The sequence below is a fragment of the Quercus lobata genome, chromosome 6 (assembly GCF_001633185.2).
Source record: "Quercus lobata isolate SW786 chromosome 6, ValleyOak3.0 Primary Assembly, whole genome shotgun sequence".
Lineage (NCBI taxonomy): Eukaryota > Viridiplantae > Streptophyta > Magnoliopsida > Fagales > Fagaceae > Quercus > Quercus lobata.
In genome coordinates, this window is record NC_044909.1 from 11704604 (window position 1) to 11776062 (window position 71459).

The following is a 71459-nucleotide window of genomic DNA, read 5'->3' on the forward strand; positions in this document are numbered from 1 at the left end:
AGAAATAAGCAAACTATAGGCAGTATATGATGTGGAAAAGTGAGAATGGGTCACGGCAGGCCCAAAGTAATGAAAGCAAAGAAAGTAAATGGTTGATAGCAAGCCCATGAACCCCAAGGATGAGGGATAATGCAATTGGGTCGGGGAAGTCCAAAGAACTCAGTAAAAGCCCATGGGAATGCAAAGTTAAGAAAAGGGCTAAGGAAGCGTAAGAAAAGCAAATGGACCAAGGATGCCCAAGAGAAAACAAATGGGACATAGGAGCCCGCCAGTGATGTAAAAAAAGAACCAATGGTTGTACTGGGACATTGGAAGAAGAATAAACGGCAGGCTCAAAGAGGCTCAGCAGGATTGAGGCAAACAATTTCACAGCAGGAATGATAGAGTAGTATGACAGGAGATGGTAGCAGGAAAAATGGTGGACTGAAGAAAGGCAAAGCCCACCGTCAAACAAGGCCCAGCCCCTAAGTGGGGCAAGCTATAAAGGAAAGGGGAACTAGAAAATAGTCAAAAACGGACGACAGACTGTGCAGGCTAATCACGACAAACGTATGAGCAGCAGACAAATTTTGGATATACATGGAAGAGAGGCACGTGTAAGGCCCAGACCTCACCAGCCTGTACCCACCCAATACAGGACACGGTGAGGTCATGGGTCAGAGGTAAGAGGGCATGGTTTGACAATGGGGAGAGGGGAAAAATCTATTTTGAGGTTCCTGCTCGGGCTCTTTTGGGGGAAATGTCCTGTTGGGATGACATACCACCCAAAAGAAGTAAAGTTGAGTTGGAACCACTAGGTGCATGCCATGAGGGATAGTGAGAGAGAGAAGGCACCCACACCATAGCAAGAAAGGATGCCACGATAGATAAACAAACAAAATAGTTTTCTTTTGTTTGACAATGGGGAGTGGCACACAGACGGACTAGTGGTGGTCGGCAAGTATACCCAAACCGGACAAAGGTGGTTAAGGGCTAAAATAGTAAAACCCGGTCACGACAGGCACTATAAAAAGAGGCCCTTGTCGTGTACAGGGGACAATGAGACAAGCACCACGGTATTAGAAATTTGAAAACCAAGAAATAGAAAACAAGTATTAAGAAAAAGAGGAAGAAAGAAAAAAGATAAGAAAGGGGAATATTAGAAGAGAAGGAAAGAAAAAGATAGAAAGTTAGAGCGGCAGATATACACCAATATGTTAATTCCCTCTCTCCCTCTCAAAGTCTTGCTCTTTGCCGGAAACAAAGAGTTCTTTTGTGCACCAACCATTTAGGTCCGCTTCCCCTCAAAGTGATTAATTTTCACGGCAGGATTTCCCTGAGAGATTATTCACTTTGAGAAGAGGCGTTCTTCCCTCTCTGGTTTTGGTCCTGCGGATCAGATTTAATCTAATTTCTTTCATTCATTTAACTAAACCCATTTATTCCCCTTATTTTCTTTATAAAAGTAATTGTTATTAAACTGTGATTATCTTTTCTTAGTTAGGGATTATCTATTCACTTTAATTAAAAATTCAAAGTATTTTCTTTTATCTTATTATTATCATATCTGCCTGCCACGACTTATCTAAAACAGTTCTGCCCGCCATAAGTGCACTCTTGACAAACGAGGCATAGTTTGCACACAAGCCAGACCAAATTGAGTTGTAGTTAGACCGGTCTTAACTCCCTTACTTAGAATATTTGGGCCTAGTACCGCAGGAGGTAGCCCAGCCCGATTTAACCAAAAAGGCCCACTACAATATTAAACACAACGCAACGAAAAATTTGGGTAAAGATATAACAAATGAACAAGAAATCCATTAAAAATATTAAGATAAAAATAAAAATAATTTTAATCAAATAAATTTTAATTAATTAATATTTAAATAAAATAAAAAACCCCACTTTAAGTTTTTGCCTTAAGCTTCAAAATTTGTTGAGCCAATCTTAGCGATTGAATAATGGGTTCCTTTGTAACACCAGAGAGTGTGTTGGAGTCTTTGATGAATGAGCATATTATTAACACTAGTAAGAGCATTCTCATCAACAATTGTAAAAAATTTAGCATTTACAATCTCAAAACACTACTTTCACAATTTTAACATCTCATTTTACAATATACCAAGCATCAAACATTTTTTTTTTCAACTTCATTTAAATATTCTTTCTTTAATATTTTTATTCATATTTTTTTAATTATTTCTCTCTCTCTCTCTCTCTCTCTCTCTCAACCCATGGCACAACCCACACCCAAGGCTAGCCATTGCCAGCCACCATCACAGCCCAGCCTCACCCCAATACCAACAGCCACATCAGCCACCACAAAACCCACCACCCACCCACCCTGATCTCAACCCTAACCAAAACCCACCACTGCCCATACCCAACTTAACCCAACTAAACCCATGACCATCACCATTCATGGCCAAAAACCCATCACCAATACCATACTCATGGCCAAACCAAACATACGATCTCAAAAGCCATCACGTTGATCTCTAATGCCACCACACTGATCTCAAACGCCATCATGTCCACGACCCAGGAACACGACCCATGACTGTTGGTGACCCAAAATAAAGATCAAAACCATGATCCACGACCCAGTAACACCGCACCATGACCCAGAACAACATCGGACCATCGAACCCAAAACCCACCACCACCCACCCACCTCATTCTCAACCCCAGCCAAAACCCACCACCCCGATCTCAACCCCATCAAAACCGTCGCTGAGCACCACCAATACCCACCAAATCATAAACCATATCCATCCACCACCACCGGTCCACCACAAAACCATACCCATCCAAAACCACAAACCATACCCATCCACCATCGGTCCATCCAGTAACGAGCTAGCGATGAAATGAGAGAGATGTGGGAGACGGAGAGAGAACTAGAGAAATCAGAAAGGAAAGAGATGTGGGAGACAGAGAAACAGAGAGCTGGAGAGAGAATAAATAAATTAATAAAATATTATACAATCTTGCTACAGTGTGCTCTCAAAAATGAGAGTGCTTTGTAGCAAGATTGCAAATTTTATAACATATACCAGGTTTGATAGAGTGGGTTTTAGATGCTAAAAAATAGCATTTATAGTATTTAGCATTCTTAATGAGAATGCTCTAATGGGTTCCTTTGTAATAACACACCAAATGCTAATGAATAATGGCACACTGTGAAGATTGCACAACAGAGTAGCCATGTGTCTACATCACTAGTTCAAATTTTGCATTCATCGTGGGATCCACATGTTTTAACATAGTCTAATTTTTTAATAAGCTTTTTCTTAATTATTAGCAAAATAATAGTAAAGAAAAAACCAAATCCCATAATATATATTTTTTTCATTTAGTTTCTTTTTTTTTTTTTTATTTAAAAAACTTTTCATTTAGTTTCTTAATTGTAAATTTCTTACATCAATCCTCACATTGGAGAAATATATTTACAAAAATACTATCATCCATATATAAAGTAACTATGTTTGGAATCCGTCCAGGAATAACAATATCCGCCAAGCAAAAATTATAACACTCGAATAATGAAGCAGGACTCAACTCCTTGTCTGTTCTGCATTCATCACCATCATCCTCTTTTTTCCCTTGATGGAAAAGCTTTAAAATTTGAGAACCCCAAGTACAAACTTTTCTTTTAATAACTTTTCCAGCCTTGGCTTTGGTTCTTGGGTTTCGGATTATTTTACTAGCAAAAGCATCAGTTAGAGATTGGAGGCTGTTGTTTCTTTTGTACATTCTTTTTGGTTGTCTTACTCGACCAAGACTATTTTTCATGACCATAAATTACTTTTATGTGTATTTCAATCGATATTGATTATTGAGAATTTAGAATTACGAGAACAATTTATGAGTGATCATATTATATACAAGGTGAGTAATCCTTTACCAACTAGAACTAGGAACTATCTTCTAAAAAAAACTAGTAACTAAATTTTTTTTTAATTTATTTTATACGTGTAAATAAATATTGGTTATCCTATTTCTAAATAAAATCGGATTTAAAAAATTGCTTAATAAAAAAAAGAATGGGCTTTGAGCAAGTCCATAGGAATGGGCTCTTCCGGCCCATGATTAGCTCTAGCCTAGTTGACCTCAACAGCCAGAGTCTTTTCCTAGAATTTGCTAGCAAAATCCATTCCCATCTCTCTCAGTTTCAGATAATCCAGCCCCTTCTAGGAAAGCGGTTAATAAAGCTGTTAATCGTTGAAAATCAGAGAACTCCTAATAAGGTACAAAACCCACTTGTTTTTTTGTTTTGGTTTTTGGTATTGCTTCAGAAACACGAAAAGTAGTTTTCAATTTCAAAAGCATATATACATGGTTTGTTTTGTTTTGTTGGTTGTGCAGGTGAGGCAGTGAGCTAGATTGAATTTTTTAACAGGGATACAATAATGGGTTCCTCTGTGATATCACCAGAGGATGTGTTGGAGTCTTTGATGAACGATGGTACTATTGACGCTATCAGGCTCAAGATAATCAATCAGCTCAAAGCTAATGTGAGTGGATTAGTAACAAATTTTCAATTTTTTCTAATGGGGCTGAATTATTATATGTGAAGAAAAAGTATAGTGTTTTTTTATTATTATTATTATTATTTTTTTATTATGGTGTTATAGTTCATGGGTTTTTCAAATTTACAATTTTTTATTTGATTTGATTTTATTTTAATGTTTTTCAATTATTTTGGGTGAAGGAAGTATGATTCTTGTGGTATGACTGTATGAGTTTTATTTTGATTACTGATTTTGTTCGTGGGGTTGAACTGCATTGCTGTATTTTATGTGTATTGTTGGTGATGTAGTGGTTTGTTAACTGTTGTGGGTGATAGTGTCAAGGAGTGCTTGTACACAAGGGTGATAGTGTCAAGCGTGTTATTTTGATTATTGATTTTGTTGTGTCCTAATATTTCAAGAATTGTTGTGTCGTTGTGTCCCATGTCATATTGTGTCCATGCTTCTTAGACTAAAAGTTGATTGATTGGATAGGTGTAGCCAATGAGAATTGGTTGGAATTTAAGGCTTTGTCGAGTTGAGTTTGAGATTGGTTTATTTGATTTGCTGGAAAAGTGTGTTTTCTTGTGAATTATGCAGTGGGTTAAATTTAGGACATTGGTAAAAGGATATAATGAGTTTAATATAGTAAGAGAGTGTTCTGACTTCTGAGTTAGGCTTTTTGGCTGCTTTGTGTTAGTGATGTTTTAAAATGCTGGTGGGCAAAATGTTAAGGTCTTGGTTTGGAGATTTGGCTATAAAGGGTAGCAGGTTTCAAGGTGAAAAGTGTCTAATGGGGTTCTTAATCTATTGTTTCTTGTTCTTTGTTTAATAGTGGCATGATTGGTAGTTTGTAATCGACTATGGTTTTTTCATATTCGGTTTCTGTTTTTGGGTATTGAATGTACTTTAAGGAGAATGAATAGGTTAGCTTGGACTGTTAGGAAAGCTAAAAGGAATTAGGATTTCGGTTTGGTTTGTTTGGCCTTGCTTTGGACCACTCCTAAGTGGCATTTTATTTTTGAACAGAAACTGGGCACATGCAATTGGTTGTATGGAAGTGATCAAATCCAACTTTGACCTCATTGAGTGCTCTCTATCACTAAAGAGAATTGGATCTCTTTTCCACTCTCGTTTATGAAGTTGTGGTGATATTATTCTTAAGGTTAAACGTAAAAATACTTTTCAGTGATTTGTGGGATAAGGGTAAAGAAATTAGATGATGGTTAGTTTGCAGATATGCTTCTCTCTGTGATTTGCATTGAAGGAGAGGAATAGGCAGACATTTAACTAGTTGGGGTCTTGTTCCTATATTGATGGATATCATTCTTAGATCTCTATTTTTATGCATGGATTTTGTGAAGGGTGTTATTGGTATTTCCTTCCCAGGTGATTAGGATCAACTTCTTTCTGGTTATTTAGAGGTGATGATATTTTATGACAAATAAAGTAGTGATGTTGGAGTGTTGTTCGTCACTTTGATGAACTGTAATAGGATAATGATTCGTGGGTTAGCAATTTGCATATGATGTGCTGTGAGAGTATATTATCTGTTTATCAGTAGCTTGAAGTGCCTGCCAGATTTAGATATGAGCTACATGTGCATTTTTTTAATGAACAGGAATGGTTTCTTTGTCTGTAATATTTTTTATTGCTTAGGAAAGACATTGCAATATTTATATGTCTACTTCTGTGTTATAGGAGGAGCTGAAGAAAACCACTCTAATGATGGTTGAACAAAGTAAAGTTCTTAACACCCCTGGTGCAGAGAAACAGACTAAGAGGGAGCTGTTTGATGCCCTTCGACAGGAGCTTGAGTAAGTAATTTTGTTAACTTCGTGTGTGTGAGTGGGAGTGCATGCCCCTTCAGATTTTTCACAATAGTTGATTAGCTCTCTATCGTACTTTAGGAAATTGCTAGTAACCTTTTGGTTGTGAAAACTGGAAAGGGTCTTTTGCTGAAGTAGTCATGCAACTATCTACTGACTGAAATTGGTCTTTTATATATATATATATATATATATATATTTTGCAAGTAAAATTTATTGGAAAAATAAAATTATAGAAAAGGCCTTCTATGATTTTCACTGCATCTTTAACTCACCTTAAGGGTTTTCATGGTCATATTTTTGTGGAAATCCATTAGCTAATTTAACATGACTAAAGGGTGATGTAGGACAGAATTGTTCCGAATAGAAATAAGGGAAAATAAGAGAGGGCAGGACACATCTTAAGTTTCACCACCTATAATTTGCCTAAAAACCCTAGGCTTCACCATCTAAGGGTGCTTGGAGTCATCACCAAGTATAGAGAAACATCTCTAATAATTTTTTTATATTCAAATTGCACTCCTCAAATCATTCCTGGAGCCTTTTTTTAATAGGATTCAAGGATTACATTAAGGCACAAGTACATCCAATGGAATCCTCAATCATAATCCAAAATTCAAAAAATAAAATCGGGTATCTCAAATAAAATATGAAATAAAAAATTCAAATATAATCTTGGTTGTTCTCCCTCCTTCAAAGGGCCTCCTAAGAAGGTAACTGGTAATGGAATTTGGCACCTTAAGGCCCTAAGTCCTCATGCTTGGTATGTAGGATCCCCTGCATCAAACTGCTCATAAATTTATGTAAGCACTAGTGTGAGAGAATCCTTCAAGAAACTAAACCAGTATGTGATGGTCCTTCTCATAGTTTCTTATTTCTCCATCAGCTTGCAGTCTACTCTCTGATTTTGACATCATCTGTCTATAAAGTCAGCAAGAAATTTATCCCCATAGAAATTGATTTCTCATATGTCAATCTTTACGAAATTGATTTGTCACTTGTCAATATTGGCGTAGTAAGCTTGGCAGAAGCCTTAGTTGAAGTGAAGTAACTTTAACAATGCATGTGTGGCAATGCACTTTTTATTTTTATTTTAGGGGTCTTATCTAAAAGAGGAATATTTTCTCCTCAGCCAAATAAATTTTACCTTCTGAAAGTGGCCACAATACCCCTGAATCCTTCACCTTCTTTGTGGTGGATGCTTTCTTCTATTGCATATTTTCAGCTGATTTTCATTCTCTTTGGAATAGGATAAAGAATCATTCTAGGATCAAGTGACTTAAATGAGTATCTATGTGAACTCTTAATTCCATGACATGTTTAATAGTCACGTTGCTTGTTTAGATAACTTAAAACTCATGTGATTAAAATACAAGTAGATGGTCATCTGAACTGTCACATAATGACCTCAGCCTGATTTGGAGGAAAGATTTATCATAGATAAAATTTGATTTGTTTGTTAACTTTGATGCAGAACCCCTGTGCTCGAGAGGGCCTCTAAATCAGTTTGGGAGTTAATGTTGGACAATAATGGGCTGGGGAAGGAAATCAGTGAAACTGTTGAAAAAGTCTTTTGTCGATTAAGTGGTAGTGAGCCTCCTTTATTTCCTTCTTTGAGCATTGAAGGCCAAGCAGAGAAAGAGCAGGAAGATTTGAACTCTTCATCAAAGAAAAGAAGTTTCAGCAAGATGAGTGTGGATGGAGGAGCAGATGAAGTTGTAGATTTGTCCAGCAATTACCCAGCCATGCCTGAGGATCGTAATCCAGTGCCATCTTCCAGTGGACAAACGTGAAGACATGATTCCCTGTGTCAGATGAGTTCTTTCCTGACTGTTATCAATAATTTCTTCACGGGGTTTGAGCAGATATTATTAGGAGCTTTGTATGAATGTTATTTTTTCGTAGTTAATCTTGTTTAACCTCCTTGTATGTACAATTCTAGATTATTCTGTATAATAGTAACAAAAATTTTAATTTTTTTGTGGACAAAAATGATACTTTTTTTTTTTTTTTTTTTTTTTTTTTTTTTTTTTTTTTTTCACCTGTTTTGACTTGATCAGAGCCTCATAGAAAATTTATGAACCTTTGTTCATGGATAGAAGTTCTTTTAAGTATTATTATGGTATAGTAGATTGTTATTGTGGATCAAAGCTTAGTTGAATAGATTTCTTTCTTCTCCTCCTCTTTATTTATTATTATTTTTTTTTAATTTTTTGAGAATTCAGTTGAATAGATTGATTGTACAGATAAAAGTGATCTAAACTGTAGTCCAGCAGAAGCTTTTAGCCTTTTACATCATCAAAAAAAGTATCTATGACCTGAAGAATTTAAAGTAAAAATAACAGAAGTAGGAATTTTGATTTAGAAATTATTATGTATTCTAACACCGATGTATAACTTAGAAGTTACAGGGGTTATAACCTTAAATATGTAAAACATATGGAAAAATGATAGATACACTGGAATACAGTCACAAATGTGGAAAGGGACAACAAAAAACCGAAGGATGCAAGGAAAAGAGAAAAAAGAGAGATCAAGCTAGAATTTTGAAATTCTGTTTTTACATATAAGATTGAATTTAAATTGAATCTGCTCATCATTTTTATCAAACAAGTGATGTTTGAAGTTGGCAAAATTATGATCCTATGGTGTCGTATTACTGCTGTGCAGTGTCATTCTAAAGATAAAATAAATGAAAATTTCTGGGACTGTAATAGAATTAGAGATGAATTCGTTTACTATAGTTATTATCAGTTCAATTCTTAGAATACAGCAATTGCATCAGTTGATGCAAATTTTCCTTCTATTTTGCACAAAAAAAGCTACTTTTTCTATTTTACACACGCATATTTACAAAACACCCACATTAGTTTATCTATTCTATACATTTATTCAATAAAATATTCATTCTTCTACAATTTTGTATTACTCTCTCACCGCCCCTCTCTCTCATAGACCAACACTCTCTGACAGACCCAGACCCAACACGCAAAGAAAAGTAGCAGTTGTTTTCGTCGGCGTGCGAGCTCCATTGTTTTTGTCAGTGTCTGGTTTCAGCGATCTGGTGATCGAAATGGCTTGCTTCTTGGATCGGTCTTCTTATGCTCGTCTTAGCACTGAAGATCCAGGTCCTTCAAGCCTTTTTTGTTGTTAATTTTCTTTATTTCTTGTTTGGCTAGTGAGAAAGTGGTGGAAAAGAGTAGAAATAGAAGGAAAGGCGATGGGCAACCAAAGATCTGTTGATTTTCTCTGTGTTTGGTTAATTTTCTTTATTTCTTGTTTTCTCTATTTTTCTCGGCAACCAAACAAATCCTGTGTAATACTAATTTTTTGTTTTACTTGATTTTGGAAGAAATTTTTTGATGTGGTGTTCTCTGTTGATGCATGGTGTGGCGTTCTTTGATGATCGGAGGCAGTGAGAGTGAGGTGAGAGTGAGAGCAACCAGAGAGATAGAGAGAAGGAGAGAGAAAAAACTAATAAAATTAATTTTACACTCATTGATGTGGGTGTTTTTTTGCTCAAAATGTGGAAAATGAGCACATTTTTCCATTTTGCACAATTTTGCATCAATTGATGCAATTGCTCTAAGGTACTCTTTTAACAAACTTAGAAGTTATTGTCATCCACGAAACCATAGTTCTCAGAACTGGACTGGACCGGGAGATCGGACTGTGAAAATCGAGAACCGAGATAAAAATTGGTTTTTTAAGCATAAAGAACCGGGCATATGTGGCAATTCCTTGAACTCCTAAAACCGGGGTTGGACCGCACGAACCGATGGCAAGAACCGTGTGGTCCAACCCCTTAGCAATTTTTTTTTTAAAACAACTTAACACAATTTTATTCTACTTAATTAAATTATCCATCTCTTACAAGGAATAAAAAAAATTATAATTAAAATCATTCAAAGATATTCAACTTTACTTTAAAAATTAATTATAAATTTTAATGTTTTCAAGGTTATTATTTTATTTTATTAACTTATTTAATTATTAAATATATGCTTGAAAATCATTAAATTTCCCTCACATATATAGATATATTAGTCAATTTTGCTAGTTTTATAAATTTAATATCTATATTTAGGCTTTAATTAATTATGACGTCATTACGGTTCGACCCCGGTTCGATCTCAAAAACCTTGAACCTCTCCCTTTTTACGGTTCAATGAACGGTTCGGATCTGAAAATCTTGCATGAAGCAATGATTTCTACCTATGTGCACATGTTGCTGTTATAGATAACAAAGTTTGTCATCCACGAAACAATGATTTCTACCTAAGTGCACTTAGATAACAAAGATAACAAAGTTTTTCATCCACGAAACAATGATTTCTACCTAAGTGCACTTAGATAACAAAGTTTGTCATCCACGAAACAATGATTTCTACCTATGTGCACATGCTGCTGTTATAGATAGAAGTTATTGTGATCTTTATCCCCTCCTCTCACTCTCTCTCTTTCCCACCCTTTATGTGATGATGCGCTTCAACTTATTAGAGAAGAAGCCTTGAGGGAAAAAATGGTGTTTTGGCATGTGGTTCGTTAGTTGGTAGCAGAGATAGGCGGAGGACACATGTACATAGCTGGACAATGCCTGAAAAGTGAAAGGTTTTAATTGACAAAATCAGAAATTTGAGATTAAGGGTGTATTTGGATCCTGCTTATTTTACTGAAAACTGAAAATACTGTAGCAAAATAATTTTTAAATGTGTGAATAGTGCCGTGAGATCTATTTTTAATGAAAGTTTTGTTGAAAAAAGAGATTTGTTGGTTCTGTGAACAGTGCATGGGACCCACTGGAAAGCACTTTCTTCTCAAAAAAAAAAAAAAAAAAAAGGAATGCAAAACGTAGATGCTGGGGATTAAAAGCTGTATCCGAACGGGTACTAAATTTGACATAGGGGTAAAACCTTTTATATTTCTATTTATTTTTAAATCCCCCTCCCCAAAATAAGCCTACTTTTTCTTTAGCATGAACTGTTAGGGATGGTGGTTCATATTCCGAATGAGAATGTAAACAGACACCGTTAGGCACTGGCTAATAAGCCATATTTTTTATTTTTAGCTTTTACGTATAGTTTTTTAAAACCTCACATTTTCTTACTTGTTTTCACTTTTTCAAAGTACAAGTATACTTTAATACATTTTTAGCAAAAATATTTCAGCAAAATGTTAAGTGTCCTTTTGGTAAAAATTATTTTTCTTACTTGTTTTCACTTTTTCAAAGTACTAGTATACTTTAGTACACTTTTAGCAAAAATTTTTTAGCAAAACACTAGGATGTAAGTATATATATTGGGGATTTTAACTGGGTTAATGTTTTGACTAAGGAAGTATATATATGTTAAAAGTCTAATTCTTTTTTTATGGTGAAAAATTATTACTATTGAACTGCGTAAAATTCTTCATATTGATTTTCTCTCATTTTTCTTTATTTTTATTCAATTTCTTAGAGTGATAATCATTGACATGAATCCTTTGGCTGCAATTTTTTTGATAATTTGATAGTTTCAATGGGAGAGGAGGAATTTGAAGTTTTAAACTTTAGGTGTTTTTATTGGAAATATCAGAAGGTGCCAATCAGTTAAGTTATAAAACTCTCGGTCTCTATCTTAGTCAAAAAAAAAAAAAAAAAAAAAATCCACTATGTATTCTGAATGGAAAAGTCTCCACTTGTTGTTGTGCTGCAAGCCTTTAACGTTTCTTTCGTATATTTGACTACTTTTAGGTATCCTTCCATTTACAGCCTTGCATTATCAATTATCATTGCTGGTCTTCGGTCTACCCTTAGAATTCTTGAATTTTATTTGAACATATCAATGTTCAATTAATCAAGTCCATTGCTACAGTGAAGCCGCCGGAGGCTTATCATTGAGATAAAGCCAATAGCATTTATGATAACAGGTACAAAAATAATAAATAACAATATCATTTGATGGATTGTCACGTAAATTAATGCTGTTGGTTGCATAGAAAATGACTGCAGGTTGCTGAAACCAACATGCGCATTTAAAAAAAAAAAAAAAAATAGAAAAGATAAAAAGAAGAAGCTAAAACTACATTTTCGTTTATACATTTCAGATGATTTTTACTTTGTCCCTAACTTTTTTTTGCACTGCTTTTAGTCCCTAATTAAAATAAAAAAAAGATCTCGTTTTTGTTCCTACCGCCATCTCATGAATGGAAATAGTCTACGTGGCAAATGGATTGCATTGTTGACACACTAAAAATTGACGTCAACATTAAAATAATAATATAATATTTTATTTAGCATTTTAAAAATGCCACGTCATCTTTTAAAAACAAAAAATTAATTTATAAATTTTAACTAAATGAAAAAAAAAGGAAAAAACAGAAATAAAAACTAAAAATCACATGAATTGAGATCTAAGTGTGTCTTGAATAAAAACAACAAAAACACAAACTCAGATATAAAAACACAAACCCAGAAATATATATGTATATATATATATATATATATATATAAAACCTCCAAAACTTAAAACTTCGTTTTCTTTTTGCTTTTCTCAGGAACCAAACAACCGTGAAGGATCGTTTCTGTCTAAGTTTAGGTGAAACCTTTCTACTGTCCGAAAAAACAAAAACAACAGAAAAAATTCAAAAAAGAGGAAAACTCCAAAATTTATTTTCTTTTGCTTTTCTCAGGAACCAAACAACTGCGAAGAATCGTATCGTTTCGATAGCATAGCTGAGAAAGGTAATCCTCCTACATCGACAACGCTCCTAGCCTGAAGATCTCGCCAACCGTCGTGCTTGTCATGAGCCTCTGCTTCATCGGCTTCGTCACCATGCTCCACGTCTTCGGCAAGCTTTACCGCCGATCCGTCGTTGCCGCTGCTTAATTTTCTGCTCTCGGTTTCGGATTCGGAGCTCTTTGATCGCTGTTCTAGATTCACACTGATCTTGGGTTCTTTGACTTGGTAACTGAATGCTTCGTTTTCGTTTTTTATTTTTTTTGGCTCTATAAATTTTTGTCGGTGCTGTACTTTCTTCGTTTTTGTTAATTCCAGATTCTTCGGGTTTTATTAACTTCGAAAAAAGCCTTGCTTGAGTTCCGATCATTTGGTTTTATTTACTCAAATTTGCTTGGATTTTACATTTGCCGATTGCATAATTTCTTTGATTAATGTTAGCTGATTTCATTTTAGAATTTATTTTTCATTTTTTGGATATGATGTTAGATCATATCAATTGCGTAGTTGAAGATTCATATAAAAATAGGAAAAACTTTATGAACGGTTTCTGCAATATACTTTGTTATAAATCATCAAAAGTATTAAGTTTTGGAGGTTATTTTATTTTATTTTATTTATTTATTTTTAATTTCTGGGTTTGTGTTCTTAGATCTGAGTTTGTGTTCTTGTTGTTCTTGTTCAAAACACGCTTAGATCTCAATTCATGTGATTTTTGGTTTTTATTTCTGTTTTTTCCTTTTTTTTTTTCATTTAGTTAAAATTTATAAATTAATTTTTTTAAAAGATGATGTGGCATTTTTAAAATGCTAAATAAAATATTATATTATTATTTTAATGCTGACGTCATCCTTTAGTGTGCCAGCGATGCACTCGGTTTGCCATGTAAACTATTTTCGTTCGTGAGATGATGGTAGGGACAAAAACGAAATCACTTTTTTGATTTTAGGGACTATAAGTGGTGCAAAAAAAAGTTAGGGACCAAAGTAAAAATCGCCTGAAAATGTGGTTTTTGCCAAGAAAAAACCACAACATGCTATATTCAAAGCCAATAAGGAAAAAAAAAAAATGTTTAGCCCCATTTTGTCACTTAAGGATACATGAAGCATCGACTTGGTTGGTTTTTTTTTTTTTTTTTTTTTTTTTAACAAAATAGAAATTTTACTCTATCATAATCTAAGTGTATATGTGTGTAAAATTCTCTCATGGAGACTTGAACCCCAGCCTTTGCCGCTTACACCCCACAAGCACTTATATTTGCGGAATGACCATCACATGGTGTGCGGTGGTAATGTATAATGCTCTATCCATGTTGATCTCTATAGAGTTTTTTTTTTTTTTTTTTTTTTTTTTTTTAAATATTTATTTTGGCAAGTTGCACAATGTTGTAACGTCTCTCACAAACTTTAAAATCGAGCAATATCCGCCCTTAATTATTAGTAATAAACATTTTGTTTTATGCTATTAGGATTCTTGGCAAGTTTATGTTGGATGCAATTTCATTTTTTTTTTTAGTTAAAATTTAACGGAAAATCTTAACATAGTGCTTATTATCAATAATCATGAAGCATCCCAACTGCATATGGTCAAAGAGAAAGTGCAATGAACCATTTATTTATTTATTGAAGATAAAGACACCAATCTCATCTACCCACAAATTAAATAAAAAGGAAGACTTAGATATTTTGAAAGTAAATTGAGAGAGATAAGCATGCATTGAATTGGTAAACATAGGCTGCCATGTGTTAGAGATATATTAGCCCATTAGCATAGGCCCAAACCTAATTCTATTTTGTGTGTAAGCCAAGTCTCCCACTTGTACTAGAAGTCTATTAGTCTAGAGTTTAGTCAACTATATATACATATGTTATGATTTATTGTAACACAGAATTTGTACTACACTATAATAATATATTATTGATGTAGCCCTTTAGGGTTTCCTCCGTGGATGTAAACCGTTAGGCTGAACCACGTAACCCTCGTGTGTTATTGTGTTCTATACTTTATGCTTTCACTTCCATATCCATACTAGCATATTCAACATGGTGTATCAATGCTAATATTTAACATGGTATCAGAGCCACCTTCTTGTGGCCATGGTTTTCTGTCCTTGCGGTATATTTAAGAGTAATCTTTGTCTTCCTCGGTGTTTTTTTCGTTGCATTCATCTTCTTTGGCTTCCTACTGATGTTGTCAAAACTCTCTAGTATAGTCATGCCACAGTTAGAAGTCGCATCAATACTGCAAGACCATTGCCTTCCTCAAACTACTCTCATAGAGCCAAACTTCATTCAAGAGATCTTCTCAACCTTATCAAATCTCAAGATTTCATCAAGTTTCCATCTTGAGTTTGAGAGGGGGTGTTAGAGATATATTAGCCCATTAGCATAAGTTAAGCCTAATTCTACTTTGTGTGCAAGCCAAGTCTCCTACTTATACTATAAGTTTATTAGTCTAGGGTTTAGTCTACTATATATACACATGTTATGATTTATTGTAATACATGATTTGTACTACACTATACTATATTATTGATGTAGCCCTTTAGGGTTTCCTCCGTGGATGTAGGCCGTTAGGTTGAACCACGTAATCCTCGTGTGTTATTGTGTTTTATACTTTACGCTTTCGCTTCCGCATCCATACTAGCATATTCAACATGGTGTATCAATGCTAATATTTAACATCATAAAACTTAGGCTACGTTTGGATTCGGCTGAAACGTTTGCGTCTGCGTTTTTCCATTTTTTTTTTCACGCGTTTTTGAGACTTGCGGCTACTGTTCATGCACTGTTCAATGAACAGTAGCCGCAAAGTTGGACTTTTCAAACTTTTTTCAGCTAATCAGTGCACATCGTGTACTGTTTATGGACCCACAAATTTCACTTTTCAGCAACTTTTTCATTAAAAATAGGTCCCACGGTACTATTTACACATTTAAAAATTATTTTGCTACAGTGTTTTTCAGTTTTCAGTTTCAGTTTTCAGTTTTCAGCTATATCCAAACGGACCCTTAATAGTAATTTGGAATGGAATATTCAGGCATAATATAGTCAGGCAACTATAAACTCTATGTCTATATAAAGAGCCGAAATGGAGGTGACAAATACAAGCTTTCAAGCTATTTGATTTGTGCCTTTTCTTCTCTATGACTACCTTCTTTGAAACAAGTAACAGATCCTTAATGGCAGCTATAGTGTTTCTTCTAGGGTTCTTGATGGCAAACCTTGCCACAACAGGTCTCCTCTCTCTCACTGTGCCTCTTTTTATGTGCATGTGTTTATGTGTGATTTATACATTTACTTATGAAACAATGTGTCAGTGTGCATCATTCTCTATCAAAACTAGTATAGCAAAAGCCATGCATGCTGTCAAAGAGTACAGTTTTAACAGTGGCAACATTGTCAATCTATCTCTTATGTAAGAAATGTTGAAAATAGGATCATTTGCAATATGCAAAGAAGTTCCATGATAGTTTTCAAGATTTCAAGAGGCTTGACAAATTCATTTCATTGCTTAACATGACAAGGACTAGCATCATGCAGTCTGACTCATTTGTGTTGATTCCCATATTGGCATGTTCCTAGCAAAAATGGAATTTTCAGACAAGCTTGAAATATCTTCTTCCCTAAAATCTGCACAAATCTGCATCCTATTTGGAGGGATAATTTGAATTATGAGAGTTATCATTATTAACTACCACAACAAGCGTGTTATTTTTTTGTTACTTCATTTTGCAGAAGAACAAAGCATATATCTCAAATAGACTTTGTTGTCTTATAAAGTCTTGGTCCTGATTCTGTAACAATCTCTTAGTGCAGCTTGCAATGATTTTCCACACAAGACTATGCTTAAATGAAAATGAAAATGAATATTTTTAAACATTGTTGTGAAAGAAAAAAAAAATCTCCTTAATTAGAATTAGCAAATGATCCATATTACCCATGTGTCTTATTAATAAATATGACTAGTACTACCACTACATAGGTAAGAGCATCTCCAATAGATACTCTATCTCTACTTTTTCTCCAAAAAAACTCACTATTCAGGCTTTAACAGCATCTCTAAATACAAAACTTTTCCAAATTTTTTTTTTTTGAAGTTGTTACAGTAGTTCTCTTAATCTAGAGAACACTATAGCAACTCCAAATCAATTTTTTTGCTTAAAAAGTTCATAAATCTCAATAAAAAACAATTATTTCTCTCTCCTCTCATAGCTACAAACACAACAATCTTTCTCTTAAACATCTCTAAACTCAAGCATAATAAGATTATTAGAATACAAACTCAAAAACACAATTTTAAAATCAATCAAATCATAACAATAAAAGCAAAAAAAAAAAAGGAAGCCAGAAGCCATCTAAGACCCATTTGGACTGTGTTGGGGATGAAGATGAGCGACGGCAGTGACCCATCTCTCTTGTTCTTTCTCTCTATACCTCTTTTCTTTCTTTTCTTATTGCAAAGAGCTTGTGAATGTTTTGGAATCAAGTAAGAGAGAGAGAGCTCGTTGGAATGTTCTTGAATGTGAGGGAGAAAAGAAAATAAAAGAAAGGGTGTGTGTGGGGGGGGGGGGGTAGAGATAGGCTGGACACGTGTGTGGAGGAGAAAAACAAGAAAAAAGAAAAAGAAAAAAAGAAATGAAAACGTAGATGAGAATGAATTGAAAGAAAGGAAAAATAATATAAAAAATAAAAAATTTTAATTGAGAAATGCTACCATAATATTTTCACAATAAAATTTTAAGTAATAGATTGTTATTAGTTAATATTGGTGAGTAAAAAAATAATTTCAGCGGTGGGTTCAAATTAGAACTAGTAACAACTTTTCACATAAGATTTTGATGTGATTCTTGTAAAAGTATTGCGAAAAATGTTATAAATATAACATTTTTTATTGAAAAATATAATTGTTGGAAATGAATATAGGAAGAATACATGATGATAAACAAAGAATAAAGAATGAATGAAGAAATAATATTTAAATGAGATAGAGAATGAGATAGAGAATCTATTAGAAAGTGTATTTGAAAAAGTGTGTAGTTAAAAGGTAAAAGTCACTATTCATTTTCCAAACAATACAAAAATTCGGAGAATCTACTGGAGATGCTCTAACAACATCAACAACCAAGCCTGACTTCCAAATTTTGGGGTCGGCTATTTATTCTCAATAGATTTGTTAGGATTGACCACATGTATTCTTTTCTATCATTCTATTATATCAGAAATTATACTCTTTGTTATTTCCTTAATTATACATCCTTTTAAATTACTTCTATTAATGTTATATTTGGATACAGGTGCACAATCTGTTGGTGTTTGTTATGGAATGCTTGGCAACGATCTGCCATCTATGCAAGAAGTTATAGCTCTCTACAAGTCAAACAACATCAAGCGAATGAGAATCTATGATCCGAATCAAGCAGTTCTACAAGCCCTTAGAGGCTCTAACATTGAAGTCATGCTAGGTGTCCCAAACTCAGACCTTCAAAGCCTTGCCAACCCTTCCAACGCACAAGCATGGGTACAAACAAACGTACTAAACTTCTGGCCTAGTGTCAGGTTTCGATACATTGCAGTTGGAAATGAAGTGAGTCCTGTTAATGAAGGCACAGCTTGGTTAGCACAATTATTTGTTCTCCCTGCCTTAACGAACGTATTCAATGCAATTAGATCAGCTGGCCTTAAGGACCAAATCCAGGTTTCAATTGCAATTGACATGACCTTATTAGGAAACTCCTACCCTCCATCACAAGGGGCTTTCAGAGATGATGTTAGATCATATTTAGACCCAATCATTGGTCACCTAGTATACGCTAAGGCACCCTTACTAGCCAATGTGTACACTTATTTTAGCTATGCTGGAAATCCACGTGACATTTCTCTTCCCTATGCTTTGTTTACTTCCCCATCAGTTGTGGTATGGGATGGACCCAATGGATACCAAAACCTTTTTGATGCAATGATGGATGCAATGTACTCAGCTCTCGAGAGGTCGTGGGGCGGTTCATTGGAGGTTGTTTCAGAGAGTGGATGGCCATCAGCAGGTGGATTTGCTACATCATTTGATAATGCAGGTACTTACTACTCAAATTTGATTAGGCATGTCAATGGGGGTACACCAAAGAGGCCTGGGAGGGCAATAGAGACCTATCTTTTTGCCATGTTTAATGAGAATCAGAAGCAACCAGAGCTAGAGAAAAACTTTGGCTTGTTCTTCCCAAATAAACAGCCCAAATATAACCTCAATTTTGGTGGAGAAAGAATCTGGGATGTCACTGCTGAATATAATGCAACAGTTTCCCTCAGTAGTGATATGTAAGATTTAGGGATGGCAATTTAGATCCGACCCGCGGATACCCGGCCCGGTCCGACCCGCGGATACCCGGCCCGGTCCGACCCTAATGGGCCAGATTTTACCCGGTCCGATAAAGAATAGGGTCGGGTATGGGTTTAAAAAAAAAAACCCGAAGCGGGTCCGGGTCGGGTCCGGGTTTTATTAAAAAAACCCGAAACCCGACCCGATTAAGACCCGGTTATATTATATATTAAAATTACTAGATTACCCTCCTATATATATATATATATATATATAGTTAAACCCTAAAATTTCATTCTCTCCTCAGTTCAGCCTCTCACGCGCACGCCTCTCACGCCTCTCATCTCCTCAGCTCTCTCAATCACTGCCTCTCATCTCTTCATCTCTCAGTGATCTCACAAGCACAGCCTGTGATAGCCACAAGCCGTATGTATAGCGTGATGAACATCACGAACTCATCAGAAAAAAGCTAGCAGGACTCCCGTTTCTGACCGATGGAAGTACCGATACCAGAATAGCTAAAGATCCTCACCGTTCCGACAGATTTAAGAAGGGAAGGAGGCTGTTTCGTCCTCGCCGTTCCCGTTTCTCTCAAGTCTCAACTTCGTTTCGTCATCGCCGTCGCCGATCTCGCAGTGTCTCCATTTTTTTTCTTTTTTCTATTTTTTTTTTCTGGGTTCAGTTCGCCTCAATCGTGTGAATTTGTGTTTGTATTTGTGTTTGTGTTTATGATTTCTGAAAGGGAAAAATGAAAATCATAGATCTGAAAATTTTGTGGTGAAAAGGTAGATTTGAAATTTGTGTCTCTGATTTCTTTGTTTGTGTTTGTGATTGTGTTTGGATCTGTGTTTCTGTTTGGATCTGAATTTTTTTTTTTTTTTTTTTTTTTGTTGGGCCACGAATTGGGCCCAGTCCTTTAACGGGGCCCGTGGGGCCCGCGGGGCTCGGCTGAGGCGGGTCCGGGGCCCGGGAAAAAAATCCGCTTAGTTAACGGGACGGGTCCGGGCCATGGGTCTTGGCCCGCGGGTCAGGTCCGGATATAGAAAAACCCGGCCCGAACCCGACCCGTTGCCATTCCTAGTAAGATTGTAATAAGCATGAGTCCTCTCCTTCTGAGTGTCTTCATCTTAATAATCTAGTCCGAATCCAATGCTTGTAAGTTTTTTTGTTTGATGAATAAAAATATTTCACGTTTGGTTTTTCCTTAATGGGAAGTAGAATCAATATTTATGTGTTTGTGATAGATATCATGTTTGTTTCTTTGTTTGTATTATTCATAATAATCAAAATTAGATCACATTATCTTTAATTAAAGTGGAATCCGTCCCCTTCTAGTGTTTGGTTCAGGGCTCAAATTCCTTTCTTTACATTTTATGAAAAAACAGGTAAATTATATATTAAGCCCTACGTTTTATGGATGGTTTGAAATCAAACCATATAGTTTCAAAAGTTTTAATTTAAACCTTAAGTTTAAGACTGTTACAAATTAATCTTATAGTTTTGCTAATTTAAAATCGACTATGTGCTTGCAAAATCATATCAATTTATACCTTAGAGTTTTCAAGTTTGATGTGGATCGATGATTGATTTTTGGGTTTGATTGAGAGTTTAAATTGATACGATTAAAAAATGTAGTGTTTTGATGATACCGAAAAATCAACAGTAAGTCACAAGGTTCTCATGTGCTTGGGACAATACCTGCACAACCCAAAAAGAGAAGGCCTAACAGAGAGCACCAGTGTGGTGCCGGCCAAATACCCTTCGAAGGTCAAGTTAGAACTTCTCACAACTCTAGAGTGCCAGAGCTCGGGTGAATTATGCGTACTTTAGTTTGTGAGGGTTTTGAAGTTTTTATAGTAGTAGAAGGTTGACATCTATTCATTGGTTTAGAAGTCCTTTCCTTGTAGGAATCCTTATGAATGTATTTTGTGGAATCCTTTCCTTGTAGGAGTACTTTTGATTAGCATGGAATGTGGGGCGCAAGATATTTCCTTATATGCGCATGTGTAGGGGCCAAGTAAGGCCACGACAACATCATCAGACCCATAATTAGTCTTCAGCTCCCTCACGTCAACTTCCTATTTCGACAGCCACGGTATTGCCATTAGCTTCGAGGTAGAGCCGTAGACCTCCTATTGTCGTTTCCAAGCTAGTGAAGCTGACGGGGTCATTTAAGATCGTCGCTTTTTGCCTTATCATGGGTAAGTGCCAGTATTGTAAAATTATCCTTATCATGTTCTTTTAATTTGAAACTATAGGGTTTAATTTAGATTATTCCTAAATTATGGGGGTTTAAAATGAGTCCTCCCTAAGAAAGAAAAGAAAAGAAAAGAAAAAGTTCTGATTCCCTTCTCTCAGCTTGCACCATTAATGGACATGTACGAATGCAAGAGCCTGTGCATCATGTAAGATACTAAGATCAATAAAAAATTAATACACGTTCAATTATTTTTAGATTGTATGAGAAGTACTGCCACATACAAGAACATAAATTAATAATGGATGTACAAGAAGTAAATATGAATTCGGTATTCTTTGAACATTTAGAGATGGTTATTGTTGTTCAATTTTTAGATTGGATGAGATGCCACGGCATGCAAACAATCTTGTGTTAGAAAAATAAATATTATGGAGTGAGTAAGAAATTGACTCATAATGTGTTTACTTGGACATGATATTAAAGTTGTGAGAATTCTCGAGTCCATGGGAAATGATAGAGAATATAAGTTTATATCCTCATGAGCGTGGCCTTTAAGCACATGTAAATTGAGTCCTCTTGTCCAAATAATAATAATATTTAATTATTTTATTTTTTGAGTCAATAAGTCTGTATACATAAGTTATTATTGAATAATATGTCTATTGATTAGCGTATATATTCATAATCTCTTGTTCATAAAAACAACTTTAGTTTTCTCCCGGAGAAAATATTTTTGTGCATAAACATAGAATCAAAGAGAGTGAAAGAGACATAGTTTAGTTTGTTGAGTACGGACCTTGCAGTGCTTCTTTTCCATGTGGTTGATCATTTTATCCTAAAAGATAGACGTTTGTGAGTCTCTAGCACACTGAATGTGTGAGAGCAAAATATGCTATTAGGAGTTGTGACAGGGATGGAACCAGGATTCGAAGTTAGGGGGGGCCAAAGTATAAATACAAAAAAGTTTATGAAAATCAAAACTAACATCTACTCAAACTTTGTCAAATTTCATCCCATTCATTAATATTATAATCTCATATTTTCACAATTTGGATTGATACTGATTTAATCGGTGGTAATTTTTTGGAATTTTGTTTGAAAATTTTCATGAATTGGGACATCAACACTAGAGGCAATGCTGCATTATTAGCTTCAAATTATTTGTAATTTTTTCTCTTTAAAAAAATCAAATATTATAGATAATTTTCCCATCATCAACCATTCAAATAAAAGTTTCATTATTTCCATATCATATAGCTCTATAATTTCAAAATTTAGTCCAAAAAATAAACCAAACATACCCCACAAGCTACAACAACATTAATGTTAATAAATTATTTTCTAAAAATAGTTAATAATTCATAAAATAAATCAACAAACAAACATTATCAATTAATAACATTTATTACTATTCACTGCACACGGTTTTGGAGGAAATTTTTAATTTTCTGGATAGAAATGTATATAGTGCTATATATTTTTCAAAATTGGGGGGGGGGGTCACCTCTAGTGATAGTGTCAAGGAGTGCTTGTACACAAGGGTGATAGTGTCAAGCGTGTTATTTTGATCATTGATTTTGTTGTGTCCTAATATTTCAAGAATTGTTGTGTCGTTGTGTCCCATGTCATATTGTGTCCATGCTTCTTAGAGTAAAAGTTGATTGATTGGATAGGTGTAGCCAATGAGAATTGGTTGGGATTTAAGGCTTTGTCGAGTTGAGTTTGAGATTGGTTTATTTGATTTGCTGGAAAAGTGTGTTTTCTTGTGAATTATGCGGTGGGTTAAATTTAGGACATTGGTAAAAGGATATAATGAGTTTAATATAGTAAGAGATTGTTCTGACTTCTGAGTTAGGTTTTTTGGTTGCTTTGTGTTAGTGATGTTTTAAAATGCTGGAGGGAAAAATGTTAAGGTTTTGGTTTGGAGATTTGGCTATAAAGGGTAGCAGGTTTCAAGGTGAAAAGTGTCTAATGGGGTTCTTAATCTATTGTTCCTTGTTCTTTGTTTAATAGTGGCATGATTGGAGTTTGTAATGGACTGGTTTTTTCATATTCGGTTTCTGTTTTTGGGTATTGAATGTACTTTAAGGAGAATGAATAGGTTAGCTTGGACTGTTAGGAAAGCTAAAAGGAATTAGGATTTCGGTTTGGTTTGTTTGGCCTTGCTTTGGACCACTTGGAAGTGGCATTTTATTTTTGAACAGAAACTGGGCACACGCAATTGGTTGTATGGAAGTGGTCAGATCCAACTTTGACCTCATTGAGTGCTCTCTATCACTAAAGAGAATTGGATCTCTTTTCCACTCTCGTTTATGAAGTTGTAGTGATGTTATTCTTAAGGTTAAACATAAAAATACTTTTCAGTGATTTGTGGGATAAGGGTAAAGAAATTAGATGATGGTTAGTTTGCAGATATGCTTCTCTCTGTGATTTGCATTGAAGGAGAGGAATAGGCAGACATTTAACTAGTTGGGGACTTGTTCCTATATCGATGGATATCATTCTTAGATCTCTATTTTTATGCATGAATTTTGTGAAGGGCGTTATTGGTATTTCTTTCCTAGGTGATTAGGATCAACTTCTTTATGGTTATAACATTCACATCCCAAAATTCTATCCCATCCTATTTTATCATCTCAAAAAACTACTTTATTAATTATATCATACAATTTTATAATACTCTCAGCATCTCAACTTTTATTTTACAATATAACACATTAAAATAATATTTCTACATAATAAAATAATATATCCCAAAACTCAAATAAAAACAAAAACCCAAATCCCGGTGAGAGAGAGAGGAATTGATAGAGTTACACAATAGAATATTAGTTTTTTTTGGCGAAAACCACATTTTCGTCCCTACATTTTCTCATGATTCCCATTTTGATCCCTAACTTTTATTTCCACCGCTTTTAGTCCCTATCCTGAAAAACGCGTCTTGTTTTTGTCCCTGCCATTACATTAGAGACGAAAAATGCACACGTGGCAAATGGAGTGCACTATTGGCACACTAAAAGTTGACGTGGCTATTAAAATAATAATAAAAAATGTTATTTGGCATTAAAAAATGCCACGTAAGCATCTAAATTAAAAAAAAAAATTTATTAATTTTAACTAAATAAAAAAATTTAAAAACAGAAATAAAAACGAAATATTACATTAATTGAGATCTAAGTGTGTCCTGAACAAGAACAATAAGAACACAAACCCAGATTTAAGAACACAAAATTAAAATCCAAAAATCACAAACCTAGAAACACAAACACAAACTCAGCAACAGATCAACCAAACCAAACACAAAAGCAATAAACACAAACCCAGCAATTGATTTTTCTCGTCAACCACACAAAAACAACAAACACAAACCCAAACGTCAGTAAGAATACAAACACAAACCCAACAATCCATCTTTAGAAAACCTGCAATCCATCTTCAGAAAACCCAAAAAACCCAAATCCAAACACAAACACAAACCCAAATCTGACCCTCCTCCTTCTTGCGCAAAGCCTCGTCCCTCTACCTCCCCCATTCGTCACACTTCTTGATCGCCTCGTGAGCCAGTGCCTTCAGCCTATTGAACAAAACCTGCAACTTTGATTTCGTACTCTTCGCCACCTCGCGTGCTTACCTCTCCCGATCGAGCTCGGCAAGAAGCTCCCAAAACCTCTCCACCGATACATCCTCCGCGCTTGGGCTCTTTATCGAAATCGGCACCGGCTTGTCTCCCTCCTCCACGTCGCTGAGCACCGCATCGACTTCTTCGTCTCCTTCACCACTCGCCATTTCATAAATACACCCAAAAAAAAAAAAAAAAAAAATTTACTCTTGTCGATCGATCACACAAACCTCCATTTATCAAGCCCTAGAATTCGGAGAGAAGGGAATGAAATATGGGTTTATGAGTTTCTCATTGAATGGGGCTAATTGGGTTTTTGAGATTTGATTTTGATGAGGGTTTGATCACTTTGATGGATTTTTGGGGTTTGATTTTGGTCTATGGGTTCCTTTTTTTTTTTTTTTTTTTTTTTTGGTAATGAATTTATGGGTTTCTAATTGAATTGGGTTTAATGGATTTCTGGAATTTGATTTTGATGAGGGTTGAATTTGTGTGAAGAATTTGAGTGGGTTGGAGAAATTGTGCGATTTGTGGAGTTCGGTAGAAGTTTTGGTGGATGTTTGGCAGGGATTTTGTGGCAGTGGTGGTGGTTTTTGGTTTTCAATTTTGAGATCTTAAGTCTAGGTTGGTGTTCTTGTTCAAGATACTATTAGATCTTAATTCATGTGAATTTTGATTTTTATTTCTGTTTTGATTTTTTTTATTTAGTTAAAATTAATAAATTAATTTTTTAAATTTAGATGCTGGCGTGGAATTTTTTAATGCCAAATAACATTTTTTATCATTATTTTAATGGCCACGTCAGTTTTTAGTGTGCCAACAATGCACTTCATTTGCCAATGTGCATTTTCTGTCTCTGATGTAATGGCAAGAACAAAAACGAGACGTGTTTTTAAGGATAGGGACTAAAAGTGGTGGAAATAAAAGTTAGGAACCAAAGTGAAATTGTGTGAAAATGTAGGGACGAAAATGTGGTTTTTGTCTTTCTTTATTTATTTTATTTTATTTATTATTTTAGAATTGAGCTACAGTGCAATTCTACCTTTAGAATTGCAATGTAGCACTATTGCAAATTTTTTTGCAATAGTTGGTGAATACAAGTCTGGCTGTGGGCTGCTTTTGGGCTGAATTGTAAATTAGAGCTTACATTTGGCATATCCAAGTGCCAGTGCGAATGCTCTTAGAGGTGATGATATTTTATGACAAATAAAGTAGTGATGTTGGAGTGTTGTTCATCACTTTGATGAACTGTAATAGGATAATGATACGTGGGTTAGCAATTTGCATATGATGTGCTGTGAGAGTATATTATCTATTTATCAGTAGCTTGAAGTGCCTGACAGATTTAGATATGAGCTACATGTGCATTTTTTTAATGAACAGGAATGATTTCTTTGCCTGTAATATTTTTTATTGTTTAGGAAAGACATTGCAATATTTATATGTCTACTTATGTGTTGTAGGAGGAGCTGAAGAAAACCACTCTAATGATGGTTGAACAAAGTAAAGTTCTTAACACCCCTGGTGCAGAGAAACAGACTAAGAGGGAGCTGTTTGATGCCCTTCGACAGGAGCTTGAGTAAGTAATTTTATTAACTTCGTGTGTGTGAGCGGGAGTGCATTCCCCTTCAGATTTTTCACAATAGTTGATTAGCTCTCTATCGTACTTTAGGAAATTGCTAGTAACCTTTTGGTTGTGAAAACTGGAAATGGTCTTTTGCTGAAGTAGTCATGCAACTATCTACTGACTGAAATTGGTCTTATATATATATTTTGCAAGTAAAATTTATTGGAAAAATAAAATGATAGAAAAGGCCTTCTATGATTTTCACTGCATCTTTAACTCACCTTAAGGGTTTTCATGGTCACATTTTTGTGGAAATCCATTAGCTGATTTAACATGACTAAAGGGTGATGTAGGATAGAATTGTTCCGAATAGAAATAAGGGAAAATAAGAGAGGGCAGGACACATCTTAAGTTTCACCACCTATAATTTGGCTAAAAACCCTAGGCTTCACCATCTAAGGGTGCTTGGAGTCATCACCAAGTATAAACAAACATCTCTAATAATTTTTTTTTATTCAAATTGCACTCCTCAAATCATTCCTGGAGCCTTTTTTTTAATAGGATTCAAGGATTACATTAAGGCACAAGTACATCCAATGGAATCCTCAATCATAATCCAAAATTCAAAAAATTAAATTGGGTATCTAAAATAAAATATGAAATAATAAATTCAAATATAATCTTGGTTGTTCTCCCTCCATCAAAGGGCCTCCTAAGAAGGTAACTGTTAATGGAATTTGGCACCTTAAGGCCCTACGTCCTCATGCTTGGTATGTAGGATCCCTTGCATCAAACTGCTCATAAATTCATGTAAGCACTAGGGTGAGAGAATCCTTCAACAAACTAAACCAGTATGTGATGGTCCTTCTCATAGTTTCTTAATTATGTCTCCATCAGCTTGCAGTTGTAGGGAAATTCAGCCGAATTCCCAACCTGTGAGAAACAAAAAAAATAGAGAAAACACATGCCAAAGAAAAAGAACAATCACATGCATAAGACAATATTTACGTGGTTCGACAATTTGTCTACGTCTACGGAGTTGCAGGGATTTCACTATTTTCAGGGAAGAATACAGAGTACAACTTGCGGCTACAATATTTTCTATCTCCTTAAAAACACGGAAACCGACTTTATAAAATTAAAACCCTAATCACCAAGTCAGTTTATATATGGGCTAAACGGGCCAAAAAAAATTCCGGACCCCCAGGAGGCTTGTCCATGAGCGCTCCGGCTTGGGCCCAAGCCTCCACTCCATGGACTAAACCTCAGTAAATCTCTCATTAAAAACCACGCAATATTATTCGAGTTGGGTCGGGTCGTCAAACCGAATCAAACAAAACTAAGCTCCACAAAGCCCAACAACAGTCTACTCTCTGATTTTGACATTATCTGTCTATAAAGTCAGCAAGAAATTTATCCCCATAGAAATTGATTTCTCATATGTCAATCTTTAAGAAATTGATTTGTCACTTGTCAATATTGGTGTAGTAAGCTTGGTAGAAGCCTTGATTGTAGTGAAGTAACTTTAACACTGCATGTGTGGCAATGGCACCTTTTATTTTTATTTTAGGGGTCTTATCTAAAAGAGGAATATTTTCTCCTTAGCCAAACAAAATTTTACCTTCTGAAAGTGGCCACAATACCCTTGAATCCTTCACCTTCTTTGTGGTGGATGCTTTCTGTTGGAGCATTTTAATATTAAATAATTAAAATGAATAAATGTTACAACATAAATATAAAGATATGTAAGTGAATATGGAAGATGAGAAGTTAGTGAAAATTTTTAATCCCACATTGGAAAGGAGATAAACTATTTTATTCTTTTTAATTGTAGTGATTAATGGGCTAACTTGAATTGTCTTAGATATTGGGTTAGATACGTGCGCAAGGGAGAGGTGAACGGTGGAGGTAGTGCTATGTAATTTCTTTCTTTAAATTAAAATATTCAGAAGTACTATTTAGTTTCTCTTTGTGTTATTTCCATTATTATTGTGTTTGCACCAACAATTTTAAGGAGATTTAACACATGGAGCCTACACAAGAGAAACCAAATGAGCCTGTTGGAGATCTCAACAAGCCCTTTTGCTTTAAGGGCTCCCACTTCAAGAGGTGGAAAGGAAAGGTCCTCTTCTACTTGAGTCTTCTCAAAGTCTCCTACATCCTCATTGACAAAAATCCATCAAAAGTTCCTACTGATGAGATGAGTGAGGAAGAATATAGTCTCCATCAAGAAAAAATAGATAAGTATACAAAAGATGAATATAATTGTCCCTTATCTTTTGAATTGTCTTGCCGATCATTTCTATGATTATTATGATACAACTTATAATTCTGCTAAGAAAATTTGGAAAGCTTTACAAAGCAAGTATGATACTAAGGAGGCAGGTGCAAAGAAGTATGCTGGTAGTAGATTTTTCCGTTATCAAATGGTGGATAGAAAATCGGTGGTGGATCAAGCACAAGACTTCCAAATGATTGTCGCAGAATTAAGATCCGAAGGCATAAAGATTGGAGACAATTTGGTGGTAGCTGACATAATTGATAAACTACCACAATCTTAGAGGGAGTTCCAAAAGACTTTGCGGCATAAACAAAAGTAGACATCCTTGGAGACTTTGATCACACGCATCCATGTGGAGGAGGAGGCTAGAGGACAAGATGCACTCATGACACAAGAGAGCAATGGTAATTCCACCACATAGGTAAACCTTATTTCAGCCAATAATAATATGCCCAAAAATCATTTTCCTAGAAATGGTCAATTGAAGCCTAAAAAGAGAGCCTTTAAAAATAATAATAGACCTCAAGGAAGGGGAAACCTGAATAAAAATTACAAAAAGAACCAAGGACCCCCTTCACAAGATCAATTTAATAGATCCTGTTTTGTTTGTGGTAAGAGTGGGCATGTTGCTCGATTTTGCAAATTTTGGAAATGTGAATCTGTCTCGCAGGCTAATGTAACCGAAGAGCCTTTAGTGGCTATGATTACAGACATCAATATGGTGCAATATGTTGAAGGGTGGTGCGCAGATTCTGGTGCTAATAGGCACGTTTGCTATGACATAAATTGGTTCAAATTGAACACTCATTTTGAAGAAGAAAAAACTGTTATGCTTGGTGACTCTAGCAAAACCAAGGTTCTTGGGAGTGGTGAGGTTGAATTGAAATTCACTTCTGAACATGTGCTAACGTTGAAAGATGTTCTTTACACTCCGTTCATGAAGAAGAATTTGATGTCAAGTTTTTTGCTTAACAAGGCTGGCTTCAAGCAAACTATGGAATCTGATAATTATATAATCACTAAAAATGGATTATTTATGGGCAAGGGTTATGCTTGTGATGGAATGTTTAAATTGAATATTGAGAATAATAAAGCATCTACCAATTCAATTTATATGCTTTCTTCTATTAATTTTTGGCATGCTCATTTGTGTTATATAAATAGTAGATATGCGGGAATCATGAGTAGTTTAGGATTAATTCCAAGACTGTCAAAAGATTTTGAAAAATGTGAAACTTGTAGTAGTCAAGCTAAGATTACAAAAAAAAAGCCTCATAAAAGTGTTGTAAGAAATACCGAATTGCTTGAGTTAATTCACTCTAATTTATGTGAATTTGAGGGAATTTTAACTCGTGGAAGAAATAGATATATTATCACTTTTATTGATGATTTCTCAAAATATACAATTGTTTATTTGTTGAAAAATAAAAGTGATGCTTTTGAAAAATTTCAAAATTTTTTAAAAGAAGTTGAAAATCAATTCGGTAGAAAAATAAAAAGAATAAGAAGTGATAGAGGCCGTGAGTATGAATCAAGTTCATTCAACTCATTTGTTCAGTCTTTGGGAATTATCCATGAAACTATTGCACCATATTCACCTGCTTCTAACGGTGTGACTGAAAGAAAAAATAGAACTTTAATTGAGTTAACAAATGTCATGTTAATTGAATCTAGTGCACCTTTACATTTTTGGGGTGAAGCTCTTTTAATTGCATGTCATGTTTTGAATAGTGCCACATAAAAAGTCACACACCACACCTTTTGAGATGTGGAAAGGACATAAGCCAAATTTGGGATATTTGAGAGTATGGAGTTGTCTTGCTTATGTAAGGCTTACTGACCTTAAAATGCCTAAATTAGGTATAAGAGCTATTACCTGTACTTTTCTTGGTTATGTGATTAATAGTGCAATATATAGATTTTTTAATCTTGAAAACAAAATAATTTTTGAATCTGGTGATGCAATTTTTCATGAAGAAAAATTTCCTTTTAAATTGAAAAATAGTGGGGGTGAAGAAAATATTTTGTCACAACCTAGTTCTTCTACTTCACATTTACAAAATCAAGAAAATTTTGAAATGGAACCTAGAAGGAGTAAAAGAGATAGAGTTGAAAAGGATTTTGGTCCTGATTATTATGTTTTTAACATTGAGGAAGATCCTCAAAATTTAAAAGAGGCTTTAACATCACCTGATTCTATATTTTGGAGAGAGGTTGTAAATGATGAGATGAAATCTCTAATTTCTAATAGAACTTGAAAATTAATAGATCTTCCACCGGGTTGTAAGCCCATATGTTGTAAATGGGTTCTTAGAAAAAAGTTGAAACCGGATGGATCAATAGATAAGTTTAAAGCTAGACTTGTTGCAAAAGGCTTTAAACAAAAAACCGATCTTGATTTCTTTGATATATTTTCTCCGGTAACAAGAATTACATCTATTAGATTGTTAATTGCTATTGCTGCAATTTTTGATTTGAAAATTCATCAAATGGATGTAAAAATTGCTTTTCTAAATGGGGACCTAGAGGAAGAGATTTATATGGATCAACCCGAAGGCTTTGTAGAGCCTGGACAAGAAAGCAAGGTATGTAAGCTAACTAAATCCCTATATGGCTTAAAACAAGCACCTAAGTAGTGGCATGAAAAGTTTGATTCCTGCATGATTGAGAATGGTTATAAATCAAATGAATGTGATAAATGTATTTATTCTAAATCATGGAATAATTTACATGTTATCATTAGTCTCTATGTGGATGATATGTTGATTTTTGGCTCAAATATGCGTGTTATAAATGAGACAAAAAATATGCTTAAAAGCCATTTTGATATGAAAGATCTTAGTGAGGCTAATTTATTTTAGGTATGAAAATTACAAAAGCATGTGATGGAATATATCTTGATCAATCATATTATGTTGAGAAAATATAATTTTCATGGTCACAAAAGTGTAGCTACTCCTTTTGATTCTAGTGTTCATTTATTTCCTGTGAATAATGATGATGAGATTTTTAATCAAAAGGATTATGCTAGCATCATTGTTAATTTGCGTTATGCTATTGCTTGTATTAGACCTGACATTGCATATGCAATAGGAGTGCTAAGTAGATTAACTAGCAAGCCTAGTAAAGATCATTGGCTAGCTATTGATTGAGTCATGAGATATTTAATTGGTACCAAAAGTTATGGCTTATTTTATAAAAAGTACCCTGTTGTGATTGAAGGTTTTAGTGATGCCGATTGGAATACTTTGTCAGGTGATTCTCTCTCTACCACTGGTTATATTTTAACCTTAGGTAGTGACGCTATTTGTTGGAAATCTAAAAAGCAAACAATAATTGCTAATTCAACAATGGAAGCTGAATTAATAGCATTAGCTTCAGCTAGTGAAGAGGAAAATTGGCTTAGAGATTTGTTATATGAAATTCCACTTTGGGAAAAGCTAATTTTACCTATATTAATTCATTGTAATAGCATTGCCGCAATTGGTAGAGTTAAAAACCGTTACTACAACAGTAAATCCAGACCTATAAGAAGAAAGCATAGTACCGTGCGATCTTATTTGAGTAGTGACATCATAATTGTGGATTATATTAAATTTAATGATAATCTTGTAGATCCATTTTCCAAGGCCTTGGCAAAAGATAGAGTCTGGAATACATCAAGGGGGATGGGACTAAAGTCCATAGAATCATGAGCCATGTATGAGGATACCTAACCCAAGGACCAGAGATCTTGAGAATTAGGTTCAATGGGAAAAACGAATCATACGATAGTCGTAAGAAATGCACTATTTATTTATTTTTAATTATTTATTCTGTAAATAATTTTTTAGTTGTTCATCCCTATGATGTAAGTGCATTTATCCTGTAACGTGGAGAGGTTGAGTAAAAAACTCTTAATGAAATTTGTAGCTCGTATGAGTGTGGTGTCAGAATTACAGGAGCACCCTTGACAAAATTTCACCTATGTGAGTGTGGGGGTGGGGCTGCTCCCTATGAGATTTGGACTTAATCTCAAATACACTCATGAAACCGGGATCAGCACACGGCCGTAAAGTGCTAGCTATAAAAGCTCATGTCAACACCTAGGTTGTTATGTGTAAGCAATGACGCTTAATTTCCCTAAAGCAGTTCTAGTTCAAGTCGGAGACCACTACGACTTTGGAGTTGAGATCGCTGTTTTACTAAGTGAACGTTCAATGCAGAGCACACCTTCATAATGCATAGTGATCCATCTTTGCATGGTAATCTCTCTTTAACTAAAATTTAATATTAAAATGAGTGGGGGATTGTTGGAGCATTTTAATATTAAATAATTAAAATGAATAAATGTTACAACATAAATGTAAAGATATGAGAGTAAATATGGAAGATGAGGAGTTAGTGAAAATGTTTAATCCACATTGAAAAGGAGAAAGACTATTTTATTCTTTTTAATTGTGGTGATTAATGGGCTAACTTGTTTTGTCTCAGATATGGGCTAGATACGTGCGCAAGAGGGAGGTGAAGAGTGGAGGTTTCAAAAATGGAAATGAATCAGCCTCTTGGATCCTTTCTTCTTTTGCATATTTTCAGCTGATTTTCATTCTCTTTGGAATAGGATAAAGAATCATTCTAGGATCAAGTGACTTAAATGAGTATCTGTGTGAACTCTTAATTCCATGACATGTTTAATAGTCACGTTGCTTGTTTAGATAACTTAAAACTCATGTGATTAAAATACACGTAGATGGTCATCTGAACTGTCACATAATGACCTCAGCCTGGTTCGGAGGAAAGATTTATCATAGATAAAATTTGATTTGTTTGTTAACTTTTACGCAGAACCCCTGTGCTCGAGAGGGCCTCTAAATCAGTTTGGGAGTTAATGTCGGACAATAATGGGCTGGGGAAAGAAATCAGTGAAACTGTTGAAAAATTCTTTTGTCGATTAAGTGGTAGTGAGCCTCCTTTATTTCCTTCTTTGAGCATTGAAGGCCAAGCAGAGAAAGAGCAGGAGGATTTGAACTCTTCATCAAAGAAAAGAAGTTTCAGCAAGATGAGTGTGGTTGGAGGAGCAGATGAAGTTGTAGATTTGTCCAGCAATTCCCCAGCCATGCCAGAGGATCGTAATCCAGTGCCGTCTTCCAGTGGACAAACATGAAGACATGATTCCCTGTGTCAGATGAGTTCTTTCCTGACTGTTATCAATAATTTCTTCACGGAGTTTGAGCAGATATTATTAGGAGCTTTGTAATAATGTTATTTTTTCGTAGTTAACCTTGTTCAACCTCCTTGTATGTACAATTCTAGATTATTCTGTATACTAGTAAAAAAAATTTAATTTTTTTGAGGACAAAAATGATGCTCTTTTCCTGTTTTTTTCTCTTGTTTACACCTGTTTTGACTTGACCAGAGCCTCATAGAAAATTTATGAACCTTTGTTCATGGATAGAAGTTCTTTTAAGTATTATTATGGTATAGTAGATTGTTATTGCGGATCAAAGCTTAGTTGAATAGATTTCTTTCTTCTCCTCCTCTTTATTTTTTTTTTTTAATTTTTTTTTTTAATTTTTTGAGAATTCAGTTGAATAGATTGATTGTACAGATAAAAGTGATCTAAACTGTAGTCCAGCAGAAGCTTTTAGCCTTTTACATCATCAAAAAAAGTATCTATGACCTGAAGAATTTAAAGTAAAAATAACAGAAGTAGGAATTTTGATTTAGAAATTATTATGTATTCTAACACCGATGTATAACTTAGAAGTTACAGGGGTTATAACTTTAAATATGTAAAACTTATGGAAAAATGATAGATACACTGGAATACAGTCACAAATGTGGAAAGGGACAACAAAAACCGAAGGATGCAAGGAAAAGAGAAAAAAGAGAGATCAAACTAGAATTTTGAACTTCTATTTTTACAAATAAGATTGAATTTAAATTGAATCTGCTCATCATTTTTATCAAAAAAGTGATGTTTGAAGTTGGCAAAATTATGATCCTATGGTGTCGTATTACTGCTGTGCAGTGTCATTCACTCATTCTAAAGATAAAATAAATGAAGGTTTCTGGCACTGTAGTAGAATTAGAGATGAATTCGTTCACTATGGTTATTATCAGTTCAATTCTTAGAATACATATTAGGTACTCTTTTAACAAACTTAGAAGTTATTGTGCTCTCTCTCTCTCTCTCTCTCTCCCTTTATGTGATGATGCGCTTCAACCTATTAGAGAAGAAGCCTTGAGGGAAAAAATGGTGTTTTGGCATGTGGTTCGTTAGTTGGTAGCAGAGATAGGCAGAGGACACACATGTACATAGCTTGACAATGCCTGAAAAGTGCAAGGTTTTAGTTGACAAAATCAGAAATCTGAGATTAAATTTGACAAAGGGGTAAAACCTTCCTCATTTTTTTTTTTTTTCCTCCCCAAAATAAACCTACTTTTTCTTTAGCATGAATTGTTAGGGATGGTGGCTCATATTCCGAATGAGAATGTAAACTGACACCGTTAGGCATTGGCTTATAAGCCATATTTTTTGTTTTTAGCTTTTATGTACAGTTTTTTAAAACCTCATTTTTTCTTATTTGTTTTCACTTTTTCAAAGTACAAGTATATTTTAGTACACTTTTAACAAATTTTTTTAAGCAAAACGCTATATTTGGTAACTGTTTTTCCCTCCTTATTTTCTATTTTTAAAAACAATTTTCTATTTTTGAAACTAAAAAACTTGTCTGCCAACTCAAAATAGACAGAAAACAAAAGCTGTTCTCAAAACTCAATTTGTAAAGGAAACTGAAAACATACAAAATTCTGTTTTCAGTTTCTAGTTTTCAAAAGTCAAGGAAAACACGCATTTAATTTAATAAATTTGTCTTATTTAATGAGTTAGCATTAGAGTTCAAATCCTAATAACAACATATTTTAGTATTTTTTATTTTTTTCTTCAAAAAACTATTTTTTTTTTTTTTAATTTTAACTAACCAAATATGTTTTTGATTTAAAAAATACAAGGAAATTATTTTTTCTTTATATTCCAAAAAACAATCTTTTAAAAATAAAAAACAAAAATGGTTACCAAACATAACCTAAGTGTTTGTTTGGAGAAAATTATTTTTCTTACTTGTTTTCACTTTTTTAAAGTACAAGTATACTTTAGTACACTTTTAGCAAAAAATTTTCAACAAAACACTAAGAAGTAAGTATATATATTGGAGATTTTAACCGGGTTAGTGTTTTGACTAAGGAAGTATATATATGTTATAAGTCTAATTCTTTTTTTATGGTGAAAAATTATTAACCGCTCCCATGGATGTAAGTATACTATTGAACCGCATAAAATTCTTTATATTGATTTTCTCTCATTTTTCTTTATTTTTTTCAATTTCTTAGAGTGATAATCATTGACATGAATCCTCCGGCTGCAATATTTTGATAATTTGATAGTTTCAATAGAAGAGGAGAAATTTGAAGTTTTAAACTTTAGATATTTCTATTGGAAATATCAGAATCTGCCAATCAGTTAAAACTATAAAATTCTCGGTCTCTATCTTAGTCAAAAAAAGAAAAGAAAGAAGCTCCACTATGTTTTTCCCCCCTTTTCTAAATGGAAAAGTCTCCACTTGGTGTTGTGCTGCACGCCTGTAACGTTTCTTTCATATGTTTGACTACTTTTAGGTATCCTTCCATTTACAGCCTTGCATTATCAATTATCATTGCTGGTCTTCGGTCTACCCTTAGAATTCTTGAATTTTATTTGAACATATCAATGTTCAATTAATCAAGTCCATTGCTACAGTGAAGCCGCCGGAGGCTTATCATTGAGATAAAGCCAATAGCATTTATGATAACAGGTACAAAAATAATAAATAACAATATCATTTGATGGATTGTCACGTAAATTAATGCTGTTGGTTTCATAGAAAATGATTGCAGGTTGCTGAAACCAACATGCGCATTTTTTTTAAAAGAAAAAAAACCATAACCTGCTATATTCAAAGCCAATAAGCAAAATAATAATAATAATAATAATAATTGTTTAGCCCCATTTTGTCACCTAAGGATACATGAAGCATCGACTTAGTTGGTTGCTGACAATATTATTGACTTGAAATATTATCTACTCTCTCACATTTGCTATTTCATAACTATAATTGTATAATGCCTTTTTTTTTTTTTTTTTTTTTTTTTTTAACAAAATAAAAATTTTACTTTAACCTAATCTAAGTGTATATGTGTGTAAAACTCCATACTGAAGACTTGAACTCCGACCCTTCTCCTTCACACCTCACAAGCACTTATGTTGCGGAATGACCATCGCATGATGTGCGGTGGTAATGTACAATGCTCTATCCATGTTGATCTCTATTGAGTTTTTTTTAATAATTATTTTGGCAAGTTGCACAATGTTGCAACATCTCTCACAAACTTTAAAATCGAGCAATATCCGCCCTTAATTATTAGTAATAAACATTTTGTTTTGTGCTATTAGGATTCTTGGCAAGTTTATGCTGGATGCAATTTCAAATTTTTTTTTTAGTTAAAATTTAAAGGAAAGTCTTAACATAGTGCTTATTATCAATAATCATGAGGCATCCCAACTGCATATAGTCAAAGAGAAAGTGCAATGAACCATTTATTTATTTATTGAAGATAGAGACATCAATCTTATCTACCCACAAATTAAATAAAAAGGAAGACTTAGATATTTTGAAAGTAAATTGAGAGAGATAAGCATGCATTGAATTGGTAAACATCGACTGCCATGAAACTTAAAAAGTAATTTGGAATGGAATATTCAGGCATAATATAGTCAGGCAACTATAAACTCTATGTCTATATAAAGAGCCGAAATGGAGGTGACAAATACAAGCTTTCAAGCTATTTGATTTGTGCCTTTTCTTCTCTATGACTACCTTCTTGGAAACGAGTAACAGATCCTTAATGGCAGCTATAGTGTTTCTTCTAGGGTTCTTGATGGCGAACCTTGCCACAACAGGTCTCCTCTCTTTCACTGTGCCTCTTTTTATGTGCATTTATGTGTGATTTATACATTTACTTATGAAACAATGTGTCAGTGTGCATCATTCTCTATCAAAACTAGTATAGCAAAAGCCATGCATGCTGTCAAAGAGTACAGTTTTAACAGTGGCAACATTGTCAATCTATCTATTATGTAAGAAATGTTGAAAACAGGAATCATTTGTAATATGCAAAGAAGTTCCATGTTAGTTTTCAAGATTTCAAGAGGCTTGACAAATTCACTTCATTGCTTAACATGACAAGGACTAGCATTTGCAGTCTGACTCATTTGTGTTGATTCCCATATTGGTATGTTCCTAGCAAAAATAGAATTTTCAGACAAGCCTGAAATATCTTCTTCACTACAATCTGCACAAATCTGCTTAATTTGTATCCTATTTGGAGGGATAATTTGAATTATGAGAGTTGTCATTATTAACTACCACAACAAGCGTGTTATTTTTTTGTTACTTCATTTTGAAGAAGAACAAAGCATATATCTCAAATAGACTTTGTTGTCTTATAAAGTCTTGGTCCTGATTCTGTAACAATCTCTTAGTGCAGCTTGCAATGATTTTCCACACAAGACTATGCTTAAATGAAAATGAAAATGAATATTTTTAAACATTGTTGTGAAAGAAAAAAAAAATTTCTTAATTAGAATTAGCAAATGATCCATATTACCCATGTGTCTTATTAATAAATATGACTAGTAGTACCACTACATAGTGTAGGGAATTAACCCACAAAGCCCAACACATAGGTAACAACATCAACAACCAAGCCTGACTTCCAAATTTTGGGGTCGGCTATTTATTCTCAATAGATTTGTTAGGGTTGAGCACGTGTATTCTTTTCTATTATTCTATTATATCAGAAATTATACTCTTTGTTATTTCCTTAATTGTACATCCTTTTAAATTACTTCTATTAATGTTATATTTGGATGCAGGTGCACAATCTGTTGGTGTTTGTTATGGAATGCTTGGCAACAATCTGCCATCTGTGCAAGACGTTATAGCTCTCTACAAGTCAAACAACATCAAGCGAATGAGAATCTATGATCCGAATCAAGCAGTTCTACAAGCCCTTAGAGGCTCTAACATTGAAGTCATGCTAGGTGTCCCAAACTCAGACCTTCAAAGCCTTGCCAACCCTTCCAACGCACAAGCATGGGTACAAAAAAACGTACTAAACTTCTGGCCTAGTGTCAGGTTTCGATACATTGCAGTTGGAAATGAAGTGAGTCCTGTTAATGGAGGCACAGCTGGGTTAGCACAATTTGTCCTCCCTGCCTTAACCAACGTATTCAATGCAATTAGATCAGCTGGCCTTAAGGACCAAATCCAGGTTTCAATTGCAATTGACATGACCTTAATAGGAAACTCCTACCCTCCATCACAAGGGGCTTTCAGAGGTGATGTTAGATCATATTTAGACCCAATCATTGGTCACCTAGTATACGCTAAGGCACCCTTACTAGCCAATGTGTACACTTATTTTAGCTATGCTGGAAATCCACGCGACATTTCTCTTCCCTATGCTTTGTTTACTTCCCCATCAGTTGTGGCATGGGATGGACCCAATGGATATCAAAACCTTTTTGACGCAATGATGGATGCATTGTACTCAGCTCTCGAGAGGTCGTGGGGCGGTTCATTGGAGGTTGTTGTTTCAGAGAGTGGATGGCCATCAGCAGGTGGATTTGCTACATCATTTGATAATGCACGTACTTATTACTCAAATTTGATTAGGCATGTCAAAGGGGGTACACCAAAGAGGCCTGGGAGGGCAATAGAGACCTATCTTTTTGCCATGTTTAATGAGAATCAGAAGCAACCAGAGCTAGAGAAAAACTTTGGCTTGTTCTTCCCAAATAAACAGTCCAAATATAACCTCAATTTTGGTGGAGAAAGAATCTGGGATGTCACTGCTGAATATAATGCAACAGTTTCCCTCAGTAGTGATATGTAAGATTGTAATAAGCACGAGTCCTCTCTTTTTGAGTGTCTTCATCTTAATAATCTAGTCCGAATCCAATGCTTGTAAGTTTTTTTGTTTGATGAATAAAAATCTTTCATGTTTCGTTTTTCCTTAAAGGGAAGCAGAATCAATATTTATGTGTTTGTGATAGATATCATGTTTGTTTCTTTGTTTGTATTATTCATAATAATCAAAATTAGATCACATTATCTTTAATTAAAGTGGAATCCGTCCCCTTCTAGTGTTTGGTTCAGGGCTCAAATTCCTTTCTTTACATTTTATGAAAAAACAGGTAAATTATATATTAAGCCCTACGTTTTATGGATGGTTTGAAATCAAACCATATAGTTTCAAAAGTTTTAATTTAAACCTTAAGTTTGAGACTGTTACATTTAATCTTATAGTTTTGCTAATTTAAAATCGACTATGTGCTTGCAAAATCATATCAATTTATACCTTAGAGTTTTCAAGTTTGATTTGGATCGATGATTGATTTTTGGGTTTGATTGAGAGTTTAAATTGATATGATTAAAAAATGTAGTGTTCAATTTTAATTTGAAACTATCGGGTTTAGTTTGGATTACTCCTAAATTATGGGGTTTAAAATGGTTCCTCCCTAAGAAAGAAAAGAAAAAGTTCTTATTCCCTTCTCTCAGCTTGCACCATTAACGGACATGTACGAATGCAAGAGCCTGTGCATCATGTAAGATACTAAAAATTAATACACGTTCAATTATTTTTAGATTGTATGAGAAGTACTGCCACATACAAGAACATAAATTAATAATGGATGTACAAGAAGTAAATATGAATTCGGTATTCTTCAAATATTTAGCAAGGAAGTCAATACTATACCGGTATGTATACCGGTATCGAAACATCAACGTTTTATATCGGTTTAAATACCGGCCATACCGGCCAATTTTGGGCAATACCGGCTGGTACTGAAAAATGTTTTTTTTTTTTTTTGTTATTATTATTTTTTTAAGTTTTGTAATTTTGAATTTTTGTTAAGGCAGAATGATAACTTATTTGCATTAACTTATTAGTATTACTAGCCTCGAATCCACGCATTGTGCGTGATAATTATTTTTATGGTGGTTTTATTTTTTCCCCCAATTTAAACTAATCTAATAATGAGTAATATATTTCATAATTATATTTTTATTTATTATAGGAACAATCATAAATGTAATATAGGAACAATCGAAAACACCAAAAAAACGTAAACTAAAAAAAACATAAAACTTAACAATGATTAATTGAATCAATATTAGGATAAAATTTTGTTTTTGATAATCTATTAAGGTTATTTTCTTTGTAGAAATTATAATTTCGGCCGCCCAAAACATATTATCAAATAAACAATTATTAGCAAAATCTAAGAATTAAATTTCTATACATGCATTGTTATAAAATAATAATAATAAAAATAAAATTGTAAAAGTTAAAATTTCACCTATCCGATTATTTTCGTTTGGCTAACCTTTGCTTTTCTTTAAATAAATGGCATTATAGAGTACTTCTAATACAACTATTAAGAATACTTTGTCCACAACAAAGGATTAGAAAATAAACAAAAATTAGTAAAGTCTCATAGTTTAACATCTAAATTGAGCACTATAAAAAATCATGCTATGTAACCGAATAAATACCAAATTATCCAAATCATGTTATGTAATAGAATACTATTATATTTTTATATGCTATATTTAATTCTTTAGAACGTAATAGAATAACACTTAACAATCAAAGAGAATAAAAAATAAAATAAAAACAACAACAATTTAAAAAACAAAACTAAATCACAATTTAAAAAACTAAACTAAATCGCATTAACCCAAAATAGAGTTTTAAAAAATATAAACAATTATCAACCTAAAGTAGAGATGCAAGAAAAATAAATAAATAAAATCCACCAAAAAATATATAGAGAGGGGGAGAGAGAGAGAGAGAAGGAACATTTTTTTTGTGAGGAAAACTATGCATAGAATAGAAGAGATAGTAACAAATTTATAGTAAGAGGGTGTGAATAAGAAGAGACAAAAATAAAGGAAGATGAAGGGAAAGAGGAAGAATGATATTAATGTAGAGGGTAGTGGGGAGATGAAAAGGTAAGGGAGAGAGAAAGGTTAGAGAAATATAAATATTTAAAAAATAAATGTTAAAAACAATTATAAGAAAATTGGGAAAAAAAAAAAAAAAACCCCTAAAGCTTGAAAGGTTTCAACGTTTTGTTTTTTTGTTTTTTGTTTTTTAAGCTGAAAAGGCTGACACAAAACCCTAAAGCTGAACTGAAAAGATTTTGGGTTGGACTTGATAGTGGAACTAAATAAATAAGAGGTGGGCTAGATTAATTATACTGATTTATTATAGGGTGATAGTGGAAGTAAATAAATAAGTAGTGAGTTGGATTTATTATATGGTGATAATGGAAGTAAATAAATAAGTAGTGGACTGCATTTATAGGGCTGAAAATTGTAAAAACCATTTTAAAATTGTAGGAAAAATTATATTTTAAAAAAGAAAAGAAAAGAAAAAGAATGACGTGACAGCTGATGTGGCGCAACGTGAGAGCAACAACATTAAACGCTACGCTTCAGCTTTTAGTAATATATAGATATGTTTTCTTAGTATGCAATGATAACTTTTAAGCTTTCTATTTTTTATATTGTGTTGTTGTTTTTTTTTTTAATTGATACTAAAGTCTAAAACCATGAATAATTAGTTCTGAATTGAGGAAATGTTTTATGGTAAAATTTTATATTTATTATAATATATATACACAAACATACATACATATATATATATATATATATTTATAAATATAAAAAATAGCGGTAAACCCAAAACGGTACACCGGTATTGACCGGTATCCGAAATATATCGTACCGCTAGCCAAACCGGTATAGTCTTCGGTACAGTATTGAGTCCCTTGATATTTAGAAATGGTTATTGTTGTTCAATTTTTAGATTGGATGAGATACCATGGCATGCAAACAATCTTGTGTTAGAAAAATAAATATTATGAAGTGAGTAAGAAATGGACTTATTCCCATAATTAAAAAAAAAAAAAGAAAAAAAAAAAGAAAAAATAAATTGACTTATAATGTGTTTACTTGAACATGGTATTAAAGTTGTGAGAATTCTGGAGTCCATGGGAAATGATAGAGAATATAAGTTTATATGCTTATGAGCTTGGGCTTTAAGCACATGTAAATTGAGCCATCTTGTCCAAATAATAATAATATTTTATTATTTTATTTTTTGAGTCAATTAGTTTGTATACATAAGTTATTATTGAATAATATGTCTATTGATTAACATAGAATCAAAGAGAGTGAAAGAGACAGTTTAGTTTGTTGAGCACGGACCTTGCAGTGCTTCTTTTCCATGTGGTTGATCATTTTATCTTGGAAGATAGATGTTCATGAGTCTCTAAGAACCACTGAATGTGTGAGAGCAAAATATGCTATTAGGAGTTGTGTCAAATACAAGACTTGATCAATTTTACATCATTTATTTTTCACATATTTGGTCTATAGGTTATTTAATTATTGTACATATTTCTTCTTATAGATTGAATTTAATCATGTTCTTATTTATGATTAGATATGTGTGTTATTCTTGTTTACATAGTTACAAAAGTAAATTATTTATAAAATATATCCAACATCTCACAGATAAATCAATAAGAAAGTTCAACAAAGATCAATGGGGTGTGGGGTTAATTTGGATAACAATAAAAAGAGAGGAATCAAACTATTATAGCTTTTGAAGTTTTTCTTTGCTAGTTGTTCCGGTTATTTCAACTAATAAAGTTTATTATTATTGAATAAAATATTTGAAATTCAAATTCTGTTTACACCAAAAAATTAATTAGTATCTTAATCTAATGATAAAAATTAATAATTTTTAAGCAGACACCATGTATTGAAATTTCATCCTATATGTGACCTCGTTCACTAGAGCTCCAATGCAAAAACATAGTTCCAATTTACTAAAAGTTTGTTCCCTGACCCTGACGTGGTTATAGGCTTATAGCACACATATATTGCATCCACGTTCAGTCGATTGAAATTCACATATTTCCCATCAAAAAAAAAAAAAAAAAAAAAAAAAAAAAAAATTAGAAAGCCCCAAAATATGGTAAGTAATGTGGCTGCTGGGATTCGAGCCCAGGTCTCCACGGCCACAACGTGGAATTCTTACCACTAAACTACAGCCACAACGTTGTGATTGAGGTATCCTAACATTTCTATAACAATCTACCCCTTACATATAATCATGCATCAACTTAGCTTTCAATATAGTGTTCAATGAATCCATTATTTTTCACAGCCACCAATATGATATCTTATAATTGGTGCAATTAAAAATGGATTAAGTGATGGATCCATATAAATGTGATGTTGCTCTAGTCATAACATCTATCAGAAATTTTTAAATAATTTGAAACTGGACCTTTAGATTAATGTGGTCTCTCTTTTTTGGAAATAAGTCTTGTGGGGGCCAGATAGCCAGAAGGTACTATTAAAACTGTATATATTTGGCCTATGCCCCAGTCCGAGGATGGTCAAATAATGTTATTATGGGTATGGTAGAAGAGGAAGAGATAAGAATTGTTCATGATAGTCCAAAAGGTGTCCGAGGAGAAAAGTCACATCGGAAATCTGGATTCGAGATCAATAAGAATGTCCTATCGTCCTGAACATACTTCCAAGTTGCATCATAGTTAGAAGTCAGATATTGGATAGGAGAGGAGTAGAAGAAGGCAACAAATATCTTCAAAGGCTGTTACCTCCGCATTAAATGCATCCCAGTTAACTTTCTGGCCGCATTAATGTAGAAATGATACCTGAACAGTGATGAATCAGCCTTATAGCTGCTGGTTGAAGGTTCTAGGAGGTGTTGGATGGGATAACAAGGAGTTCTTGGAATCTAACCTACAATTTGTATGGTGGGGATGATACCAAAAATTATAGTATATAGCATGGAAAGGTGGCCTAAGAAAAAAGGATTGAGAAAAAGAAATCTTTGTAATAATCCTTTAAACTCTTGTAACCTTGATCATCAGCTTGACTCCTCGGACTGTGCTGAGGATAAATTTTCTTATATTACTTGTGTTTGATCCACCTAAATGGACAATGGTTACTATTTTTCTTACTCACTAGAACTAGTTCTTTCACCCACGCTTTACAAATTCATTATTTGGGCTTATTGGGCTAAAACCCAATCCTATATTGGGTCCAATCCAAATCCAGTCCTTAGAATTGGTCGAGAAAAAGAAATCTTTATAATAATCCTTTAAACTCTTGTAACCTTGATCATCAGCTTGACAATATAACAGAGCTCCTCGGATTGTGCTGAGGATAAATTTTCTTATATTACTTGTGTTTGATCCACCTAAATAGACAATGGTTACTATCTTTCTTACTCACTTAAACTAGTTCTTTCACCCACGCTCTACAAATTCATTGTTTGGGCTCATTGGGCTAAAACCCAATCCTATATTGGGTCTAATCCAAATTTAGTCCTTACAAGTCTCTTATTTAGATTTTGATGTTAATGTCTACCTCTTCGACATGCCTGCCCTTAATAGGCTTAAATGACACTTGTTAAATTAGTAGCACATGTATTTGAGAACCACAACCAAGCCTACATTATTTTGATCACACCACGCATCAAAAAGCTTTACCCATTGATCAGATGGCTTCATCCAAACACTTCCCCTATTTTGCTCTTCAGTTCCCCTTATATTTCCAAGTGATCTCAAGTAAGAGTCAATGCTTTGTTAAGACGATGTGCAAGTTGGTTTATGCTGGCTTTATTGTTTGAAACTGGAGTTTCCACTTGTGCTACCTAGAGGATTTTTATTGCCATTGCTGCATACCAAATAAAATTTCCAAATATCTCGATTAAATTTTGGATAATTTGGTGTTCACAACTATATTTTTTCTTTTGAATATTATTGTACTCATTTTCTTTTATATAAATTTGCTATTTCTCTCACATTATTTCCCAATAAAGGTGATTATTCTCTCTCTCTCTCTCTCTCTCTCTCTCTCTCTCTCTCTTATTTATCCTTTCTTGTAACTCTACTTTAGATTGGTGAAATTTTGTGTTTTTTGTACCTCTACTTTGGGATGATATATTTTGGTGGTGCATTTTCTAGTTACCCATCACAAGATCCTCTCCCTCTTATAGTTTTGGTTTGAATTAATTCTTTGATATTTTGGAAATGAGGCTTTGAATTTATATCAAAATACAATCTACATAAATATGTATTTGAATTTGGTTATCAATTATGTGAGCAATATCAATTGTAAATTTGTGATGATGTTTGATTATCATGATAATCTCCTTAAGAGAATGAGACATTTAAATAATTAATTTGAAACTTAAAAAATTTTAGCTGGATAAATAATAATAATAATAATAATAATAATAATAATAATAATAATAATAATAATAATAACACTATGACAAAAGTTTGAAAAATATAGACCAACTCATTTTGAAGTATATATAATTTTAAAGTAGTTTTTAGAAAACTATCTCATTTTCTTATGTTTGGTAGCAACTTTAAAATGAGTTAGAAAACTATCTTTTTTACTTCCTTTATTTAGCTTGGCTTGAGATAGAATTGTTTTCCACTAACTCACACTAAGCTAAATAAGGGAATTAAAGGTAAATAATAAAAAAAAGATTGAGTTGTTTCTCAAAAAAAAAAAAAGGGGGGGGGTTAAAAAAAATAGTTTTCCAACTCATTTTAAAGGTTACTACCAAATATAGAAAAATAAAATAGTTTTCTAGAAATTTCTTTTTAAAAAATGATTCATTTTTTAGAAAATGTTATTGTCGAAAAAAATGGAACGCTAGTTGGCAAAAAAACTTTATCGCTATATTTTTAACCATTTTAAGTATTCTACTTGAAGTTCTACCAATTACAACTTATCACATATTCTTTTTATTTTCTTATAAAATAATCATAGTTTAAAAGTGGAAAAAAAAAATCCAGACCCATCATAAGTTGTGATTGATAAAACATAAATAATATAAATGAGATAGAAGATTTATATATATATATATATATATATATATATATTTCTCCTTCATATTTTCCTACTTTGGTGAAATATCCTCTACCAATTAACCAATCTACCGACCACATTTATTGACACTTTAAAGTTTAAACTTTATTCAATCGGTTTCTACTTTCTACACCAAGAGCTCTTTACTTTCTACACCAATAATAGGATATAACAAAGAGGATGAGGAAGAAAAAATAAAGCTCTCTCTCTCTCTCTCTCTCTCGTAATCTTTTCATTAGTATTATTAAATACTATTGTGTGTGATGATTTTTTTAAGATGGTCTCATTAAATTTATTTTTTGTTATTTGGACTAATTTAATAAAGAGTAATGTATTTCTTAAAAAATATTTTTATTTATTATAGAAATAATAACAAATGTAATATATATAATTTCTGTAGGGGAATGAGGCCCAGGAGCTCATTATTTATGTATATAATGGGCTTGAGGCCTAAGCCAAGGACTGGAATGCGTCCGAGGAGGGTAAACATTGTTAAGAGAGCCTATGTTAACAAATGAAGAAGTCAGTTTTGATCATAAATGGCCCAGGGGGTTGTGCCGAGGATGAATGCCTCCTCGGCTAACCAAGGCCAAGGTTCGTAGGGTGGTCTGTTGTCCGGGGGAATGTCCTAGGAACATTCTGTTGATATGGATAAGCATTACGGGAACACAGAATAGGGAGGAGTCCTAAAATATCTAAGGAAAAAGCTGCTACCACCGCATTGAATGCTCTGCAGCTAACTTTCTGGCTACATTAATGTGGAGAAGACCCCTGAACAGTATTGCATTGGCTACCCCAATGCACAGAGGGACTGAGAGGGTATTTGATGGGACAAGCACTCAAGTGGTAGCTTGGATGATCAACAAGTGAAGGGCCAAGATCGCTTAAGGAGAACTATATAATAGAAGAGACCGATCATGAATAAGGGATCGAGAAACCAAGAGAGAAACACTATAGTAATCAGGAACCAATTTTGCAATCAAACTTAAGAGCAATACATAAGAACCGATCTCCTCAGACCTTGTCGAGGACAATTTTCTGCAGTTAAAACTTGTCCATTTTCTTCTTCTTGTCATTTGAATCCACCTTATTTATTGTCAAATTCATTATAGCCCAGTTTTTCAACCCGCTCTCTACAAATTTATTGTTTTGGGCTTTTTGGGCCTAGGTCCATCTATCGTCTGGGCTAGGGACTCAAATCTGGTCCTTACAATTGGCGTCGTTTGTGGGAAATTCTGGTGTTGTAGTGAGTCTGACGTGCAACTATGGTAGGGTCAGGTTCACACCAGGTAGAATCTATGGGGTCCCAAGGTGAAGATCACTTCGTCAATCTAGAGTGAAGAAGGGACCGTGATGTTAGTATGCATACCACCCGCACTAGCAGGAGCTAGTCACGAAATGCAAGCCACCTATCTCACAAGGAGGATACCAGGGCCCTACAACTAGAAATCGACCATTTGAAGGGAAAACTACGTCACTAACGACGAAAAAGAACTCCATCCATTTCTGACTCTTCTGTTGATGATGAAGAGGGTCGCAGTTATAGATGAAGGTCAAGGACTCCTCCTAGTGAGTCTTACTCGTACGATGAAGATGCCCATCACCAGCATAGAAACAGAAGTTCATCTTTCAAAGGTTTAGGAAATGACACAATAAGTAGAGCACTCAACCAAATCTCCAAATCACCCTTCACAAGCAAAACTGAGGGAGGGAGACTTCCTCGGCAATTCACTCAGCCAGTGTTCACCATGTATAATGGTCGAACGAACCCCATGGAGCATGTGAGCTACTTTAACTAGAGAATGGCTGTGCACTCCAAGAATGAGGCCTCAATGTGCAAGGTCTTCCCCTTCAGTTTAGGGCCCATAGCCATGAGGTGGTTCGACAGCTTGGGAGTAGGCTCCATTGATTCCTTTAAGGAGCTCATTTAGGCATTTGGATCCCGTTTTATCACGTGCAACAAGGTCCCTCGGCCTTTAGATTCCTTGTTGTCTCTGTCCATAAGAGAGGGAAAGACTCTGAAAATGAATTAGGACAGGTACTAGGAGATGTTCAATGAGATAGATGGCGACTTTGACGACGTGGCCATCAGAACTTTCAAGGTTGGCCTACCGATCAAGCATGGCTTGAGGAAGTCTTTGACCAGAAAACCCGCCACCAGTGTACGCCAACTTATGGATAGGATAGATAAGTATAAACAGGTCGAGGAAGACCAACAACAAAGGAAGGGGAAGAGTAAGGTTATCCCTCAAGAGAGGAGGGATTTCAGGTTGGATCGTTACAACAATAATAGACCCCGAAAGGATTTTGCCTAGCAATCTGGGTCTACGGCTCCTCAGATGGTTAACATTGTGTTCCGAGAACTGGTGCATCAAGTCTTGGAGAAAATCAAGAATGAGTCGTACTTCAAATGGCCAAACAAGATGGGAGGAGACCCCTTGAGGCGCAACTAGAACCTTCATTGCCAATATCACCAGGAGCAGGGGTATAACACCGGGGACTGCAGAACTCTATGGAATCATCTGGAGCAGTTAGTCAGAGAAGGAAGGTTACAACAATTTTTGTATCGACCCAATAGGTAGGGAGACCAGTTAAGGTCAGGGGCGCAGGGAAATGCCTCTTCAAGGCCCCCTTTGGGCACCATCAATGTAATCTTTGCCGCTCTCGGGAGGACTGACTCGCAACCTTCAAGAGTGATGTCTATGGCTTGGTCGCTTGCCGAGGACGTTAATCCTATGTCGAAGAGGGCTAGAATGGAGGTTTAATCGGAGTTGAGTTTTTTTGGATGAGGATAAGGTTGGAACCATACAACTGTATGATGATGCTTTGGTGATCACACTCAGAATAGGAGGATACGACATATAGAGAGTCATGGTGGACTAGGGCAATGGGGTAGAGGTAATATATCCTGATTTATACAAGGGGCTAAACTTGAAATCTGAGGATTTTACAGCATACGATTTGCCCTTGATAAGTTTTGATGGGAAAGTTATCGTCCCAAAGGGTTAGATTAGACTACCCATATAGGCAGGATCAGAGGTAATAGAGGTAAAATTTATTGTGGTGGACGCCTATTCTCTCTACACGGCCATCTTGGGAAGACCTTAGCTTCATGCGTGAGGGCTGTTTCATCCAATTTGCATCTGAAGGTGAAATATCCATCTGGGGACTGGATTGAAAAGCTTGTTGGGAGTCAATCCTCAACTAGGCAGTGCCTAGTGGCCGCTATTTTGCATTGGATCGGGGCTAAGCCCTCAGCCTCTGCCGAGGGGGGCTTATAGCAATTAAAGACCCTGATGTCACCTGCCAGTGGGTCAACCGTGGAGGCGAAATGTGAGGATTTGGAGAGGATTGTTGTGGGGGATGATCCGGAGAAGTTTTTTCAAGTCGGAGCTCAACTGCCTCCTTAGGAGAAGGAAGAGCTGATAGATTTTCTCAGGGGGAATGTCAATGTGTTCATATGGAGTGCTTACGAAGCTCTAAGAGTGGATTCGAATTTCATCTGCCATCATTTAAATGTTAATCCATCTGTCACCCCCAAAAAGTAACTTCCTCGGCGCTCATCCAAGGAACATTTTGATACTGTCAGGAACGAGGTAATGAAGCTCAAATAGGCTGGGGCTATTAAAGAAGTTTTTTACCTCGAGTGGTTAGCCAATACCGTAGTAGTAAAAAAGAAGAGTGAGAAGTGGCAAGTGTACGTAGACTTCACAGATTTGAACAAGGCTTGCCTAAAAGATCCTTTCCCTATGCCTCGGATAGACCAGCTAGTGGATGCCACCGTAGGCCATCATTGGATGAGCTTTTTGGATGCTTTTCAAGGCTACCACCAGATACCTTTAGCTTTAGATGATCAAGAGAAGACAGCCTTTGTTACTCCTACTGGGAATTACCATTACAAGGTGATACCTTTTGGTTTGAAGAATGCAGGGGCTACCTACCAGAGGATGATAACCAGGATGTTTGAGTCACAGTTAGGAAAAAACATCGAGATTTATATAGATGATTTGGTGGTAAAGAGTAAGACAGAATCCAGGCACGTTAATGACCTCGAGGATATTTTTGGGATATTATAGAGACACAAGCTATGCCTTAACACCTCCAAGTGCTCTTTTGGTGTTGGGTCAAGGAAGTTCTTGGGGTACATGATTACACACCGTGGAATTAAGGTTAACTCTGACCAAATTAAGGCGATCAACGATTTACAACCACCTTGGAATCCAAAGGAGGTCTAGAAGCTGACAGGGATGACTGCTACTTTAAACCGATTCATCTTTCAGTTAGCAGATAAGTGTGGACCCTTCTTCCAGTTGCTGAACAAGTATAAGGGATTTGAATGGACCGAGGAATGTGTTCTAGCTTTCCAGCAGTTGAAGGAATATTTATCTCGTCCCCCCATTATGTCCAGGCCCGAGGTGGATGAGGTTTTATTTGCCTACATCGCAGTGGCTTCCCATGCGGTAAGTTTGGTGCTGATACGGGTTGATGGTGGCATGCAGAGACCAGTCTATTATGTAAGCAAGTCATTACATGAGGCCGAGGTCCGTTACTTACTACTGGAGAAAGCCATTTTAGTAGTGGTGCATGGCACATGTAAGCCACCCCATTACTTCCAATCACACAAGGTTGTTATCCTCACCCAGCTCCCATTTAGATCCCTACTTCGAAGCGCCGATTACACTGGGAGAATTTCCAAATAGGGTACGATCCTAGGAACCTTTGATATCAAGTACATGCCTCGTACCTCTATCAAGAGTTAAGTCCTCGCCGATCTGGTGGCTAAGTTTGCTGAAAATTCGTTAGAAGAGAAAATGGAAAAGCAGAACATGGATGAAAAATCAATTGGTGTAATCTCCTTACGAGAGCCTTTATCCTAGAAAGTATATGTTGATGGGGCAGCGAACCACAGAGGATATGGAGTGGGACTAGTTCTGATATCTCCCGAGAAGATTACAATTGAGAAATCCTTAAGATTGGGCTTCTCGACCACAAACAATGAGGCAGAATATGAAACTTTGTTGGCCGGGATGATCATAGTTCAAAAGCTATATGGAAAAGCTGTGGAAATATTCTCGGATTTAAGACTGGTTGTAGGCCAAATTCAAGGAGAGTTAAAAGCTAGAGATCTCAGAATGTAGGAGTACTTAAGCTAGGTTAGACATTTACAGTCAAAATTTGAATCTTTTAGCTTATCACAAATCCCTAGAAGTAGGAATACACATTTTGACTCTCTTGCCACACTAGCAACCTCCTTGGCACAAAGTTTACCTCGGGTGATTTTTGTGAAAGACTTGTATAAGCCTACTGAATTAGGGAGCAATTTGGTTCCCATTCATCAAATTAGAGTAGGACCTAGTTAGATGGATTCCATAGTATTGTTCCTTAAGGAGGATGTCCTACCCGAGGATAAGTCTGAGTCTGACAAGGTACGGAGGAAGGCTCCTCGGTTTTGGTTGTTTGAGGACCAAAAGTTGTACAAGAGATCCTTTTCTAGCCCATATCTGCTATGCATACACCTAGAAACAATTGAACCACTCTTAGAAGAGTTACATGAAGGGATTTATGGGAGCCACACAAGGGGCAGGTCTTTGTCTCACAGGGCCTTCATACAAGGCTATTGGTGGCCAAATATACAGAAGGAAACACATGAATATGTGAAGAAGTGTGATCAGTGCCAAAGATTTGCACCGAACATTTATCAACCAGGAGGAGTCCTTAACCCACTGTTTAGCCCTTGGCTCTTTGCTCAATGGGGATTGGACATTGTAGGTCCTTAAAGCGGCAGGGAATAAAAGCTATTTGCTGGTCGGTACAGATTACTTTACAAAGTGGATTGAAGCTGAACTTTTGGCAAATATCAAAGATGCGAATGCAAAGAGATTTATTAGGAAGAATATTGTCACTCGGTTTGGAATCCCTCATATTCTCATCTCGAACAATGGATTGCAGTTTGATAGCAAAGCCTTTAGGAGGTATTGCTATGATCTGGGCATAACAAATAAATATTCCACCCTAGCATATCCATAGGGGAACGAGTAGGCCGAAGCTGTTAACAAGGCCATAGTCAGTGGGCTTAAAAGATGTTGGATGATGCAAAGGAAAAATGGGTGGAAGAACTGCCACAGGTCCTTTGGACATATCGAACTACGCCCCGTAGATCCACAGGGTAGACGCCCTTCTCAATGACTTATGGGGTTGAGGCCGTTATTCCTCTAGAAACTAGATTCCCCACATTGAGAACAAGTTTTTTCACCCCAAGCAGTAATGATGGCCTATTGGAGAAGAGCTTGGACTTAATTGAAGAACAAAGAGAAAATGCTATGGTCCAATTGGCCTACTATTAACACAAGCTCAAGTAGGGGTATGATGCCAACGTAAAGCTAAGGCCACTGACATTTGGAGACTTGGTCTTAAGAAAGGTTTTGGGTACTGCAAAGAATCCAACATGGGGAAAATTGAGACCTAATTGAGAAGGGCTATATCATATCATATCAGTGGCTGGAATGGGTGCATCCTATCTTGAAGATCTAAAGGAAAAGGCTATATCACGCTCATAAAATGTAAATAATCTCAAAAGATATTATTATTAATGAAAGTCTTCTTTCTCACTTTCTCGTGTATTACATTATCTGTTGAGCTTTATATTATTATTTTCCTAAGTGTTAAATAGAACCTTAGTTACATCCGGTTCCTCGTACCACCTGCTTTAGGTAAATTAACACTTCTAATTATTTTCCTAAGTGTTAAACAGAATCTTAGCTAAGTCTGGTTCCTCAGACCACCTGTTTTGGGTAAATTAATACTTCCAATTATTTTCCTAAGTGTTAAACAGAACCTTAGCTACGTCTGGTTCCTCAAACCACCTGCTTTGGGTAAATTAACACTTCTAATTATTTTTCTAAGTGTTAAACAGATTCTTAGCTATGTAGTTTCTCGGACCAACTGTTTTAGGTAAATTAACACTTTTAATTATTTTTCTAAGTGATAAACAGAACCTTAGCTATGTCTAGTTCCTTGGACCACTTGCTTTAGGTAAATTAACACTTCCAATTATTTTCCTAAGTATCAAACAGAACCTGAGCTGTGCTTGACTCATCGGACCATATGCTTTGTATAATTTGATATTTTTCAACATTTTTTACAAGTATTAAACCGGATCTAGTTTATTTTTTGGTCCCTGGATCACATGCCTTGGAGGTTCCAACAATAGGTACATAAACAAATGGAAGTACATGAGCATTACTTAAAGCATTTTCAAGTATATTAGACGTGTCTGTCATCTGGACAACACCTGAGTATTTCCTCAAGGTCAGCTAGCTTATTAAAAATGTGTAGTTAAACATTTGGTTGTGATGTATAGAATTTGAAGTCAAATGCATGTTTTATTAATGTTGTTAACTTAGTAGTTTTTAATTTATATTGTTGATCAGTTGGGAAGGTGTGGAAACTGCATTACCCTTTATGCAGGTAACTAAGTGAGGTCATATCTCATTGCTATGACTAATCAAGTACTAATTAAAGCAGAAATTGTATAAGTAAAAGGCACAATTTTCACAAATTTGAAGGAAATACATATATTTCATTACCAAAGATCTAATTACATTGTAAAAAATATTTTAAAAAAAACATAAAAAAAAAAAGAAAAAAGTTAAAGGGTAGAAAAAGGACAATTCAAGGCTTCATCTTTATCACGAACTTGTCCTTGGAGGTCTTGGCAGGTTGAGTGTTGGTTGCAATGGAGGATATCCCTTATTTACCCTTTAGATCTTCCTTGGTGGGGATGGGAGGGGTTGCCAAAACCAGTTCATAGCCTTAAGAACCCACCCCATCCTTAGAAGTATCATTGGGCACATCAGAGGACTTCGCCATCTCGGAGGGGGCTTCCTGCTCCTTAGCCTGCTTTTCCCCTTTCTGCAAATTGCTGGGAGGGGGAGGATCCTTGGACAGGGCCTCTTCAGTAGGGCTGGCAACATTGGGGGCTGTGTCATCCTAGGAAGAGGAGGGACCCAAGGTTTGAATGGCACGATTGTAGTATACGTTTTCTGCCCTCCTAAGTGCTGAGGAAGCCTCAATCCCTACCTGGTTGAGAGCCTTGGTCCACACCTAGGAGCAGTACACTCTACACACCCCCGTGACTTTGGACCTAAAGGCTTCTTTAGTTTCAGCTACCCCCACATTGTAGCCGTCCTACTCAGCCTGGTCCTTGGTTCTCTCAACCTCTTCCAACTTTTTCATCAAAATCTTATTTTGCTCCCTAGCATTGGCGAGGTCGAGTTCAGCTTGGTGAAGCTACTTGCATTGTGTCTCAACTTGCCTCTCTGCCCCCTCCAATGCAGCTGCTACACTCTTTCTCTCATTCTCGGACTGAGAGAGTTCAACCTTCAAATCCTTCAGGCTCTTCTCAGCCACGTTGAAGGCCTCCACTGCAGCTATCCTTCTTCCCTCCTCACTTTTGTATTGCCGGTGAGAGTAATCCACCAGCTCCTCGACCCTACCACCAGCTTGGATAGAACGTAGTAAAAAAAGAAAAGAAAAAGAAAGGAGTTAAAAAAAAAAAAAAAAAAAAAAAAAAAAAAAAAAAAGATGAAAGAGGAGAAAATGATAGCATGTAGATGGATAATAAAGGTCAAACTTGGCTTACCTTGGCCAGGTCTTTCTTCAACCCTAGAAACACCTCATAGGTCTTCAAGGTCCTCAGCTCGGTCATATCATTGGGTAGTAGTAGAGCCTACTTCATAGCATTTGCCACGTACCCAGCCTTCCCTTGTTGGGGGTCCCTGATGGATGTGTTTGTCGAGAGAGGGGACCCATCCAACACCAAGGCTGGATTCCAGTTAGGAACCCTAGTACGAAGGTCACGCCCTCTATCTCCAGGAGCCACCTTGGACGGAATCCTTGGTTGGTTGGTCCTGGTTGTCTTAACTCCTCTTTGAGGCTCAGTTTCCTTGGAGGAAACGTCCCGGCCTTCTATTATCACTTCTTTCCCTTTTGTTTCCCTCTTCCTCTTCTTGTCTATAGCCTCCTGCTAGGAGTCGAGGAGAGTAGGAAAAGGAGGGAGCTTAGCTTGATTGGTAGTCTTGGGTGCCTTGTTCTCGGCTTGAGACTTCATCATTTCCAACAAGCTACCTCGGGTTCTGCACTAGATACCTATCTCGTTTGGCAAAGATGTAGTTTCAGGAGACCAGGGATGATCAAAAACCTCGTACAAGTCCTTTGAATTCGAGATGTCCACTATCTCTTTTTCTTTTTCTTCTTCTTCTTCGTCTCCTTTCTTGTTGATGGGTTGAGAAGAAGTAGCTTCACCAGTTGTGCGTTGAAGTGGAAAGTCTACCTTGAGGACGCCTTTTGGGATGGGTTGAGTAATGAGAGCGCCCTCTAGGATTGGAGTGCCCTCGAGAAGGAGAAAACTTGGGACGACTACGCTTATCCGGTGAAGGCGGGAGTCTTTGGCATTTATAATGCACTTGGGCGCCTGAAAACTGGACAAGATAAGCGTGTATCCTAGGATTAAGTGAGCCACTCATAATTGACCGTCCTTATTTACAAAAACCTCTGCCCGAAGTATTTTATCTAGGATCTCTTTGTTGACCAAATTGAAGTTCGGCTCAGCTGCGTATCTATCTGCAAAACCATTAGGAAGATAGAAAATTTTTCTTATTAGAAGTAAAAATGGAACAAATGAAGGAAAAAGAAAAGAGAACTTTAAATTGAACGCCCTAGACCTAGAAACCCCACCTGGTTGCCCTCTCTCGCCGAGTAGGGGAGGCCATCGTGCCATTCCCTTGACATGATCAGGAAATCCTTATTTAGGCCTTTGTTGGATTTAGGAAAGCATTGAATGAGTCTAACCTCGGGATACTTAAACGTTAAGTAATACCCCTACTCCTTTAGATGGTGGAGGTTGTAAACCTAGTTAACATCATGGTGAGTACCCTAAACCCATTTTTTCGTTAAGGGCATCTACACTTCCTAAAATCCTAAATACGTTTGGGACACACTAGGTGGGGGCTAACCTATGAGCCCTAAGGTAATCTCTGGTCACAGTGCCTATGAAAATCCTTATCCTACCCTCTATGAAAGTGATCATTGGGATCACTACCTCCCCCTCTCGCCTTTCTTCAAACCATTGCCCTTTCTTGCAATATCTAATACCTACTCATGGGGGGATCCTATATAGAGCTCTAAAGTTCTCTATCCCTTCCTTGGAGTCTACCAAACTTTTGAATCTACCCATTTTTGGAAAGGTGGGGAGGGACTAAGAAGATTGAGAAAAGAAAATGGAGCCGGGAGGAAAGACATAGAGAAAAGAAGAGTGTATAGAAAAATAAAGAGTAAAAGTTCAAGAAGACTTACTGAAAGAATAAAAGTGTCCTCGAACAAGCCTTTGGTATTTTTAAGGGCTCAGGTGAATTGGAAAAGTATGCAGGTTCAAGGTAAGTGCGCTAAGATGGAATGAATGCTAAAGTGAGATGAGAAGTTGATTTGAGAGGTATTTATATAATGGAGGGAGTTGGAAGTGGAAAATTCCCGCTCGGTACCCAACAAAAACATCAGCCGTTGGATTTGCATCATGTCGTAGAATGTGGGGAACAGGAAGCTGTAAGAATTTAATGAAGGCGTGTCTCGAATGCCAAAGCACAAGGAGCGTGCCTTGGGCAGTTAAAAAGGAATCTTCACTGGCAGAGGGGGGATGCAGAGAGTGCAGGGCAACTATAGTGACGTCAAAATCCTCCTTTCTTCCCGAGGAGCCAAAAACAAGAATCTCGAAAGGCTATTGTAGGGGTATGAGGCCCAAGAGCTCATTATTTATGTATATAATGGGTTTGAGGCCCAAGCCGAGGACTGGAATGCATTCGAGGAGGGTAAACATTGTCAAAAGAAAACATGTTAGCAAATGAAGAAGTCAATTTTGATCATAAACGGCCTAAGGGGTTGTGCCGAGGATGAATGCCTCCTCAACTAACCAAGGCTAAGGTCCGTAGGGTGGTTTGCTGTCCGGGGGAATGTCCCAAGCATTCTGTTGATACAGATAAGCATTACGGGAACACAAGACAGGGAGGAGTCCTAAAATATCTAAGGAGAAAGCTGCTATCACCGCATTGAATGCTCTGTAGCTAACTTTCTGGTTGCATTAATATAGAGAAGACTCCTGAACAGTGTTGCATTGGCTACCCTAACGCACAAAGGGACTGAGAGGGTGTCTGATGGGACATGCACTTAAGTGGTGGCTTGGATGATCAACAAGTAAAGGGCCAAGATCGCCTAAGGAGAACTATATAATAGAAGAGACCCACCTTGGAGAAGGGATCGAGAAACCAAGAGAGAAACACTGTAACAATCAGGAACCAACTTTGTAATCAAACTTAAGAGTAATATATAAGAACTGATCTCCTTGGACCTTGTCGAGGACAATTTTCTGCAGTTAAAACTTGTCCGTTTTCTTCTTCTTGTCATTTGAATCCACTTTATTTGTTGTCCAATTCATTATAGCCCAGTTTTCCAACCCACTCTCTACAATTTCATTGTTTTGGACTTTTTGGGCCTAGGTCCATCCATCGTCTGGGCTAGCGACTCAAATTTGGTCCATACAATTTCTATCATACTAAAATGAAAATAATACAAATTTTCTAGGAAGTTCAAAAGGTAAGTTAGCAAAATTATTTATTTTTTTAATAAAAGTTAATTATAACATTTTGTGTACCATTAAAAAGCATATATAGTTTGGAAATTATTCTTTTAGTTTTAAGCAAACTTTCTCAAACCCAGTTTTTTCTACCCTACAATCCAAAATACTGAAAAACATATCTAAAAGAATTAATAGAACTTAACGAAATTACAATTCAAAGTAAAAACGAAAGGGAAAAATAAAATTCACATCAAAGTCAAATTCTTTCTCCCGAATATTTAAAACATATCAAATGTGAAATATCCAATGCACAATCAAATTCAAAATTTTTAGTAAGGATTTAATGTCACATAATAGAAATAGGTAGTTGATCTCAAGCAAAAGTACTAATTGTAGCTTCATATACGATGATTGTAAAGCATACAGTTATACCATATGGCACACTCTTTGAAAAGGGAATTTATCAAAGATAAGAACAAATTAAAAAAATTGTGACTTTTTGTTTCTTTGATTCAATGTTTAAGACCTTTCCAATTAAAGAATAAGGATTCTATGTAAGACTATATGTTTCCTTTGATTTAATGTTTCAAGACTTTTCCAATTAAAAAACAAGGACTCTTTGTTTCATTTAGTTCAATGTTTCAAGAGTTTTCTCTTTCACATATACAAAACACTTGGTATTTTCTTTTAGCCTTTTCACCTCTTGCACTTCTACTCCTTTACATACACATGTTCACAACCCTTCATGTCATCCCATCTCAAATACACTGAGGCTAAGAACAATCTTGCAACCCTGTAATGACAACTTCCGAACTCCAACCTTGTCATCCCATCTGATCTTAACTTATATGAGTTCACTATGACCAAGAAAGTGAGCTTGTGTTTTTTATCGTGTGACGACGACTTATGGTTTTGATGTTAAGGTCATATGTTTTGGGTTTTGTAAATGCTCTAATTGGCTTTGAGTTTTTGGGTGTTTGAAATTTTGGTGTGAGAAATCCATAAATGTATTTTGTTTTAGAACAAAAGAAAAATAGATAGAAACTTTCTAATTAATTATTGATGAGATTAGTTGGTTTTTTTATATTATCTTTTAGAACTCATAATTTATAGATTTTAAAAAAAAAAAAAGTTTTTTACTAGTATTTAGTGCGGTATCGATATGAGACACGACGATAAAAGTAGTCAACTATGAGTTAAGAGTGTTTGTGTGTGTGTGTGTGTGGGGGGGGGGGGTGTCTAAGCCTAACTAAAGGCAATTAAATCTTGATAAATGGAAGTTGTTTTAGCCAATTTTCTTTATTTTATCACATTCTCTATATGTGGTACTTAAAAATGATTTACTTTCACTAAGATATTGAAAATGGGTGTTCGAAATTTTGGGTTTGATATTTGGTTGTGAAAATGGAGTAGTTGAGGAAGTGTTTGGAAGCTTGCTTAGGACATGTTTGGTAGAAGGATTTTTGTTTTTATTTTTAAAATAGTATAAAAATTATTTTCAAAAAATTGAAAGTGAAACTAGTTTTCAAAGAATAGTTTTTACATTATACTCCGTATGTGTTTGACTCCCACTTTTGTGAATAATTTTCAAAATATTGAAAAAAAAAGTTTGGGAGACCATTTCTACTTTAAGATTTTTTTTTTTTAATAAAAAAAATTTACAAAAAGTAAATTACTTTTTTTTTTTTTTTTTGTAATGATAAGTTTCAAAATTGAAATGAGGGAATAGAACTATGAACCATTCTCTCTCTCTCTCTCTCTCTCTCTCTCTCTCTCTCTTTTATTATTATTTTTTTTTAATGATAACTGATAAGCTTCAAATTTGAGATGTGAAAATTTTTTGTATCATAAAGATAAGCTCCTTAATTTAAGTAATAAAAGAGTTTGGACAAATCTGTGGCATTCATTGTTTTCTATTTATTTATCGTTATGCCATTAAAAATTTTTTTTGGAAAACATCATCTTGGCTGTTTTCAAAATTCTGTTATCCAAAATAAAAAAATAAAAAAATTCATGTTTTCAATAGGAAAAATAGGAAATAATTTTCTGAAAATTTTATTTAGAAAACATTAGTTAAACAATAAATTTAAGTGTGCGACCCACCATTTTATGGTTTCCAAAACAAAAAATTGTATTTAAATTCTCTTACCAAATATGCTCTTAAATTTATGTAATTTTAGGATATTAAGAGTCTATTTGATAGGAGGATTTTTGTTTTTGTTTTAAAAATAGTAAGAAAACAATTTTCAAAAAATTGAAATTGAAACTAGTTTTTAGATAATAAATTTTACTTTATACGTGTTTGGCTCCCACTCTTAAGAACAATTTTCAAAATACTGGAAAAAAAATGTTTGGGAGACCATTTTTATTTTTGAGATTTAAAAAAAAATTTACAAAAAGGATAATGATAAGGAAATAGATTCAATATATAATGATAAGTTCCAAATTTGAAATGTAAGAATTTTTTTTTTTTTTTTTTGTGATAAAGATAAGCTCCATAATTTAAGAGATAGAAAAGTTTGGACAAATCTATGGGGTCTATTTTTTTCAATTTATTTATAATTATGTCATTAAAAACTGTTTTTGTACCTTAAAAACATCCTCTCAGTGGTTTTCAAAATCATGTTTTAAATAAGAAAAATAGGATACAATTTTCTGAAAACTGTATTTAGAGAATATCCATCAAAAAATATATTTAAATGTGGGACTCAACATTTTATGGTTTGCAAAACAAAAAATTATATTTAAACCCTCTTACCAAATAGGCCCTAAAGAATTTTATACTTTGAATTTTAATTTGTAGATTTCAAAATCAATTATATTCTTACAATAATTATTGTGTACTTTTGGCATGATGGTCGCTTCACAAATATAAATTCTTGTCGGGTGGGGAGGATAGGAGACATGGTTCAAGTCTCAATAAGAGAGCTTCACATACATACATTTAGATTATGTTAGAGTAGGATTTTTATCTCAAATAAAAGAAAATTATATCCTTACAATTGTAGGCTTCCTATTGCACCGTTTTTTAATAATCAGGAAAATTTTAATTAATACCTACAAACCCAATCAATTTGTTTCTCTATATTGTGTGGTGTTGAGAGTTAAAATTATTGTTCTTCCAGTCATAATAAAAATTTACAACAATTTCATGGCATCCAATTTGTCAACCATAATTTACAATTTTTTTTTTTAATGATCATGTGTGAGGTGTTAGTCTTGTAGTGAAATTGTTATACCAAAATTTACAATTAATTTTTTTTTTTTTTTAATGATCATGTGTGAGGTGTTAGACAAATTGAATATTATTGTGAAATTTTTATGAGTTTTTATTATGAACTTAGCATCTCTCTTGCTCTAGATACATTGCCTCTTAAAACTTGAATTATGTACCATGCTATTACTCATTCCTTTCACATAGAAGTAAACCCATACAACCAAAGTCTAGTAAACCGGGTGTATGTAATAATTTTTGTATCAAAAGTCAAAATGAGGTGGCAATCATTCTAAGTTTAAAGCTAATGTCAAATTAATTGCTGTCCAACACGGCTATATACCCTTTAAATAGGATCATCACAACTTACCAGTTTTCACATCTCCTCTAGGAAATAGTAGAAGTTTTATTTTTATTTTTATTTTTAAAAATTTTTTGAGAAGAATGGGAGATAGAATATTTTGGTTTATACTACTATATTAGCCAAAAATTACTTAAAGAAAAGTCCGCAACTAGCTGTCAAAAACTAATCTTTTAACTGCACCGACCCGGAAAGAATACAAAATTTTTAAAGTTAAAAAAAAAAAAAAAAAAAAAATCCTAATCCAATTAAAAATCATAATTTTGATAGGATAAGACATCCTTGTTTACTATATATTCCCTTCGTTCCTATGTTATAGGCTTCTAGAACTCTTCCTTGAGATCCAAGTTCTTGTTCCCTTGCTTTTTTAAGGTTGAATTGCACGTTCATACTTTCTTAGAATTGTGTAGGGTCAAATTTTCTTTGGTCTAAGCGATTCTGACTCGCTAGAACAAGTGATCAACTTTCCCTTGAGTTGTGATGTGTGAAGTATATATGAACTACGTTATTTATATCCTTCTCTTGCATTCAGTGTCAGTAATTTTATTTTGTTGGTTATATACGTTTTCTGTTAAACTTTCACTCACTTTGTCTTTAACTAAACCTATGAGTCCATCAAAGGGGAAACAAATGCAATCAATTCAGGCAGTGAGTTTAGTGTCTGAAGCTGATGCAATACGTGCATTCTTGGACGAGAAGAAAAGGAAGAGATTGCAATCAAACAGAGAATCCGCGAAGCGGTCACGGGTAAAGAAGCAAAGGAAGCTGGAGGATTTGGCCTTGGAAAAGGGCTGGCTGTTGAAGGACATAGAGGAGAAAGAGAAGAAGTTAGAGCACTCAGAGAGAGAATGGCATGCATTGGAGTCAGAGAACAATGTTCTGATGAGGACTGAAAAATTGAAATTGGCTCAGTATTTGAATAGCTTGCATTTGTTGATGAAAAACCTTGGGATCTCATACAATAAACCTGAGAGAACTCCAGCAGAACCAATGTTTAATCCTTGGCATGTTCCTATTCCCAATCAAAATTTTGGGCCTGTCCTAGCATCTGCAGGAATACTTAGGCTATAGTTTAGTCAGATATTTGATCTCTCTGTGGAATAGGATTGGTTGACATTTGTATTTGTATTCATGTGGATAAAATCTGTTGGAATGTTTATAAGTTGGTGGTTTATAGTGTCTGATTTTAGTATTTTAATTCCATTTGGTAGTGTCTACAGTGTTTTTTTTTTTTTTTTTTTTTTTTTTTTTTTTTTTCTAGAAACAAACCTACAGGAAAGGGAAAACAGTTTTAACTTTTAACACAATCGCATACAACAAACTCTACTCAAAAGCCAAGGTTGATAGTGCTTTTAGTTGGTAATAATAGATAGGTTATTTCTCCTATTAAAGGGTCTTATGGGTGTGTTTGAAAATAATTCTAGTTTGAACAAATCTGATTAGTTCTTTGTTATAGTACGCGCTATCTAATTGAATTGCCTTCTTGATTGAATTCCAAACGAGTTTTTGAATTGACAATCTCTTTTACCCAAACCACAAACGGGTTGTCAAACAGCCATGCACTGATTGGGTTGAGTTTGAGGTATTATCCAATCCTACCCTATCGTTTGAAAAATTGTCAAACCCAATCCAAGCCAACTATTTACAAAAATTATTCAATAAATAATTACAATTATACAAGTGGGACTAATATTTTAATTTCAAACTAATTAAGTCTCAAAAACCAATATAAAATTAACAAAATTAGACTGAATCCCACAATCTAAAATATATTAAACTAACAAATTTAACATTTATATATTTTATTTTTAAGAGTGTAAATTAGACTTAAGTAACAAATTAAGTAATAAGGTTTTTAAAAAATAATAAATTAAACTTGTAATTTCAAAAGTAATTAATTAAACCATAAGTTTTTAAAAAGTAACAAATTAATAGTCAAGGATTTAAAATGTATTTTTCTTAAATTATATTATTGAAGTGTGATTTTCTTAAATTAAATTATTAATAATGTAGGTTAGATCAAATTACTTAAGTTAAAGTAGCTTCATCATATATGCTTTGCGCGTGTGATGAGGCTCTTTTTTTATTTTATTTTTTTTTTATTTTTTTATTTTAGGTTTAGTATCATAATGTTTAAAAGTGAGATAAAGATAGTGTTTTAAGAAATCTTTCTCTATGTGTGACTTGATAAAAGTTTGGAATTTTGAATTTAAAATAAAAAATGGTAATTCAAATTGGAGAAGAGAAAGAAAAAAAAAAGTGTGCGATGAGGCACTTTTTAATTTTTAATTTTGGGTTTAGTATTAGTGAAATAGAGATAGAGTCTGTTTGGATATCGCATATTTTGCTAAAACTGAAAACTTATTACTGAAAACTTGAAAGTATTGTAGATAAAGGTAAAAGTTAGTTGAAATAATACAATGAGGCCCATAAATAGTACCAAAAAGTGCAGTGGGGCTCATGAATAGTACCAAAAATAAGTTGAATAGTGAAATAATTTTTATTTTTAAGTGGTATCCAAATGGAGGCATAGTATCCTAATTTTTAGGATCTTTGTTTACGTGTGAGTTGATAAAAGTTTGAAATTTTGAATTTAAAATAAAAAGCGGTAATTCAGATTATTTTGGGTTTAGTATCAGTGAGATAAAGATAGTGTCCTAATTTTTAGGATCTTTCTTTACGTGTGAGTTGATAAAAGTTTGAAAATTTGAATTTAAAATAAAATGTGGTAATTCAAATTGAAGACGAGAAAGAAAAAGGCGTAAAACTTAAGAACTTTAAAAAAAAAATAGTAAATTACTCTTTTAACCAATTTGTTTTTTTTTAATTTAAAATTATTTAACTAAAAGATAAGGGTATTTTAGAGAGTTTAAGAATTTCTGTATGATGAGGCTCTTTTTAATTTTTTTTTAATTTATTATTATTATTTTGGGTATAGTGTATAGTATCCTAAATCTTAGGATCTTTCTCTACGCGTGAGTTGATAAAAGTTTGAAAATTTGAATTTAAAATATGGTAATTTAGAGTACCGAAGAGAAAGAAAGAGGCCTAAAACTTAGGAACTTTTTAAAAATTAGTAAATTACTCTTTTAACCAATTTGTGTTTTTAAATTTAAAATTATTTAACTAAAGGATAGGGGTAGGGGTATTTTAGAGAGTTTAAGAATTTGTGTGAGGATATTTTAGTACGCAAAATGATGAAACCCAAACATAGAACCCTATTATTAGTAGTATAGATAATTGACCTAATCCAAGCTTGGAAATAAAATTAAAACACAACCCATTAACCAATGAAAAACCGACTTGAGTCATTGGGTTGAGTCATGGGTTAAATGCACATCCTAATCACTTGACCATACCATTGGCTTCTTAGCTGACGTAAGACATTCATTTGGCAGCAAAAAGTTGTCCCTTTGGATCAGCTCAAACTTATTCTCGGTATGAAAAAGCGGGAGTGCACCACATAGAGGAGAACCTTACTCGCCTTTGAACGAAATTAAAGAATATATAGACTTGTAGAGACCCTCCATATAGTTGTTTATCTAGGGCAGTTGATCTACACCAACTGAGCTACACACCCAAAAAAAAAAAAAAGTAATAAATAAGGATTGGTGCGAAAAGGAAAAAGAGGGTGGCCCCTCTTCTTCTCATCATATTAACGGGGCGCTTCTACCAATAGTTGTACTAATTCACATATGTCTTTCACCTTTCAATTAGTACTAGTTGAATAAATGGGAATTCCCATATTTCTTTGATGAGAAACGTGAAAGGAAAAAATAAATAAATAAAATAAGAGAGCATTCCCAAGGGGAATGAAATGGGGCTTCCTTGCAGGACTGGAGAAGATAAAACTCTGGGCGGGTTATTGGGTTTCGCCTATGCTACGGTTTCACAAGATTTAACCTTTTTTGTTCAATCGAAGTTAAGGAGTTCCAGAGCACGAGGGCACCCTTATTATATTCAAAAATTTCCCTAGAATCCTGAGGTTCTATCTTACACTCACCCTCTACCCTACTCCTCCACCCTCACCTAAAATCCGCCAAAGTAAGCCTTAGCCATGGAATCCAAGAGCTTGTGAGGTAGAGAGAGACCTTCCTTAAGTTCTCTTTGTTCACCTCTCTTTCCCGCTTTCTGGGTCGTCTCAAACCTTGCGATTGCCTTTTCTTTCCCAAAAATAAAAAATAAAATATCGAGACTTCTTTTACATACAAAAGATTTACTTGTTACTAATAAAGTCTAGCCCCTGTTCTTCTTTAGATCGCTTGTTTCACTCCGATAGTATTATATATATATATATATATATATATATATATATCGGGTCAATGCAAAGGAAATGAATGCATTTCCATACTATTAACTTAAGTTCAATCCTTTTTTTTTTTAATCTCCACTTGGACCAATTTTCCCGCTCGGCTTCTTGTATTTAAAGTGATTTGTGTATCTAGTCCAATGAGACTATTGTTTTGTACCATTATGGAAGAAAATTCTGGAAAAATCCACACCAGATATGGATCGAATTGTCTCACGACGTTCTGAACCCAGCTCACATACCACTTTAATGGGTGAACAACCCAACCCTAGGAACATACTACAACCCCAGGTGGCAAAGAGCTGACATCAAGGTGCCAAAACTTCCCATTGATGTGAGCCCTTGGGGAAGATCAGCCATAGCATGGCTGTTGTTTGGCCAAGAACACGGTTTCTCATAAGAGGACAAAGCATATTGCGGTTCAATTTCATTACATCCGTGAAATCATTGAAGAAGGCAAGGTTACCAAAGGCAGCCGTTGGTAGGGGTGCGAACTCGTAGCTGACGTTGGTTGTCTAAATCTGCCTCTTCCGCAAATGTAATAATGTAAAGAAGTCAACCCCACTTGTTAGAACAGCTTCCATTGAGTCCCTGCAACTATCCCTTTTTTATTCTCGCTTTCTTTTGGACACTTATTTGTTTTCGTAAAATAAGATTTGGCTCAGGATTGCCCATTTTTAATTCCAAGGTTTCTCTGAATTTGAAAGTTATCATATTGGTAGCACTGGTATCTCTCCAGTAAAATGCAACTTTACAGGAGCAGGTTGTAAAGCCCTTTTCATAAACTTATAAAACTAAGAGCACATAATGCTACATTTAAAGCATTAACTTCACACTCGCTGCTTATCCATATGCTACCAGCTTAATTATAAGAAGCATAAGCATGTATATATATTCAGTACATACAAACTACTGCCTATGTTCCGTTCCACACCAAAGTGATGAGGCAAAACGGAAAAGCTGAGGAAGGACCAAAATATACATGTTTTGATAGATCCTAACGAGCAAAGATTGAGGAAATACTATACTATACTGTATTTTCTTAGCATTTTATACTCTTACTCAGTGCAATAGAGTCCACCAGCTCACTACATAATGTGAGGTTTCTGAAGCTGAGGCTGATCAAGCCGCCCCCTGGCTCATGTTCCAAAATTCAACTTCATATTCCAAAACACGTAGTAAAGTTACTTCAGCTTTCGTGAGCACATCATCAGGTGTCTTCCCTAGACGCCTATTAGCAATTTTCTGAAGAGAATTACAATACTGACCGAAACCATCATTGCCCCATCTTCGGCAAGTCTCCCTTAACTCAGCAGGGGTCTTGGAGCCATCCTCCAGGCAGAGGGCAAAGCTTGCTTGATAAACGGCTTCAATGGCCCAAAAGGCTGTGATAGCCACAGTATATTCAACATCTGGGCTCATCAAACTCTCCAGAAATCTGTAAGCACACCATGTAACAGTTAAATTATAACTACAATAAATGAATTATATACTGAACCTGGAAACAGAATCCAAAGAATGCTTAATTTTCTAAGGAATGGCCTTTGAAGGCCTACTAAGATGTCATCTTTGATGCAAAGAAAAACAAGTTGATGATTTAGATTTAGAAATAAGATAAATTAAAAAAAAGCATCTTTTTGCAGAAACGAAGTTGTACTAGCATCTTCTAGATTCATCTCAATAGTTGTTCAAAGTGAATGACAAAAATACTTGTACTAGCATCTTCTAGATTCATCTCAATAGTTGTTCAAAGTGAAGGACAAAAATACTTGAGGGAACTCGCAGAAATGCGTGTGACTACAATAAGTATAATCTAAAATAGAGACAACATCTAACATAGTAGACCTTAACTAGGGGGATCAGCTCCACCTTAGGCAATCCGAAAGATTCATGTCTATGGCTAATAAGATAAGACTAGTATTCAGGCCCGGACATGCTATATAACATGGAACACTGGAACAACCATGGACACAACTCAAATAGGCACTGAAATTTTTAACCCAGCACTACAAACATTAGAGAGTAGTTCAGCCGGATCAAACTTTATTTGTTTGTCAAGCCCTTCAGGTATATTCATTTACATCAATAAAAGAGTTCATAATCCAATAACCAATAGAAAAATGTTAAAGCTACTACCAAGTATACCATAAATGGCTTACAACCTTACATGATAATTAATGCAAGTGATGTCATCAACAACACAATAAAAATATTTCTCAATTTTCTTTCTGTTTTGTGTTTAAAAGTGACACGCCAGTTTCTAAGGTTTATGTATTAAAATTTGTAATACCCCTAGCATCATTCGCAACCAATGTAATGGAGGAAATTAAAATTTATTTGTCATACTAGTATCAGAGACGATATGATACCGGCAATAATCTTGATTTGCCTTCTGAGGGACAACTTCAGAGATTTGAACACCCCACTTGGCGGCTTCGCTCTTGAACCATGCAATCTCATCATTTAGAGAAGCCATGCTGCTCAATATGACTTCCATATCACTACTATCATCTGACTCCTTCCATGCCTTTATCAACACACTTGCCACAAATGGGGCAAAGGCTCTAACAAATATGTAATCCTGTCCCTGCAAAAAAGAAATGTTGAATATACTACAAATTAGAAAATTTGATAAAATGTATTGCAAATTTTTAATCTTGTCCCTACCAAAAGAAAAAGAAAAATTCCAAATGTACTACAAATTAAAAAATGAAGCTAAATGCTTTCAAAATAAGTGTGAACATCAATATGATTGTCACTACTGTTAATAACATAAATAAATAATGCATTAGTGCGTAAGACTTATGTAAAAATTTGAAGTACCTAACATCAATTTCAAAAAAAAAGAATTTAAGTCAGTCTTTAGCAAGAACTAGTGTTAAGTGCTTGGCAATTCAGAAAATGGAAGAAAGGAAGAATGGGAATACAAGAGAATGACAGTTACTTCGAGGGTAACTACCTCCAGAGAAAGAGAGAGAGTTAAAGAAGGATAGAGAGAACAAACTTGGTTAATTTCTTGGATACCTCTTATTGATCATCATAGCAGCTTATATACAATACAATCCCATATTTTCCCCCCAAAACTAACCACTAACTAACTGCTTAACAGTAACTGACTGAACAGTGTAACTAACTGTAACTAACAGTAACAACTGACTGAATGTCCTAGCAACACTAATCTATTATTCTCACATACTATTCCAGTACATACACATATAGCCACTAGCTATAATATAGCTAGTTTCCTAACAACTAATGAACAGAAATTGAAAAATGCTAAAAATATTAATTTTAGCAAATATAACAATGAATTTGAATGGTTCATTTATGCCACGTCAACAAAACAGTTTAATTTCTTAATTAGTTTTGTTGTTGTTGTTGTTGTGTGTGTTTTAAAAACTGATGCACATTTTTTAAGACTGTGTAATAAGCAGTAAATTTTGTAAGATTGACAACAAAATCTTACTAACATTTTCAAAACATCTGGAGAGTAAAAGTTGTGAGATTTTATTGCGCCCATATACTTTAATAATTAAAGGAACAATAAAATAAGTCCAACGTAAACATAAGAATTAAGCATCATTGCATTCTAGTCGTGCACCAAAACCAAACGAGAAATGCTTTTTATTTAATTTAAATTTAAATAGCGTGTTGCAGTTAGTTAAACCGATAAAGTCTTTAATACTAGAATAAGAGGCCTTGGTTTAATCATGTCAACATCAAAAACTGATTAGTACTATACCAAAAATCAAATCATGTTTTGGTGCAATGATAAAGAGACAATTTAAATTAAAAAATAAATAAATAAACAACAACAGAAATGAGAAAACCGTGTCCTAAATGGTTTAAACCGTAGTTTAAGATAGCGGTTCCACCGAAAGCGCAAACTCAAACAGCGTATAAAAGCAAAGCTGAAATATGGCAGAACAAGATGTATAATAAGTGAAAGAAAAGGTGATACCCACCAGCCATGTTTTGAAGGCTTCGAGATCGACGGTCCCATCTCGAATGCTAAGGATGAAAGGGTGCTTTGTAGCTCCGGTGTAAATCAGTCGGTGCTTCCTCATCCACGTGTCTATCATTCCGCTCTTCTCCACTTCTTCCCTCGTCTTCTTCCCCTCCATTCCTCTCACTCTCACTCTCACTCTCACTCTCTCTTGTGTTGTGTTGATGCCAATTTGACTCTCGCAAACAAAACTGACCTTTTATTTTCCCCCGTAAGTACACGTGCCAATCATGAAACAGCAAAATTCACCACGTGCCAAACTCTGATGGCACGTGTAAGCAGCTTCCATCATTTGCTTTTCTACACAATTTTTAATTTTTGGTGTCGTGTAATTTTTTTAATGAATTTGTAAAGGAAATAGTTTCTTTGCATCAATCTTTTTCCAATTTCATATGTGACTTAGTTAAGTAATATAAATTGATGATTTTTATAATTCATTATCAAAAAAGATAATTTCAAATATATTTGAAGCTATGATTTGGAAATTATAATTTTTTAATTGGTGCATTGTAAAATTGATATCATATATAAGGTTTTTTAATCATAACTTTAATAGATAAAGAGTGGAGTAATTTGTTAGAAGGTTAGGATATCACTTCCCTTTTTATATATATATATAGTAAAAATATCATAGTAAATTCAATCACCACATGGATATTGTCCTCTTAGGAAAATTATTATGTACTCCTAGAATACCATAAATATGTGTTTCCTCCTCTCACATGAATGGTAGGTCTCACTAATTAAATTCACGGTGTGATCCACCATTTATGTGAGAGGGAAGAGTACGCATTTATGGTACTCCGGAAGTACCTAATAATTTTCCGTCCTCTTATGAAAAAAATTTTC

The 71459-nt window shown here is 34.7% G+C and overlaps 6 protein-coding genes and 1 non-coding gene across 8 annotated transcripts; 5 read left to right on the forward strand and 2 right to left on the reverse strand.

The window, feature by feature from the left end:
* Positions 1-4112: 4112 nt before the first annotated feature.
* On the forward strand, positions 4113-8331 carry LOC115993809. Its single transcript, XM_031117783.1, has 4 exons — positions 4113-4229; positions 4348-4496; positions 6192-6307; positions 7794-8331. The coding sequence occupies exons 2-4, from the start codon at positions 4392-4394 to the stop codon at positions 8110-8112; spliced, it is 540 nt and encodes a 179-aa protein (XP_030973643.1). The 5' UTR covers positions 4113-4229; positions 4348-4391; the 3' UTR covers positions 8113-8331.
* Positions 8332-16069: 7738 nt separating this feature from the next.
* On the forward strand, positions 16070-19353 carry LOC115993708 (glucan endo-1,3-beta-glucosidase, basic vacuolar isoform-like). The gene is made up of 2 exons (XM_031117662.1): positions 16070-16271; positions 18332-19353. Exons 1-2 carry the CDS (start codon positions 16181-16183, stop codon positions 19351-19353), a joined length of 1113 nt encoding a protein of 370 aa, XP_030973522.1. The 5' UTR covers positions 16070-16180.
* A 6638-nt stretch (positions 19354-25991) lies between these two features.
* On the forward strand, positions 25992-34282 carry LOC115949822. The gene is made up of 3 exons (XM_031067096.1): positions 25992-26030; positions 26633-26748; positions 33842-34282. Exons 1-3 carry the CDS (start codon positions 25992-25994, stop codon positions 34158-34160), a joined length of 474 nt encoding a protein of 157 aa, XP_030922956.1. The 3' UTR covers positions 34161-34282.
* A 3492-nt stretch (positions 34283-37774) lies between these two features.
* On the forward strand, positions 37775-40116 carry LOC115993706 (glucan endo-1,3-beta-glucosidase, basic vacuolar isoform-like). The gene is made up of 2 exons (XM_031117661.1): positions 37775-37994; positions 38970-40116. The coding sequence occupies exons 1-2, from the start codon at positions 37904-37906 to the stop codon at positions 39989-39991; spliced, it is 1113 nt and encodes a 370-aa protein (XP_030973521.1). The 5' UTR covers positions 37775-37903; the 3' UTR covers positions 39992-40116.
* Positions 40117-44157: 4041 nt separating this feature from the next.
* Positions 44158-44229, reverse strand: TRNAH-GUG. Its single transcript has one exon. It is a non-coding gene; the product is annotated as a tRNA-His (tRNA).
* An 18672-nt stretch (positions 44230-62901) lies between these two features.
* On the forward strand, positions 62902-63366 carry LOC115949823 (bZIP transcription factor 53-like). Its single transcript, XM_031067097.1, has one exon. It carries the CDS (start codon positions 62902-62904, stop codon positions 63364-63366), a length of 465 nt encoding a protein of 154 aa, XP_030922957.1.
* Positions 63367-67419: 4053 nt separating this feature from the next.
* Positions 67420-70787, reverse strand: LOC115950846 (probable bifunctional TENA-E protein). 2 transcript variants are annotated; one of them, XM_031068102.1, is made up of 3 exons: positions 70570-70787; positions 68974-69191; positions 67420-68042 (listed from the first exon to the last, which is right to left on the reverse strand). In XM_031068102.1, the coding sequence occupies exons 1-3, from the start codon at positions 70726-70728 to the stop codon at positions 67727-67729; spliced, it is 693 nt and encodes a 230-aa protein (XP_030923962.1). In that variant the 5' UTR covers positions 70729-70787; the 3' UTR covers positions 67420-67726. The 2 variants fall into 2 exon arrangements, with proteins under 2 accessions (XP_030923962.1, XP_030923963.1); XM_031068103.1 differs by lacking the exon at positions 70570-70787 and adding an exon at positions 69564-69606.
* Between the last annotated feature and the right edge of the window lie 672 nt (positions 70788-71459).

Coding starts and splice junctions, on each gene's coding strand:
- LOC115993809 (XM_031117783.1), top strand. CDS start 4,392: ATGGGTTCCTCTGTGATATCACCAGAGGATGTGTTGGAGTCTTTGATG. Junction 4,497..6,191: donor TCAATCAGCTCAAAGCTAAT/GTGAGTGGATTA, acceptor TCTGTGTTATAG/GAGGAGCTGAAGAAAACCAC. Junction 6,308..7,793: donor GCCCTTCGACAGGAGCTTGA/GTAAGTAATTTT, acceptor ACTTTGATGCAG/AACCCCTGTGCTCGAGAGGG.
- LOC115993708 (XM_031117662.1), top strand. CDS start 16,181: ATGACTACCTTCTTTGAAACAAGTAACAGATCCTTAATGGCAGCTATA. Junction 16,272..18,331: donor GGCAAACCTTGCCACAACAG/GTCTCCTCTCTC, acceptor ATTTGGATACAG/GTGCACAATCTGTTGGTGTT.
- LOC115949822 (XM_031067096.1), top strand. CDS start 25,992: ATGCACTTCATTTGCCAATGTGCATTTTCTGTCTCTGAT. Junction 26,031..26,632: donor GTGCATTTTCTGTCTCTGAT/GTAATGGCAAGA, acceptor TATGTGTTGTAG/GAGGAGCTGAAGAAAACCAC. Junction 26,749..33,841: donor GCCCTTCGACAGGAGCTTGA/GTAAGTAATTTT, acceptor ACTTTTACGCAG/AACCCCTGTGCTCGAGAGGG.
- LOC115993706 (XM_031117661.1), top strand. CDS start 37,904: ATGACTACCTTCTTGGAAACGAGTAACAGATCCTTAATGGCAGCTATA. Junction 37,995..38,969: donor GGCGAACCTTGCCACAACAG/GTCTCCTCTCTT, acceptor ATTTGGATGCAG/GTGCACAATCTGTTGGTGTT.
- LOC115949823 (XM_031067097.1), top strand. CDS start 62,902: ATGAGTCCATCAAAGGGGAAACAAATGCAATCAATTCAGGCAGTGAGT.
- LOC115950846 (XM_031068102.1), bottom strand. CDS start 70,728: ATGGAGGGGAAGAAGACGAGGGAAGAAGTGGAGAAGAGCGGAATGATA. Junction 69,192..70,569: donor AAGCCTTCAAAACATGGCTG/GTGGGTATCACC, acceptor TCTTTTTTGCAG/GGACAGGATTACATATTTGT. Junction 68,043..68,973: donor GCAAATCAAGATTATTGCCG/GTATCATATCGT, acceptor GTGTGCTTACAG/ATTTCTGGAGAGTTTGATGA.